At 43.0% G+C, this 72,089-nt stretch overlaps 1 protein-coding gene across 1 annotated transcript; it reads left to right on the forward strand.

Annotated features, from left to right (window-relative positions):
- Positions 1-27,195: 27,195 nt before the first annotated feature.
- Positions 27,196-30,479, forward strand: LOC133777528 (ras-related protein RABC1-like). The gene is made up of 6 exons (XM_062217183.1): positions 27,196-27,514; positions 27,717-27,785; positions 28,568-28,633; positions 29,374-29,495; positions 29,661-29,789; positions 30,154-30,479. Exons 1-6 carry the CDS (start codon positions 27,382-27,384, stop codon positions 30,265-30,267), a joined length of 633 nt encoding a protein of 210 aa, XP_062073167.1. The 5' UTR covers positions 27,196-27,381; the 3' UTR covers positions 30,268-30,479.
- The last annotated feature ends 41,610 nt before the right edge of the window (positions 30,480-72,089 follow it).

A 72,089-nucleotide genomic window follows, 5' to 3' on the forward strand; every position in this document is an offset into this window, starting at 1 on the left:
TGATCCTCAAACGCAGGTACAAGACACAAGAAAAAAAAATTAGACTTGGATTTGACAACAACTCAGATTTCACAAAAAAAACAATAGAAACTCAAGGCCAAATTCGGATTGTACAATAAGAACAATAGAGACTCAAGGCCAAATTTGGATTGTACAATAAGAACAATAGAGACTCAAGGCCAAATTCGGATTGCACAATATAAGAACAAGAGAAGTCAATTCCAATTTCAGATTTCACAACAAGAACAAGAGAAACTCAATGAAAATTCGGTTTTTTTTTTTTACAATAAGAACAAGGGAACTCAAACCCAATTTCAGAAAACCAATCTGTGAACACCAATACTCCCAATAACAATCTGTGGTACACGCCCAATAATAGAGAACCAATCAATCCGTGGCACCAAAACAATCTCAGATTTTCACAAAGGAAACAAGGATTTCACAAACTCAATAACAATTTCAGTTGATTAGTTTCGGATTTCAAGGGATTTCGCAAAGAACTAATGTGAACAAAGAAATAAGAACACGATTTGAACAAAGAAACAATCTGGAAAAGAGATTAACTATAATGGTTTCAGATTTTTTTAGAAGGAAAACAAGAACAAAGACTAAGAAAATCAAGAACACGAATAGATAGAATTATTTTTTTTTTGATTTCAGAAACCCTAACAATTGAAATATGAATAGAATAGAAACACAAATGAAAGAATAATAATAATAAAAAAAAGGATAGGCCAAACCGAATGATCCTAAGCTCTGATACCAACTGATACGAACCACGCCAACAAGTGTGACGAAACCCGACACCAAATATGGAACAGCCACCAAGAACACACGAGATTGGAATGGAACCGCGACCCAATGCTTAGCCAAGCACGAACCTTGGTATGAGGAAGACGCCACAAACGGGGATGGAATCCGTTTGATAAGTCAGGATGAACGCCACAAGGAATCTCCTTGATAAGTTCAAAAGTTTCTTCAAGAACTCAAGAAGAAATAAACTCACAATTTCATTCAACATAATCTGATTTTTCACATTGTTTTGGCAGTCCTTATAAGGATGAAAATTACATGAAAACAAGACCCTTGGTCTTCCTAATGAAACCGAAAAATTAAGGACAGCCCTTTTGTCTTCCTAATGAAAACCGAAATTAAAGACAAGCCTTTTGTCTTCCTCATGAAAACTGAAAATTAAAGACAAAAGGACTATTGGACTCACACAAGTCAAATGTTTGACTTATCGCAAAATAAACAAAGACTAAAAAACGTGACTAAAAATAAAAAGACTCATTAAGCTCCTAAACTCAGTCAACTTTGATGAGTAAGGCAAGTCTTTGTTCTCCTTCAATGTTGACCACGGTCTCCTCTTGTTTTAGGACTTTGTGGACTAGGCTGTTAAGTTCTTCCTTGAATCTCTTGGCTCGTGCCCTCGTCACTGGACCAACTGGAACTTGACTTGATACTTGGGTATTGTTGTCCTCATCAACAATGCTGCGGCCCGACCCTTCGAACCCAAAAAAATCCTCCATTTTTACCATGAAAACCCATCCAATTTACCCAAAAAAATCAATCCAACAATTCAAACAAATCATCACAGAAGTTCAACCACCATCTCAGGAACAAAACCTAACAAGAGTTAATCCAAAATCCCATCTAAAACTCTAGAATGATCTTTCACCTATCCCACATGCAAACTTCTGAAATTCCAACAGGAAACCAATATAATTCACTAAGTTAAGAGCTTACCTTGAGCTGAGTTGAATCCCTGGAATAGTTCCCTAAGCTCCAAGCTTCTAGCTCCCAAAATCTCAGCTTCTGGTTAGTTTTCACCAAAATTCACCAAACTCCCAAGAGAAAAGAGAGAACCGAGAGATAGAGAGAGAAAAGGTCGGTTCCTTAGTTTCTAAGTGTTTCCTCACTTTATTTTATTTAACTTAAGTCTCTAAAGTTATCCCAAAGGCTTGGGGTGCCAAAAACGTCCCCGAGGGCAAAATGGTAAATTTCCCCAATATTCCCTCCTAAACATTCTAACCTCAAATATATCTCCAAATATTTATTTCCATTACCCGATAACCCCATAAAACGTCCAACACCCAACATACCCCACGACTCGCCTCGAGTCAGGTTTTCGACCCCATTGTGATTTTTTGGCTAATAGCTCCCTAGGATTGTCTCGAATCGTGCAACATAGATATATCACAAGTATATCATAATTATTACAATTATCACATTTATGCCTTCAACGGGCTAAAATTACAAACATGCCCCTAACAACCAAACAGGGCCCACATGCATATTTAATTCACCTAAACATGCATCTCTAATCATATATTCATACAAATTCACATATTATAATATTAAATCACTTATTTCCCTCCAGGCACACTAATCAAGGCCCTCAGCCTAATTAGCAAATTTGGGACGCTACAACTATCCCCTCCTTACAGAAATTTCATCCTCGAAATTACCTGAACAACTCGGGATACCACTCCCGCATCTCTGATTCAAGTTCCCATGTCGCCTCCTCAACTTTGATGTTCCTCCACAGCACTTTCACCAAGGCGATGGTCTTGCTCCGCAAGACTTTATCCTTCCGGTCAAGAATCTGAACCAGCTTTTCCTCATAAGATAAATCCTGGTCCAGCTCCAAATTCTCATAACTCAGTACATGCGTCGAATCAGATACATACTTCTGGAGCATGGACACGTGAAAAGCATTATGAACCCTTAATAAGGCTGGAGGCATCGCCAGTCTATAAGCTACCTCTCCGACCCGCTCCAGAATCTCGAAGGAGCCAACAAACCTAGGGCTCAGCTTGCTCTGAACACCAAACCGTTTCACTCCCATCAAAGATGAAACTCTAAGAAACACATGGCCACCGACCTGAAACTATACGCTTCTACATTTCAAGTCCAAGTAACTCCTATGGTGACTCTGGGAGGCGAGCATTCGAGCTATAATCTTTTCAATCGCCTCATTGGTCCTCTGAACCATCTCAGGGCCCAAATATCTCCTCTCACCCATCTCATCCCAATGGATAGGTGACCTGCACTTCCTCCCATAAAGCATCTCATACGGAGCCACTCCGATAGTCGCCTGATAACTGTTATTGTACGAGAACTCAATCAAAGGGAGATACTTACTCCAAGATCCCCCAAAATCTAGCACACAAGCTCGCAGCATGTCCTTCAATATCTGAATCGTCCTCTCAGACTGTCCATCTTTGTGAGGATGATAAGCGGTACTAAACCGTAACTGGGTGCCCATAGCCTTTTGCAGACTCTCCCAAAACTTGGAGGTGAAGGTGGGGTCCCTATCAGATACTATCGACCTCAGAGCCCCATGAAGTCGAACAATTTCCTTCACATATAACTCGACATACTGCTCAACAGTATAAGTCATCCTGATAGGTAAAAAGTGGGAGGACTTGGTATACCTATCCACAATCACCCACACTGAGTCATGCTGTCCCACGGTCTTCGGCAAACCAACCACGAAGTCCATGGTGATATCTTCCCACTTCCACTTTGGAATCCCTAGAGGCTACAGCAGCCCTGCTGGCCTCTAATGTTCAGCCTTGACCTGCTGACAAGTTAAGCACTTGGCCATATAATCCACCACATCCCTCTTCATGCCCGACCACCAATACAAAGTTCTCAGATCTTGGTACATCTTCGTCGTACCAGGATGTAAGGAATAGGGAGTAGTATGCGATTCATCCAAGATCTCTCATCGGATATCAGAATCCATCGGAACACAGATCCGACCCTTGTACTTCAGTAACCCAATCTCCGAGATAGAGAAGTCCTTAGCCACTCCGACTAAGACATTCTCCCTGTGACCTCTCAACTGGGAATCCTTCCCCTGCGTCTCCTTGATCCTCTCAAGGAGCGTAGACTGAAGAGTGATGTTGGCTAACTGACCAACCACCAACTCTATACCCGCTCTAGTCATCTCCTCAGCTAGCTTATCAGATATTTATCTTGAACTGAACAACTGTCTTGGGTCTTTCTAACTCAATGCATCAACCACTACATGAGCCTTCTCAGGATGGTATAGGATGTCACAATCATAATCCTTAACCAACTCCAGCCACCGTCTCTGGCGCATATTCAAATCCTTCTGAGTAAATAAATACTTCAAGCTCTTATGGTCGGTGTATATCTCACACTTCTCACCATATAGATAATGTCTCCAAATCTTAAGTGTGAATACCACCGCTGCCAACTCCAGATCATGTGTGGGATATCTCTGCTCATACTCCTTTAACTGTCTCGATGTGTAGGCTATCACCTTTCCAAATTGCATCAGCACACATCCTAAACCTTGTCTGGAAGCATCACAATAAACCACAAACTTCTTATTATCTGTCGGCAACCTCAACACTGGCGCGGTGATCAGTCGCCGCTTCAACTCTTTGAAACTGTTCTCACAACTGTCTGTCCAAACATACTTTGTCTTCTTCTTTGTCAATTTTGTCAACGGCGTAGCTTTCCTGGAGAACCCCTCAACAAACCGCTGATAATATCCTGCCAATCTCAGAAAACTCCTCACTTCAGGAACATTGCTCGATCTAGGCCAATCTCTCACTACCTCAATCTTACTTGGGTCAACCAGAATCCCCTCCTTACTGACGATATGGCCCAGAAGTGAAACTTGCGGCAACAAAAACTCGCACTTGCTGAACTTAGCATATAACCTATGCTCCCTTAACCGATGCAATACCAAATGAAGATGCTGCTCATGTTCTGTTTCTGATTGAGAGTACACTAGAATGTCGTTGATGAACATAATCACAAACTTATCTCGATAGTCCTTCAAAACCCTATTCATCATATCCATAAAAGTTGCTGGGGCATTGGTTAATCCAAAGGACATGACCAGAAAATCATAATGTTTATACCTCGTTCGGAAAGCGGTCTTTGGTATGTCCTCTTCTTTAATCCTTAACTGATGGTAACCTGATTGGAGATCAATCTTGAAAAACACTGTTCTTCCCTGTAGGTGGTCAAATAAATCGTCGATCCTAGGCAGTGGATACTTGTTCTTAATGTTCAACTTGTTTAGCTCCCTGTAGTCAATACACATCCTAAGAGATCAATCCTTCTTCTTGATGAACAACATTGGAGCACCCCATGGTGAGAAACTCGGTCTGATGAACCCCAAATCCAATAACTCCTGCAATTGAATCTTCAACTCCTTCAGCTCAGCTGGAGCCATTCTGTAAGGTGTCCTAGATACTGGCTCCGCCCCTGGCTCCAACTCTATAACAAAATCAATCTCTCGCTGCAGTGGCAACCCTGGCAGATCTACTGGAAATAAATCTGGAAACTCACATACCAATCTGGTCTCCCCCGGTCTAACCGACATAACCCTAGAGGTATCCACAACATTTGCTAGGAATCCTATGCAACCTTCCTGCACCAGGTCTCCAACCTTCAGTGCTGAAATCATAGGTACTTATGGTCCACTAACTATCCCCACAAATACAAAGGGTACCTCCCTTTCTGGTTCAAAAGTTACCATCCTGCGCTTGCAGTCAATCGTTGCCCCATACTTCGATAACCAATCCATCCCTAGGATCATGTCGAACTCATCCATCGCAAGCTCAATCAGATCAATAGACAATTCCCTACATTCTACCTCTACTAGTAAAGCTATAATCCATCACCTAGAGACTACCAGTTCCCCAGTTGGCAACAAATTCTGAAAACCCCTAGCATACAAAACACTAGGTCTACACTGCTGATCTATCACTCTAGCAGACACAAACGAATGAGTAGCTCCTGAGTCAAACAATGCAGCATAAGAAAACCCAGCACTAGAAATCTGACCTATCACAACCAAGGGGCTAGCCTCCGCCTCAGTCTGAGTCAAGGTAAACACTCTGGCAGGAGCGAGATTGTCACCCTGCTTCAGCTCCTCTTTCCTGGCTTGTGGGCTGTCCTTCTTCAGATGATTTCCACTCCCACAGACAAAGCAGGCCCTAATCCTGCACTCACCCTGGTGTCGTCGTCTGCACCGGGGACATACTGGAAACTCCTCCAGTTGTCACCTCCGCCCTGACGGCCACTAACAGCACCCCGTGCCCTCCTATCCGAACTGGGAGGATCAAAGGAATCTGGGGCCTTCCTCTTCTGCTCACTGGAACCACTACCACGACTGGATCCAATAAAAGGAGGCACCGTCCTCCTGGTATCGCGCCTAACAACACTCTCTCTCCAAATCTGGCCCTCTGCCCCCTCAGCAGTAAGGGCCTTGTCTATAACCTGAGCACATGTAGCAGTCTCTAGATCCAAGGTGATCTTTACATCACGAGAGATCATAACGTTCAATCCCCGCACAAATCTATCTCTTCTTGCCACATCCGTCAGCACAAAATCCGGCACAAACTTCGCCAACCGGTCAGATCTAAAAGCATATTCAGTAACTGTCAACCGGTTCTGAGTCAGGTTGATGAACTCGTCAACCTTTGCAGCTCGAACTGCAACACTGTAATACTTCTCGTTGAAGATGTTTTTGAACTCTTCCCAGGTCATAACTGCCACATTCCTCCTCCGAACTACTACATCCTACCAGATGCGGGCATCCTCTCTGAACATGTAGTTAGCACAAGCTACCCTCTTGTTCCCCTTAACCCTCATAAAATCCAAGATAGAGGAAATCATATTCATCCATTGCTCTGCCCGCAGTGGGTTTGGTCCATCCTCAAAGGTGGGAGGATGCTACTTCCTAAATCTCTCATATAAAGGTTCCCACCTGTTCTCCACAACAGGTTGAACCGGCACTGGTGCCACAACCTGCTGAACTGGCAACCCAATGACTTGTGGAGGGGCCTGTTGCCTCAACTATTGAAGTTCTTCCTCTGTTCATTGTAGTCTTGCTTCCATTTTGGCAAACATGTGTTGCCAATTCTGTGGGGCAGGTGGAGGGTCCTGACCCTGGTTGTCATCCTCGGCCCTACTGGCGTGGAGTCTAGCTTATTGTCGAGGCATCTCAACAAATATGCCTGCAATTAACGACGCCGCTCATCAGGCATGATAACAACATCCAAAACCACCTCCCAAATCACATCAGCCAACCATAAACAACAACCCACAAAACATACAAATAACACATAACACTCAACGGGCCATGCCCTAGCATCATGCATATGTTAACTCATTCATCATGCTCTATATGAAACAAGCAGGTAAACATGGCATTTAAGCACATATTCAAGCATATAAGTCAATCATTACCAACCAACCCTGAGTCGAGCTTTTCACTGACAGCGAGCATACATGTTCGGTCATTCTCTAGAAACCATAAACCTTGGCTCGCTGTGATACCAAGTTGTCATGCCCTACTTCCTTAGATCCATTACTAAATGAGTTTAAAATGTGCAATTAACTCGCTAACTGAGGATTTTAAGACAAAAGTGTGATTAAACAATAAATAGAGTTATGTACTTTGAAAATAGTTCCATTCATTGAAAATCATAAAGTGTTTAGCATTTGGGATCCCAAAATACTGTTTAGAAATATTTACAACTCAAAAATATCACCAGTGTCGGCTAAACGACAAAATCTAGGTTTAGTACAATCATCTCCCAAAATACCCCTGGTCGTGGAAGCTAGGCAGGCCAAACATGTACGCGCCGCTTCATGCTCTCCATACTCATGGTTGGTCGACTTTCCCCTTGCTCTTACCTGCACCATACAAAACTCGTGAGCCAAAGCCCAGCAACAAAACCCTCACAAGAAAACAACATATGCATATTAAACACTTAACATATAAATAAGCCATCATCATGCTATACACATACGACCATGTCGTCCCAGGCGCTTTACCAGGTCCTGGGTTCGCGAACTATATTGTGAGGATATCCCAGGTATCCCTTAGGGTCTCACCTTGGCAACTTGCACTCCATGTGCTAAATGCTGCTCCCGGCCCCTTGCCATTCTCGGCCTCGCCGCTCTCGGCCTTCGCCGTTCCCGACCTTCGCCGTTCTCGGCCCTCGCCGTTCCCGGCTCTTGCTGTTCATTCATATATATGCACACATAGCATAATTAAACAGATACTTAAACACGTATAAAATCAATCAAAGGGGCTACGCCCTGCAACACAACCTCTATGGGAACAACAATTTTCTTACCTGTGTCCTGAGCTTTCCAAGCACCGATGTCCCGAGCATAGTCCCCTAGTCCAAGCCTTGTTGAAACCCTAGTCACAACGCACCAACAATATCCATCCATCAAGTTCTAATCCATTAAATAACTTTGGGTCATAATTCTAGTCTCCGGGACCTTGAATTCTATCAATCCGGGTGATAAAAACCATCCCGAGCCTTAACTTTTGGATTCCCAAGCCCAAAACCTCTTTAAAACCCAAAAATGCCCTAAGCGTCGTGGCCCCATGAGGCCATGCCGCGGCCCGCCCCCAACCAGAGACCTCCAACCCCAGAACAGGGTAGGCGCACCGCGAACCCTAACTAGGGCATGCCGCGGCCTGCCCCTCTTCCTGGCCTCCAATCTGTTCTAGAGGGCCGCGGCTTAGCAAGAACAATGTCGCGGCCCAACCCTTCGAACCCAGAAAAATCCTCCATTTTTACCATGAAAACCCAACCAATTTACCCAAAAAAATAAATCCAACAATTCAAACTAATCATCGCAGAAGTTCGACCACCATCTCAGCAATAAAACCTAACAAGAGTTAATCCCAAATCCCATCTAATACTCTATAATGATCTTTCACCTATCCCACATGAAAAATTATGAAATTCCAGCAGAAAACCAATATAATTCACTAAGTTAAGAGCTTACCTTGAGCTGAGTTGAATCCCTGGATTATTTCCCTAAGCTCCAAACTTCTAGCTCCCAAAATCTCAGCTTTAAATCCTTAGCTTCTGGTTAGTTTTCACCAAAATTCACCAAACTCCCAAGAGAAAAGAGAGAACCGAGAGATAGAGAGAGAAAAGGTCGGTTCCTTAGTTTCTAAGTGTTTCCTCACTTTGTTTTATTTAACTTAAGTCTCTAAAGTTATCCCAAAGGCTCGAGGTGCCAAAAACGTCCCCGATGGAAAAATGGTAAATATCCCCAATATTCCCTCCTAAACATTCTAACCTCAAATATATCTCCAAATATTTATTTCCATTACCCGATAACCCCATAAAACGTCCAACACCCAACATACCCCATGACTCGACCCGAGTCGGGTTTTCGACCCCGTTGTGACTTTCTGGCTAACAACTCCCTAGGACTGTCTCGGATCGTGCAACATAGATATATCACAAGTAAATCACAATTATTACTATTATCACATTTATGCCCTCAACGGGATAAAATTACAAACATTCCTATAACAACCAAACAGGGCCCACATGCATATTTAATTCACCTAAACATGCATCTCTAATCACATATTCATACAAATTCACATATTATAATATTAAATCACTTATTGCCCTCCAGGCACACTAATCAAGGCCCTCAGCCTAATTAGCGAATTTGGGATGCTACAATATGTGTGTGTGATTAATTGATTAAATTTGTGACTATATGGCATACATGGTTTATATGATAATATGAATATATATATATGCATGTTTATGTGTATTAAATATGCATGTAGGCTCGTTCTTGTTTATAAGGGCATATTCGTCATTTTGGCATGTTGAAGGCATAAATGTGATTATATGGGTTAAATGATTGAGAACACATTATTATGTGGATATATTTGCAGCGTTCGACTCGAGGCGATCCTGGCGAGCGGATTAGGAGAATAGTCGCAGCGGGGTTTAATACCCGGCTCGGGGTTAGCCTAGAGGTATTCTGGGAACTTAGTGAATATCTAGGATTTACTGGTTAATGAGTAATTATCAATGATTAATTGGGAATTGTAGGACGACTTAAGGAATTAGCGGGAATCGGGGCCAATGACCATTTTACCCTTAAGGGCAATAAAGGGGTTGAATTATCATTAGGGGCATTTTGGTCTTTAGGTCAAAGGATGTAGTTAGATTAAGCTTCGGGAATAAGCCAGAATATATCATAATTTCAACACTCCCTCTCACTCTCACGTTTTCTCTCTCCTTCTCTTGTGCTTGAGGATTATGGAGTTTTGGAAGAGAAGGCTTGGGAATTGAAGCTTGGGAACTAGAGAATTAAAGCTAGGACTGGTTAAGGTGCAGCTTAGGGGCAGAGTGATCTTCAAGGTAAGCTTTAAGATGTGAATTTATGGTGGAATTTTGATGTTAGTATAAGTGTTCTTGGGCTTTAAAGTTTCAAAGGGGTTTTGCTGAATTCTTAGATCCTAGGAGGATTTGGTTAGAATTTTTGGTGGTTGTGTTGCACTGAGTAGACTATTGAGGTATAGAGGCTCAATTTATGGTTTTGATGCATGTTAGGTTAGACTTTGATGAGATAGGTTGGGAGAAAACGCAGGAAAAACCCAGGATTTCTAGGTTCACGGGGGCACGTTGCAACCCAGTTCTTGGGCGCCACGGCCCGCATGACTCCAGAAGCCTTGGGGGGATTGTTGTTTCGAAGGCGCTCTGCGGCCCTAAAGGGAAAGTCGTAGCCCCCCTACCCTGGGAGTTTGGGGCTGGCGCCTCTGACTTGGAGGTGCACCGCGACCCTTAGGGCCAGGTTGCGACTCGCCTAGGAAGCCTTAGCTAAATTGGGTTTTTTGGCTTGGGAACTTAAACCTAAGTGTTTGGGAAGGGTTCTACTACCTGGTTTGGTAGAATTCGAGGTCCCGAAGGCTGGTACGTTATTTATAAAGCATTTGATTCGATGAGATTTTAATAGTTATCCATTTTTGCTTGTGACTAGGGTTACTGTTAAGGCTCGGGATTGAGGATCCTGAAATTGATGGCTTGTTGAATATCTGAATGGTAGATGGACGATTCTTGGTTTATCGTCACTGATTTTGTGCCTGTTATAGCCTGCTATGTATCTAGTTAATATCTTATGAATCATTTGACTATCTGAATTGTCTATGCTATGTTATATAGTTTTCTTGCTAGGCCTCAGCTCACGGGTGCTATGTGGTGCAGGTAAAGACAAGGGTTTGATGGTTCGACCATGAGTTGGAGAGCTCTGGGGGCGAGGTGTACATTGTCAGCTGCTCGGCTGCCATGGTCGAGGGTTTGAACTGGGAAGGAAACCTAAAATGTATATTTTTCCATTAGAGTGGCCTTGTTTATTTATAACTTTTGGAATTTTTGTAAATATGTCCTTTTAAACCCTGTTTTGGGATCCCATGTGCTAAACAATTATTTTAATGAAAATTATCTGTTTATGACCAAAATCTTTTAAACTTAACCTGTTTATGACTATAGGATCACATTTTCTTTTGAAAGACTTGATTAGCAAGTCCTGCACTATTTTAAACACACAGTGTAACGATCTTGATTATCCAGGATGTTACATACCTCCTGGTATGTTGCAAAGTAAATCTCAGCCCTCGATGTGGTCAGGATGGTATAATTGGTGAACCTAGGCTGGTAGGGTTGATGCTTAGCTTGTTTGTCGGTGGGTGCTGACTTAGCATTCTTTTCTCCACCCTGCTCGGCCCTTGGGGTATTCCTCTTCTTACCGTTGCCCCCACTACCACCCTGAGGGTTCGTGTTGTTTTTATCCGCCTTGATAGTGGTCGGATGGTTTATGCATTTTTCTTCCTTCATGATAGCGTCATCTAGCTTCATGTATTTGTCGGCTCGGTCCAGGAACTCCTGCAAGGTGTTGATAGGGCTCCTGTGTATACTATCCCACAAGGGACTTCAATAAGTTATTCCTGCTAAGATGGCAACGAACTTCCCTTCATCTCCTACCGTGGCCGCTCGGTTTGCTTCTTTCATGAATATTTGAATGTAGTCTTTTAGGGATTCATCTTTCCCTTGCTTGATGTCAGCTAACCGATTGGCATAAACCAGTTGAATCCTCTCGGCACTAAAGACCTTGTAGAATTCCTTCCTGAACTGCTCCCAGGAAGTCATGGATCCAGGTTTGAACTTGTTATCCATAAAATTAGCATTGGTTACGTGGCAAGTAATCCCTGGACACGTGGCTGACACCTGGAAACGTTCTGCTAGAGTATCGACCAGAGGACACATTAGAAGCAGTGTAAGCCTGCTTACCCGCGACCAGTCTGGTCGATAGTTCCGTGTACAAGGCGACATTTATGGGAAGATCTTTATGAATCCCGAATTTATCTCACACAATCTCCTGAGTATCCGATTATTCAGGAAAGAATATCTGTAACAATCTTTTGTAATCCCCCTTGAGCCTATAAATAGCAAGAGATAGCTCAAGGGAGGGGACTTTTGGCTTTTGATACGTGAGAGATTATAGTAATTATCCTAGGAATACCGTATTGTTCTTGAGAAAGTGGTGAAACTCATTGAACCCTAGTTCTTTGATCACTCTTCTGGTTTTTATATCAATATCATTCTAAGTGGACGTAGGTCATTACCAGACCCTGGGGCCGAACCACTATAAAATATTGTGTCTTATTTACTTTTGTCATTACGTTCTTCTCATCTCTTTCATTCATATCAAACATATTTTGACTCCGTGTCGGTTGGCCAAATCTTGGGTCAACATTCTGGTGCTTTCATTGAGAGCTTAATTTATCGTTGTTGAGAAAACTAATGGTAAAAGCTGGAAAGAAAACTGGACAGGCGACCGCCGCTGCACCGTCAAACCCGCTACCTCCTCCTCCTCCTGCAAGCATGGCGGAGGATGAGCCACAACTGGACTTTGAGGAGGAGGAAATGGATGATGCAACGCTGAAGAGTACCCTGGGCGGATTGCAGGAAGAGCTGGCTAGTCTGAGAGCCAGTCAGGAGACTGCCGCTGAAGTTATGGCACGGCAACAGCAGGAGATTGAACGGCAGCGCGCGAAATTGAGCGAAAGACAGGCGGAGGTGGACCGCTGCCAGAACGAAGCCATGGCAGCCCTTGAGGCAGCCCTGCTATTGGCCAGAAATCAGACTACACCTGCCTCGCAGGCTGACCAACCGGTGAATGGGCCACCCCAGAGGGGTCCTAATCCGAGTCCACCGATCCAGCCTTCGAGTCCGCAAAGGCCCGAGCAGCCTCAGATGCCCCATGATGATGTCCCACAGGATCCTGAAGCACAGCCACCATCCCAAGCTGCTCGGGGTAATCCCCCGCAACAGAGGTAGAATAGGGCCGAGCATCAACCTCGCAGCCCTAGACGTCGTAGGGATGATGGGCCGAACCTACCGAACAGAGGTCAGTACCCTCCTGGCAACAGGAGAGATTCAGAGTTAGGCTCTGCGGTCCGGGGCCCCCCACGGCACGATGATGCACGGGGACACCACGACCAGCGCAGGCCACCCTCTAAATCTCGGGATGGTTCAGCCAGGAACGGACATCGAGGGAACAGTCGATCTCACCATAGCCAGTCGAGGTTCAGAGATGGCCACGGATACAATGAGGCCGACTCAGGCAAGGGAAATGCCGGTGGGAGGAATGGAGAAAGAGGTAAAAGCAGGAGCCAGGTACCTCAAGATGACCAACCAAATAGACAGGATGCTGGGGGGCAGCCCAGACAAAATAATGTCTTCAATCGGCTCGGGGGTAGCGAGCAGCGGAGAAGAGAAGAGGACCTGGGAGATGTACTCAATGATCGCCGGGAGAGGCACGGCAAGAACGTCCCCCCAGCAACAGAGGCCATCGCGATTCCTACCGCAGTGCAGGCCCAGATAGACGCACTCAACCAGGCTGTGCAGCAGCTGGTCGGAGGAAGGACTTCTTACATCGACCACGATAGGAGGAAAGGCACTCCTTTCGTTCAAAGGATAGCTAACGCTGAAACCCCCAGCAAATTCAAGATGCCTACGCTTCCAAACTTTGACGGCTATGGAGACCCAGTCTCGCATGTCAATAAGTTTGAAATTCAGATGGACATTCAGAAAGTGTCCGAAGACGCTCGGTGCAGGATCTTCCCTGCAACACTTTCTGAAGCTGCGCAGGAATGGTTCTTTAAGTTCCCTCCCGCGAGCATTGTTTCTTGGGAAATGTTCGTACAGGAGTTCTACGGACAGTTCTATGCTGGTCGTGTGCACCCAACTGAAGCAAACCAGCTAGTCGAAATTCGCCAGCAGGACGGGGAGTCAGTAAAGGATTACGTCCAATGTTTTATGCGAGCGGCGGCTGGAGCAAAAACAGTAGGAGACGAAGGCAAGATGATGGCCATTACTGCAGGGGTTAAACGTTGCTCTCCCCTCTGGAAAAGTCTCCGAAAAGAAGGAGTGAGAACTACCCAAGAATTCTTAGACCGAGCTGACCGCTACATCAAGCTCGAAGAAGCCATTGCTGATGATGGAAAACCCTCGAACAAGGGTAAGAAGACCGCCGAACCCGCCAAAGCCGCCAATGGTTCCAAACCTAATGGCAACGGGAAAGGCAATGGGAACGGCAACGGTAATGGCAAGAATGGTGGAAAACGGCCGTATAACGAGCCTTCCACCTCCGATAACAAACGAGCTAAGGGTAATCGTTATGAGCCTCGGTTCACTAACTACATGCCCTCGTTGAGTCTCGGGGAGAGGTTTACCAGGCCACAAGCTCCAGTGTGTCTTACAAGAAACCTGGACCCATTCGGAAGGACATTTAGAAAAGAGACACTACCAAGTTCTGTCGTTACCATAACGACTACGGACATGACACTAATGAATGCAACCAGTTAAAAGACGAAATCGAGTTCCTTATTAGACAAGGACACTTGAGAAGATACGTACGGGCCTCGGGAAATTCCCAACGAGAAGCTCCAGGTGGCAACGAGCAGGCGTCCACACGCCAACGCTCGCCACCATTACAGCCTGCCCCCGTGGCTGGAACACTCTTAACCATCTGTGGAGGCCCGCACCTCGCGGGAAATAGCGGAAAGGCCAGAGAACGATATGCTCGGACTCTGCACCACGACCAGGACATCGAGATGATGACTGTGGAGGACCGTGCACCGAAAAAGGCTCGGTCAGAGGAAGGTGAGATAACCTTCTCTGATGGCGATGCTCAACACGTCCGGTTCCCACATTCCGATCCGCTGGTCATGGATATCCAGATGGCCAATATGATGGTGAAGAGAGTACTGGTCGATACAGGAAGTTCAGTGAACATCCTGTATAAGTCAACACTGGAACGCGTGAAATTGTCCGTAAAAGACTTGGAGCCCTGCAATCAAACGATATACGGCTTCTCTGGAGAAGGACTCACCTCAGCCGGAATGATCAAACTCCTAGTAACGACAGGTACAGCGCCTGCAACAAGGACATTACTCGCCACTTTTGTAGTGGTCGATTGTCCTTCGACGTACAACGCCGTTATTGGAAGGCCCATACTAGCTGATCTACGGGCCGTCATCTCTATGTGGCACCTAGCCATGAAGTTCCCAACAGACGCGGGGGTAGGACGCGTTTTGGGAAACCAAAGAGAAGCCAGGGAGTGCTACAACGCCTCGATCACAAAGGTGAAAAGCGGAACGCCGAGGAGCACTGCCCCAGATAGATTGCAGATGGAAATTGATACACAAGCCCAATCAGGTGATGAAGTCACCAAATAGGGTGTTGCCCAAAGTGAGGATGGAGATTTGGATCCTCGCTTTGGGGATTTTGAAGAAAATGTTGGACCCGTCGAGGACCTGGAGGAGGCCCAACTCGACAAAGGAGACCCAACCAGAGTCATAAAGGTTGGGAAAAACTTAGAGCCTACCACGAAGCACACACTGGTGGAATTCTTGCGAGAGAACCAAGAAGTTTTCGCCTGGTCGCATAAAGACATGGTTGGGATAGATCCTGCAGTAATTAGCCATGTCCTGAATATAGACAAGACCTTTCCACCCGTGCAACAAAAAAGAAGGCTGCTCGATAAAGACAGATCACGAGCCTTAAAAGAAGAAGTGGAAAGGCTAAAGGAGAATGGATTCATAAGGGTGGCTTTTTATCCGTCGTGGGTCTCCAATCCGGTGCTAGTCCCCAAGCCTAACGACAAGTGGCGGACCTGTGTGGATTTTACAGAACTCAATAAAGCCTGCCCAAAAGACTGCTTCCCACTCTCAAGGATCGACCAGCTGGTCGATGCTACTGCAGGGCACGAGATCCTCTCATTCATGGATGCATATTCGGGCTATAACCAGATTAGCATGCATCCCCCTGATGAGGATCACACCAGCTTTCGGACCGATACGGGCTTGTATTGCTACAGAGTAATGCCCTTCGGACTGAAAAACGCAGGTGTGACTTACCAACGGCTAGTCAACCACATGTTCAAGGAGAAAATCAGTGTAAACATGGAGGTATATGTGGATGACATGCTGGTAAAATCTAAGAAAGCAGAAGGGCATGTGAGGGATTTACAAGAGTGCTTTAATGTGTTAAACAAGTACCAAATGAAATTAAATCCACTCAAGTGTTCCTTTGGAGTCGGATCAGGGAAGTTTTTGGGGTTTATCGTAAATTCAAGAGGAATCAAGGCCAACCCCAACAAGATAAAGGCCCTGATCGACATGAAGTCGCCAGAAAGGATCAAAGATGTACAAAGTTTAACCGGAAGAATCGTAGCCCTAAGTAGATTCATTTCGAAATCAACGGAGAAGTGCGTCCCATTCTTCAATCTACTTAGGGGGAATAAAAAGTTTGAGTGGACAAAACACTGCGAGCAAACATTCCAGGCGCTGAAAGCTCATATGGCACAGCCCCCCATCTTGTCAAAGCCAATCGAAGGAGAAACTTTGTTTATTTATCTGGCGATTACTGAAGTTGCTGCCAGCGCAGTGCTAGTGCGAGAGGAAGAAGGCGCACAAAAAGCAGTCTACTATGTCAGCAAGAGACTGATCGGGGTAGAATTGAGATATCCGCCAATCGAGAGGTCCTCCAAAAACCCGAGGCGGCTGGGCGATTGTTAAAATGGGCAGTTCGACATAACCTATTCACCGCGAGCAGCAGTTAAAGGACAAGTCTTAGCCGATCTTATTGCAAAGTTCACCGAACTCCCAGACAGCGAGCAGTGCGAACAGCCTGAAGCGCCCGAGCCTCAAGACAAAACTCCTTCGTGGAAGCTATTCATGGATGGTTCATCCAACGAATCCCACGCTGGAGCGGGAGTGATATTGATAACGCCAGAAGGGCATCGATTTCACTGCGCCATCAGGTTCGACTTCACTGCATCAAACAATGAAGCGGAATACGAAGCACTCCTTGCTGGATTGAGAATGGCAAAGGATATGAGCATAAAGACGCTTGATATCTACAGTGATTCACAACTGGTGGTGAATCAGGTCCTGGGAGAATATCAAGCGCGAGGATTAAAGATGGTAGCCTACTTAAATAAAACAAAAGGACCTGCTAGCCCAGTTCACGAAGTACACCCTCCAGCAGATCCCGCGAGATCATGATTCAAACGCAGACGCCTTAGCCAAACTCGCGAGCGCAAAGGATGCTGACACTTTAAACATTGTGCCAGTAGAAAGACTGAGTAAGCCGAGCATACAAGCAGCTGAGTCCAGTATGGAGATTCGAATGGAGGATACATGGATGGCGCCTTACTTGGAATATCTGACAAATGGTGCACTACCAACAGATAGGAACAAGGCCAGAACTCTACAAAGACGAGCTGCTAGGTACATACTGGTCGATGGTGTTATGTATCGAAGAGGATTCTCAATGCCACTGCTCAGATGCGTTACACCAGAAAAGGCTAAGGAACTCATGAAGGAGGTGCATGAAGGCTTCTGCGGGGATCACGCTGGGGGGCAGAGTTTGGCAAAAAAGATTCTAAGGCAAGGCTACTTCTGGGCAACGATGAACGAGGATTCGATGGAGTATGTACGAAGGTGTGATAAATGTCAAAGGTTCTCCAAGATTCCACGGGCAGCTCCAAACGAACTGAAACAGATGCAGAGCCCGTGGCCTTTTGCAGTATGGGGGATAGATTTGATTGGATCCCTGCCCGCAGGGAAAGGCGGAGTAAAGTACGCAGTTGTCGCAGTTGATTACTTCACCAAATGGGCCGAAGCTGAACCACTCGCAACCATCACGACCAAGAAAGTTCTTGACTTTGTCGTCAAGAACATTGTATGCAGATATGGTTTCAGACAACAGGACCCAATTTGACAGTGACTTATTCACCGATTTCTGCGAGAGGCATGGAGTTATTAAAAGCTTTTCTTCAGTTGCACACCCCCAAGCAAACGGGCAAGTCGAAGTCGTAAACAAGACTCTTAAAGACACCCTGAAGAAAAGACTTGAAGAAGCTAAAGGAGCGTGGCCAGAGCAGTTGCCTGAAGTCCTGTGGTTGTATAGAACGTCCCACCGAACAGCAACAGGACATACTCCATTTTCCCTAGCCTATGGGTATGAGGCCATGTTGCCTATTGAGTTAGATCCCCCCTCACATCGGCGTTTGACTTACGACCAAGATCAGAACAGCCAGCTAATGATGGAGTCCCTAGACTCAATCGATGAGATACGAGAGAAATCTCAACTCCGAGTTGCTGCATACCAGCAAAAAGTCGCCCGGTACTTTAACTCCAAATTTAAAGAAAGAAAATTCAACGTCAGAGATTTGGTGCTACGACAAGTTTTCTTAAATACCCGCGACCCTACTACTGGAGTGCTCGGACCTAATTTGGAGGGACCTTACCAGATTGAAGAAGTCCTTCATCCAGGCACATACAAACTTGCACGCTTCAACGGAGATCTCGTTCCACGTTACTGGAATGGAGAACACCTGCGCAAGTATTATCAATGAACAATCCTTTTTAAAGAACTGGCTTGTGTTAAATTTTTTAATTTTTACAAGTTTTGCAAAGAGGGTTAGCCACGCTGTATGGCTAACTGCTCGTATATGTAAGGTTCTATTATAGAATCACTCGTAAAGACATGTTTAGTCCATTTTTAATACGAGATTATAAGGGACTGTGCGCAGCCAGTCATTCTTGCCAACCTTTGTGAATTTACATTTACAAGTATTTGTTCATTATGTGTGTTGTTTTGTTGTATTACAAGTAACATTTTTTCGCACGAACAGGAATGTTCGAACAGGCCATGGTCAGGGCAAGTGACCAAGGACCTAAAGCTCCTCGATCACTTGGGGGGCATATAAGGCACATCGATAGCAAAGCATACTCTCAAGGTATGTAAACACATGAACAAAATGAGTGAAAGCATGCTACAGTACTTAGAATATCTTTCAAAATTTATGTTTTGTTAAGTCATGCCAAAGTACTATGCTAAGTTCGGTCATACGGACAAATGTTATAATAAATAAAAATATTATAGCATCAAGATTTAAGCTTTTACACCGCAAGCATCGCTGCTTGGATGTAACTGTTCGAGTAAAGGAAAAAAGGGTTTACTGCCCATGCAGCAAAGTTTAAAAAGAAATTATTGTCTTTACATCACGACCCGTGGGTTGTATAGCCAAAAAGAAAGAAAAAATAAATAAGAAAGTTTAAGACGCATTTGGGGCCGGAGGGTCTTGGGCAGCATCCTGGTTGGTCACGTCCTCGACAACTTCTTCTTCTTCCACACCAACGATGCTTGGAGAGGCAGGGATCCTCAATCTTGCCTCCTCCTCGGCCAGTTGGGCAGTGCAGCGAGCCAACTCAGCAGCCCTGACTTCCTCCGAAAGATAGCTAAAGTCGGCACCCTGATTATGTTTCCAGAAGTTGTAGAAACATCGGAGCGTCGTCCTCTTGTACTTTTCAAGATTTTTGGAGTTGTCAAGCTCCAGCTGCTTCACCTTGCCTTCAAGAGTGACAATAGCCTCGTCCTTGGACTTGAGTGTCTCTCCCAGATGCTTGATCTCGCGAAGATGGGTTTGGTTGGAATCTCGATACTGCTGCCTCAACTTTACCGCGGCATCTTTTGCAGCTTCAGCCTCTGACAGTTTGGTCACCGCAACATCCCTTTCTCGAGCCATTGCCTCCAACTCCTTGGCGTGCCTAGCCTCTGCAGCCGAAAGCTCCTCAGCCGCCTTCACTTGATGCCTCTCAGTGGCCTTTGCCTTGGCCTGCTCGATGGAAGCCTGGATACGGGTACGAGCAGTGATAGCAGATAGCAAGGCCTGTGAACAAAGGAAAGAGTTAGAGCCTGCTATGAAGAATAAAAGACTAAGGCTTAAAAAAGTGAAGAAGTACTCACACTGGAGATTTCATTTAGGGCCCTGTTCAGAACCTGGTCGGCCCCCATGTTTTGAGCCTCGACCATTGCATCTCTGACACGGTCACCTTTGCCAATGCGGTCAAGGCGATCCCTGGCTGATCGAAGGGTACGGCTCATGAGTTTGGCCCCGAGAGCTTCTTCACGGGTAATTTCCTCTCTAGTGGGCGCAGCCGGAGGATTTGGTGGGGCAGGAGGAGTCTGCTTCTCAGTAGGAGCTGGTGGATGAGTTTGCCCCGTTGGCCCCGTTGGCCCAAGAGTTTGCTCAGTTGGCGCGTCCTTGGGAAGGTCTTCTGTTCGACCCTTCTTGGCTGGAGGGCCTCGGCTGGATTCGCCAGTTCTCCTCTTGGATCTCCGCTGGAGTTGGGGAACCTCCTCTTCCTCCTCGGCCTGGTACATGTCAAAGATATTGGGAGTGGCCATATCTACATGCAAGTAAATGCAGAAAACTGATAAGAATGAGAGGCAGATGGAAATACATTATATGCAACAGAAGAAAGGCAACAAAGTGAATACCCGAGCTACAACTACTGGTCGCTACACTATTGACTCTATTAGTCATATACTCATTATCTGGCATGAAGAAGTCTGGCCCTAATTTTGGAGTATACGTAAAATTTCCTTCCCCGTCGAACAAATGACAGGGAATTGGCAAACCATTTAAAAGTAAAATAGTGTTACCATTATCATCAGAGGACTCTCCCAAGTCCACAGCTGGCTCTTTGGCCTTTTGTTTCCCCTTGCCTTGGGGAGCAGAAGGCCTTTCTGCGGAAGGATTGCCCGTGGGCTCCCTAATAGTAATCCCCGTTGGCCTCCTCCAAGGAGGAGACATGGGAGGTTGCTGCTCGGGAACCCCCTCGGCAGTGGCTTCGTCCACCACGGACCCTCTAGTTTCATGGCGAGGAGCCAGGAGGCCAGACCGCCTCAAGTTTTCTTCGGTTACCAGGATCTTGACGCTTTTTGCTGCGTCGGACATCCTGGCCAGAGTATTAGACCTCAACACCATGGCTGGTGTTGGGGTCGGACGTAACCAAGGGCCTGAAAAGCAGATTACAGTTTGAGAAAAACGAAAGGAGACACCTTGAGTAAAAGTATCGACCAGTCAGAAACGGTGCTTACCTCCTCGTGCGAAGGCCAAGTTGTTGTTGGATATGTCCGGGGTAAGGAAGTACTCCTTATTATACTGCCCCACATTCGAGATATGCGTTGTGTCACTCAGGAATGTTCAATTGGTTTCCTGGTGACAAAAATGGAAGAAACCCGTTCCGTGTTGTTGCGGGTTGGACTTGAGGTCAAAGAGATAGTTGACCTCGTGGGGTGAAGGTTCTGGCCATTTCTTAAGTTTATACATGATATAGAGTGCGGCCAACATTCTATATCCGTTTGGAGTTATTTGGAAGGGGGCGACACCAAAATAATTGGCCACCCCCACAAAAAAGGGATGAAGAGGGAGATAAGCTCCCGCCTCAATATGATACCGAGACCAGGCGCTTTTGACACCTCCGGGGAGGTTAGCCCTCTGGTCTGCGGCAGGTTGTATAATGGAAACCCCTGTGAGGGGGAATCTCTTGAAGCAGTTAACAATCATTCGAAGAGTTACTGAACTAGCTGGGGAAGTATACCACTCGACATTAGGCAAGTTCTGATGGCGAGGGCTGGCCCTAATTTGAATATTAGGGTCAGGAACAAGATTTTCTCGACCACTGGTCGAGGGAGCCCTTGGCTGCGAATCAGGCCGGGCAGGAGAATTTGGGTTGTTTTCAAACTCGGGTCTTTTCTTGCCTGAAGATTTGGAACGGGCCATTGAAGGAGAAGGATGGGGTCTGGAAGAAGATCGCGAAAAAAGGGATCTCGTGGACACGGTTAGTTGGTTGATCTTCTCCCTCGAGCAGTTGGGCGAGAAGGTCGTCGTCAATAGGCCTTTCACCTCCCCACAAATCTGGCATTAAAGTCTGCATACAGAAGAATGGGGAGGTGAGGATAGAAAACTTTTAAAAGCTTTTTAGAATAACGCTGGTCGAGTATAAAAATTAAGTTTTTATACAACAACATTCTAACAAAAAGCTAAATCTTTCTACAACGAACAGTTTGAAAAACGGATCAAAGGGTGAAAGCAAAAAGTTTTTCTGAGAAAGCTTTTTCAACTCCCCTTAGGGTGGGAAAAATTTATTTTTCAACTAGCCTAAAGATCGAATTTTTACTTCGATTTTACGTCCTAAAAAGCATGATCTCTGATTTTAAACTAACTCGAAACCCTATTTCGCCTACAAAATATTCTGTCTACAAGCGTCTCGAACCAGAAGCAGATAAACTCAAACAGTACACAGTCAGAAGCATGCATCGCAAAAAATTAGAAGCGTGGGAACTCGAAAACTTACCAAGAAAAGTGATCGTGGAGATGGAAGAAAGATCTTCAGAGATCAAGAAGCTCTCGAATGGGGTCCTGAAAGTGCAGACGGAGCGGTATTTAGGAACGTTAAGGGCTCTGGATTTTAGGTTTTCTTGTGAAGACGATGGCGTGCGTAAAAAGAAAATAAAGGCTTCGAAGGTCTTATATAAGTTTGTTTCTGATAGTAAAAAGTATAATCATTAGTTTCCCTTTTTCAAAGTATGGGGAAGCGGGATGTTCGTCGAAATCTTTTCTGGGGAACCGAAAGGACGTGATTGGACAGAGGTAGGTTGCTTTTTTCAAGAACACACGAAGGGTTCTGACACGTCAGGTGGGGTTACCGAAGAGTCGTTCGTCCAAAAGTTTATTTACTGCTCGTGATAAATAAACTTGGGGGGAAAATGTTATCCATAAAATTAGCATTGGTGATGTGGCAAGTAATCCCTGGACACGTGGCTGACACCTGGAAACATTCTGCTAGAGTATCGACCAGAGGACACATTAGAAGCAGTGTAAGCTTGTCTTACCCGCGACCAGTCTGGTCGATAGTTCCGTGTACAAGGCAACATTTATGGGAAGATCTTTATGAATCCTGAATTTATCTCACACAATCTCCTGAGTATCCGATTATTCAGGAAAGAATATCTGTAACAATCTTTTGTAATACCCCTTGAGCCTATAAATAGCAAGAGATAGCTCAAGGGAGGGGACTTTTGGCTTTTGATACGTGAGAGATTATAGTAATTATCCTAGGAATATCGTATTGTTCTTGAGAAAGTGGTGAAACTCATTGAACCCTAGTTCTTTGATCACTCTTCTGGTTTTTATATCAATATCATTCTAAGTGGACGTAGGTCATTACCAGGCCCTGGGGCCGAACCACTATAAAATATTGTGTCTTATTTACTTTTGTCATTACGTTCTTCTCATCTCTTTCATTCATATCAAGCATATTTTGACTCCGTTTCGGTTGGCCAAATCTTGGGTCAACAGAACTTCCAAGAGTCAGAGAGAGTGGTAGAGAATACCCTGCACCTATAATCACGCTCCACACCGAGTAACTCCATCTGATCCTCGAACTTCCCAATGGCCGTACCGGGTCCTCCTTCCTAGTGTATGTAGGAAGTTTCGGGGTCTTTGTATTTCGGTGGTGGTTAGGCAGCTTGGATCTTGGCACTGAAAGGACTCCCACTTCTATGAGCCAGCTCGATATCTGAAGGTTTCTTTGTTAGACCCTGAACAACCATAACGAGTGCATCTATTTGAGCCTGTACTGCTGGTGGGATCACTTCTCCAAGTGGGGAGGATATCCCTAGTACCCCCTCTTGAGCATTGGTCCTTCTGTTGATGACCTCCCTCAAATCCTGAGGTTGCGCATCTTTCCCCAGTCTATCGAACACAATATTTGTGTTATTCATCAGTTCTTTTCCCTTGCGAGATTGAGGGTGTAGGGGTGGTAGGTCCGCCTTGCCACTGTCGGTGCGACCCTGCCCCCGAGCTTCTCCTCCTACACGACTTTGAGACTTTGAGCAACCATTTCCATTCATGTCACGCCTTTCAGATGTTTGACCCTCATCTCCTGCATTGTTTCGTCAGTCCCCCTGGGAGGGGGCCTTTGGGTTGGTAATACTCCTACTCCAAGATGGAGTGTTATTCTTCTTAGTCATGGAGGAGGCAGTCTTGGACTGTGCCTCTTCATCCTGTCTCTAGGAAAGTAGTTCTGAGAGTGTCCTTGGGGTTCTACTCCTCCCCTGGGACTCTCTGTTACTATTGTCTCGCATTCCTGCTGCTTTGGATTGAGCCTCCCTCACCGCCTGAGCAGCAGCTTCAGTGTTAGCTCATGCTAACTGAGTAGCCACCTCCAAGGCCACAGCAGCCTCCTGGTGCTTCTAGTCAGCCTCCTGTTCCCTCTGGATCATTCTCTGGGCCTGCTCATCGATCTCCCATCGTTGTCATTCCATAGTCGCCCTTTGAAGGGAAATTTCTACAGCAAAGACCTCTTGCCTTGCCAGAAGTTGTGCCATCTCCTCCTGGTGAGCGTCATGTGGATCTTCTACATCAGGTTGATCTCCTACCTCCACCTGAGGTTCATTAACGGGATCTATGGGATCCTGGGTGAGGGGATCCCTGGGAGCAATCTTCTTTGTCTGATCGGGTTTTGGAGGCATCGTAAATTGATGAAAGTGTGTTTCTTGATTTCTTATTCTCAATGAAAGCACCAAAATGTTGACCTGTGAAATTGGCCAACGGTCGTATGTCCTGTATACGACACCTTTTGAACTAAATAAATAAAATAAATGACAGAGTACGATTTTCTTAAATAAACACACAATAATTTTATAGTGGTTCAGACCTGTTTTGATGAACAGTAATAACCTAATCCACTTAGCTTTTAGTATTGAATCACTCGAAAATTACACTGTTGAATCAAAGGATTCACTCGTTCTCACTTGCCCATAATTTCTCCCCAAATGTTCTTTAGATCTCCAAAATTCCAGAAATTGTGATCCAGCAAAGAGTCCAAAAAATCCCCGTAAATGAAGCCCTTGTTCCTTTATTTATAGTACCCAGGGGTTGTTACATGACCAGTAGTACTGGGATCGTGGTTTGGTACACGATTATCATGTAATGGAGAGACGTGTCCACCTTCCCATGATCATGAGATCGTGGGTCTTCTCGTTGTTTCTTTAGATCGTGGTAGATATAATGCACGATTGAAACTTCAGGGAAAATGTTAAGTCTCTGTTGGTATATGAGACTTAGGTGCTAGGCCCGACGACTAAAGCTTGGGTGCTAGACTTGTGACCTTGCTGGGTGCTGGACCTGTTGATCCTCTGGGTGCTAGGCCTGTTAATCTTAGTTTGAACGAGAGTGATTATTTCTCAGTGAAATGTACTTGGGGGGTTTAGGCCGACCACCCTATGACAAATAGGGTGGGCCGACCACCCAGTTGGCTCTTGGGCCTGCTTAGGCCGACCACCCTAGGGGTTGAGGTCAGGCCGACCACCCCAGGGGTAGGGGGTCAAGTCGACTACTCCTAGGCCCTTGGGCCTGCTTAGGCCGACCACCCCTAGGGGTAAGGGTCGGGCTAACCGCCCCTAGGGGTTTTAGGCTTGGTTGGCTTCCCTAGGCCCTGGACCTATCTTTTTTGCCCGTCGGTTTTTTCTCAATACTTTGTCGTTTTCCCTGATTTGTGATGTCGCGTGTCACATTCTCATTTGCCACATCATCCTCGTATTTTTTAGGGATAACAATAGGGAAATTTCATGTTCTATGCATGATAACTTAGTGAAATTTTTTAATATGCCAACATAAGTTACTATCCCAAATATATGACAGTTTTCAATTTTTTGGACAAAAATACTCCTAACATTCAAACACTTGTTTTCTCTCTCAGTCCAAACTCTCTCTCTCTCTCTAACGTCTCTCATTCTCTCACAATGAAAAATCGATGGTGTTTCGATACTTTGGCGATGCAATCATGAAAACTTATTTTTTTGGCCAAAACGATGCTTTTTCGATGCAATCATGAAACTTGATTTTTGGCCAAAACGATATTTTTTCGATGCAAAATCGATGGTGTTTCGATGCAAAATCGATGATGTTTCGATGCTTTTGCGATACAATCATGAAAACTTATTTTTTGGCCAAAACGATGCTTTTTCTATGCAAAATCGATGGTGTTTCGATGCTTTTGCGATGCAAACATGAAAACTTGATTTTTTTGCCAAAACGATGTTTTTTCGATGCAATTTTGATACTCTACATTGAAATTTGACGAAAATTTTTAATGTTCATATTTTTTCACTCAAATGTCTGTTTCAAATGTTTTTTTTTTTTTAATTTTGGTATTTTTTCGAGATCAAAAAGATTAGAATGAGTGAGAGAATGAGAGACGTTAGAGAAAGAGAGTTCGGACTAAGAGAGAAAATGAGTGTTTTACTGTTAGGGATATTTTTGTCCAAAAAATTAAAATTATTGTATATTTGATATAGTAACTTATGTTGGCATATAGAAAAATTTAACTAAGTTATCATGCATAAAACATAAAATTTCCCTATTTATATTTAATTCTACCACTATTCTAATTCCATGTTAAATTTTGATAGATTTTATAAAAAAAAATAAAAAAATAAAGAAAGCATTGGGCAAACTGTGAAGCAACCACATGGCGTTGCCCTCACGCCACGTGTAAATGGAAATGCGAATGAGGAAATTTAATAATGTCGGTTCTAATCCCTCCCGCTCTTTGCTACTGTTATATCATATCATTTCTTTCCATTTAATTATTTATTTTAGGGAATTTATTCTTTTGGTACCCTTTGTTTTTGCAAAGTATCATTTTGATACTCTCTGTTTTTAATAATGCTCATATGGTATCCTGTATTTTGAAAACATAGATATTTTGTATCCTAATTAATAAAATTTTGGTAATTTTATTAATTAAATTTGAAATTAAGTATCAAATATGTACAATTTTAAAATGCAAGGTACCAAATATGTATGGTTTTAAAATGCAGAATACCAAATGAACATTATTTATAAATACATAATACCAAGACAATACTTTTCAATAACTACCAACCTACCTTTATTTTATTACGAGCAGTTGAGAAGTCTTTAGATCTTTCCTTTCTTCCCTCGTCTCCAACTTCAACCCTTTCATTTATTCTTTTCTTTCTTTCTCCTTTTTCCCTTTTCTTAACTGTAAAGATTTTTTCTTTTATTATATATATATATAGAGAGAGAGAGAGAGAGAGAGAGAGAGGTGATTGAGATCTACACCTTTCATTTTCTGTCTTACTGATTTTTGTAAATTTAATGGAGTCGTCCAGCCAACCGGAGTTTGACTACTTGTTCAAGCTGCTCTTGATTGGGGATTCAGGGGTTGGAAAGAGTACTCTTCTCCTAACTTTCACTTCTACTACCTTTGAGGATCTCTCTCCTACAATTGGTCAGTTTTCCTTCCATTTAATTTGATTTATTAAATTCTCCCACTTTCTTCTTGAGCTGTGTCTTCATTTGTATCATCGTCATCATCATGTTACTTTTCTAGGACTATTTCTAGTACATTCATAACATAAAAATGGAAATATATGAATGACCGACTAGACATTCTTGTGTCAAAACTTTATGTTGTAGTGCTTGCTTTTCAGGTGTGGATTTTAAGATTAAACATGTGACTGTTGGGGGCAAGAAGCTTAAGCTTGCAATATGGGACACAGGTAATTTTACTGTCTCATTAGTTGTGTTTTGACATTTAGTATGTTTAACAACAAAATGAAAATCTCTTTTAGCAAGTGCTTATTTACTGTGGATCATTTTTTTTTAGGAATAACATAATTTGTTCTGGGAAACATAAAAGAATATTGGCAGCTTTGTTTGTTCTAGCTAGATAGATTTGCTAGGTACTTGTGACAAATTGAAGCAAATCATGGTCTTCACCACTCTGGCCCGGAGATATTTGAGTAACAGAGAAAGTAGGATTCGTTCGTTTTGAATTATAATAGTGCATTCATTGATATTGATGTGTTGAAACTAGATTTGATTCATATTGTGCAATCGTTTGGAAGACCCAGTAATCTAATCAACTTAAGGGAGGCACAAATTACTCTTGTCCTCCCCAACTCTAGGAAGAGATAGAGGAAAGGTTGACAGAGAAGGACTATAGGTTGCAAACTCAAAACGAATTGGCAATGGGTGGAAAAGATATTAATCGACTTGTAAGACACTCCAATACCGACTTCTCGTTGACAAAACACATTTCGCACGGATATGAAGTCTTTAAGATTTTGTACAATTAGATGAGTATAGAAATGTGGGTTTCTGATTCTCTAAATCATTCTTTCATTGCGAAAACAGTACACATTTACATCTTGATTTATGTGAAACGTGGATAATAGTTATATTAAGTTTTTAATTTTTTTTTCATTGTTTAATTGAAGAATTAATTAGGCAAAGAGCTGTTGATAATTTTAGACTTTGTTTTTTTTGTCTTGTAATGCAGCTGGACAAGAAAGATTTAGAACACTTACTAGCTCTTATTACCGAGGCGCTCAAGGAATAATTATGGGTACTGTATTTTTTTTTTCCTGCAAATTCTTTTTCCTACTTTTTTTCCTTCTTTCTTTCTTTCTTTCTTATTTCTTTTGTAAGTTTTTATTTCAGCGTATTCTTTGTAGTGATTATATTTTTGCTCAGTTATGACTGTAACTACATTAACTGGCATTTTAAATCTTTCATTCATTTGTCATAGCCCTGTCACTTCTTTTAATTTTCATCTCTAATTTTAGGCCTGCTTTTGTCTTCTAAGATATTTGCTTAGCTGCTGTATTTTTACACAATTGGATACTTTTTTTTTTTATTGGTGTGAGTCAATTTTCAAATTCCTGAGTGAAACCTGGATTCTTCCTATATGATATTGGAAGAACCAGATATGGTGTCTAACCAGAGTAATTCAGTTTCTTGCAAAGGAAAGAATTCAAATTTTTGTCTGACAGCTTAAACCAACTTCTCTATATACTAGAATAAAGTAGTAGTTAATGTAATTGGACTATTTAACTAGGATTATAACAATCGATCTGATTTCTGGAAGTAGATAATTTTTCCTGTCTACATCCGTTGTGTTTAAAGTAGAATATTTTTCCTGTCTAATCACTAAAACCTAGTATTGATTTTCAAGATTTGGCACCTCTCCTCTACAGATTCTTATTGTTTTTTTTTACATTAATTATTGTCTGTATGCACCCAACTTTTCCTGCACTCTGAAGTAATAGTTCTGAACTTTGCAATTAACTAATTCTATGATTACAGTGTATGATGTAACACGCCGAGAAACATTTACAAATTTATCTGAGATATGGGCCAAGGAAATCGATCTATACTCAACAAACCAAGATTGCATCAAGATGCTTGTTGGCAACAAAGTTGATAGGGTAAGTCTTCTGAAATCTACCTTCATATATCCACTTCAAATTTATCACAAAATGTATAGATTTGCTTTGATCCAGAGTGATAATTAAGGTTAATATTCTAGATTGTTTTATATGTATATGTATATATTTTTTATTAATTTATGATAAGGGTTTCTTGTCTTCCAGGAAAGCGAGAGGGTTGTCAGTAAGAAAGAGGGAATTGAGTTTGCAAGGGAATTTGGATGCCTGTATCTAGAATGCAGTGCAAAGACTCGAATAAATGTAGAGCAATGCTTTGAGGAGCTTGTGTTAAAGGTATGCAAAGTTTTGTCGTCTATGTTTCTTTTACTTGTTTGTGACGAAAATTGTAGTCCTCTCATACTTTTTCTTTCGAGTAATTTTAAACGAAAGTTACATGTTTATAAAGGACCATCAGATTAGGCTTTCAAGACAAGACAGTTTGTAGTCACAACTACTTAGATATCCATGCTATTCTATTATTACACGTGATGAATGGTCACCTGATCTAACTTTGGGTATTAGCATCACTATATCATCGGTGTTGGTTTAGCATCATTATATCTTTGGGCATTTTAGTCATAGGATCCTGAAACATTTCTGTAAATGGGAATTGGTGCATTGACTTCGAATTAAATTAAACTCATATTGGTAATGGCAGATTTTGGAAACGCCAAGTCTCTTAGCTGAGGGCTCAGCAGGTGTTAAAAAGAACATATTCACAGAAAAACCGATACAAACTGATGCTTCAACAAGCGGCTGTTGCTCATGGTGATCTGGCTTCTCTGTCCTAGACTCTTTCTCACACCCGTGTCCAAGCGCCTTCTCTTCTCTTTCCTCCAACAACTTATATATGAAAAAATATGTACCTTTAAATTTGTTGAAATCAATTAGAAACTAAAGAAAAAAGAAAAAAATTATGTTGTTTGACTTGGAAATTCTTTCCATGTACTTTCTGAAATCCATAAAGAGACAATTGTTTGGTAATGTCTTCCCATGAAATGCAGCTAACAATTTCCCCTGTAGTTTATGTCACTGATTTTGTCTCGCCTGTGCATTCCATATTTGAAAAGTAGCCATTGGATTGAAATTTAAGGGATAGGGGTGAGTTTAGGGTACATTTGTAGGCATAGCAGGGGTAACCAATTGTGTTTTAATATTAAAATATTTGGTAATGATTGTTTATGTAATAAAAAATTATATTTTTGAAAAAACATCTTAGTGACGTGACATTTACTTTATATGCATTAACCCCTCATTCCTCTCAAACCGCTGTGTACTACTCAATAACTTACCACTCTCCACTACTCGTTCCCATTTTTAAAAGTGAGTTTACTTTGTAATTCTCTATAACGAGTCCAGAAGAAGGGGCTGCATCGGAGTGAAGTCGGAGTTCTTGAGGAGAATGATGGAGTGAGTGAGTTTACTTTTTAGAAATTGAATGTAGGTTTTGAAATCGTTCCTATCTTCTATTGATTTTTTTCTTCTCAAATTGTTTGTTGGTTTAGTTCAATATTATTTTTGTGTTTGTAGTGCTGAATAAGTGTCCATTGTTGGGACTTCGTTATAGGGTTTTTGGCTTTGTGAGTTTGAGTTTCAGAATTTGTTTTGCAAGTTTTTTTTGGTGCATTTTGAGATGACCATTTGTTTAGGGGATGTCATTTTCTAAATACATTCCGAATATGATTTTTATAACTATTTAAGACAATTTTTAGGGGTTAAAGTTAATAATTTATTTTGTTATTAATTTTTTATACAAGGAATTTATTCAGTTTGTTTAGGGGCATAATGTTTCTGAGTTTGGCAATGATTTTGTATTAATGTGTTTATAATATGCTTTAGCTGGTTTGGGGCGTATGAAATTATCATTTGGTCTATCTATTGATTTAGTTTTTTTTTTCGAAGAAAAGGGACTGGGTATGAGTATTTTTATTGTGGGTTGAAATATGATGTTATTCATTCCATGAGTTGTTTATGTGGTTCATGAGATTTTGATTAGGTCATGTAAATGTGCTTGAGCCCTAATAAAGAGTCATTATTTTCAGTTGGTGGTGAATTTTGGTTTTGTTGGTGAGAGAATTTGAGGGAGAAATTGATAAATTTGGTAGAATTATATTCAATTGAGTTTATTGTGTGCCTAGAACTATGAGTTGAATTATCTTGTTTCTTTTCTTTTTTCATTATATTGGTGATGTTTTCTGTTTTGTTGGCTTTTCTTTTTGCAATGTGTGTAATGTGATACAAGTTGATGAATTTCTATTATTGATATTCAACATAATTTATTGAGATGACTATTTTTTGCCATCAGTAATTGTTTCATATCCCAATGTAATATCATGTACTACTTCGTTTCATGCGTACTTAGTTGGAATTTTCTATATTGATAATTTTCAATGAATTGGAACTCTGGGTGACGATAAAGATAAAAGATCTGAGGTCGGTGAGGAAGATGCAACGTTAAATTTGGATGAAGTGAGGGTGTATGGTAGATGCTCGTTTGAGAGGTTGGCTCGTATAGCGAAGACACTGAACCTAGAGTAGAAGGACGAAGTGCACAATGCAGGTTTTGACACCTTCATTAAAGAGGATGGCCCGTACATAGACACAAGGACTGTTAGTTGGTTCATATAGCACTTAGGCCCTTCCATTAGCAGACTCAATTTGTTTGGGAGATCAATCAAGTTGTCTGCTAGGTTGTTTGTGGTTGTTATGGCCGTTAATGATTGGGGCGAGCTCATTGTCATGGAGAGTGAGAAGGATATTTTTGAGTTGGAAGAAATTTTATGTAACGTCCTGGATAACCAAGACTGTTACACTATGTGTTTAAAATAGTGCTTAACCTGCTAAGCAAGTCGTTTGAACTTAAATGTGTAATTAAAAACTAAGTCAAGGTCAAGTAATAAAAGATTTGGTCAAAAAAATGATTATTTTTCATTAAAATATTAAGTTTGTACACAGGATCCCAAAAATAAGTTTACGAACTTGTAAAAGATAAACATATACAATTTAGCCGTCATAAGCAGTAAAATAGGGTTTAACCTTAGTTCCTCCCAAGCTATCCCGACCGTGGCAATCGAGCAGGCTGCATATGTACACATCGCCCTTGAAACTCTCCAACTCATGGCTGGTCTAGCTATCAACTCCTTTACCTACACCACGTAGCACCCGTGAGCCAAGGCCAAGTAAGAAAACTTAAAAATAACAAACATATATAGCACAAGAGTGATTAATAAACTTTAAACCAATTAATTCAATTAATCAATAGAATACAAGTATCAAGCTAGGCAACGATTATCATATGCCTTCACATATAACTCAAACTATAATACGAATACTTAGGTGTCGGCGCCCTTAGGCCGAGGCTTCTGGTTACTTAGCTGACTCTGGCTCGCTTAGGTTGAGTCCTCTGATTATTTAGTTGATCCCGGCTCACTTAGGGCGAGTCCTCTGATTATTTAGCTGACCCCGACTCACTTAGGCCGAGTCTCTGATTATTTAGCTGACCCCGGCTCACTTAGGCCGAGCTGTATCTAATATGCTTATCATCAGGCCCGACACCCTTAGGCCGTACTTTCATATCCCACATAACAGATATATAACTCACAGAACACGTATATTCAATTATAGGGAATCTTAGTCCCAATGACAACCACATGGGTGCAGTTTTCTTACCTCGGATCCCGAGCAACAAGCGTATGACGACCCCGAGCACGATTCTTAATTCTTGAGCCCTTGTGCTAAAACCTAGTCATAATGAAATAATGGATAGCCATAAGATTCTAAACCATTTAAAAACTTTGGATTCAAATACTAGTCTCTAGAACCTCGATTTCTACTAAACCGGATAGTAGAAATCATCCCGAGCGCTTAAGTTTTAATTCCCGAGCCTCCCTAAGCCCTAAGACAAATTCTAGTTAGGGTTGCCTAGGTGGGCTATGACCTGACCCTGAGGGTCGCATCACGCTCCAAGATAGAGGTGCCAGCCCCCAACCAACAAGCATGCGAGCCGCGACCTGAAACTGAGGGTCGTGGCGCGCCCAAGAAATAGAAGGCCCCCCAGGCTCCTGGGGCCATGTGGGCCACGGTGCCCATAAATAGGGCTGCGGCACGCCCCCACAAACCCAGGAAACCAAATCCCTTTCTGTGTTTTCTCCAAACTGACCCCCTAAAACTCAACCTGGACCTAACCTAAAACTAGATTTAAGCTTCCAAAATGTTCCCAAACACTATCAATCAACAAAACTAAACAAATAACCCAGGCAAAACTCCATCACAACCCAAAATCCAAACCCAAAGTTAGAACGTAAAAAATCTAAACCAAACTTATAATTCAGTCAAGAACAGAAAGATTCACTTACCCCTACTGCAGATTAAGCCCCTAAGTTAAACCTTCAGTGATCCCAGCTTTAATTCTCGAGCTCCCAAGCTCCAATTCTCAGCCTTTTCCTTAGCAATTCACCAAGAATTCTACTAGCCTCAATGCCCACCAAAGAAAGAAGTCCAAACCGACTAAGGAGAGAGAGAGAGAGAGAGAGAGGGAGGGAGGGAGGGAGAGAGAGAGAGAGAGAGAGAGAGAGAGAGAGAGAGAGAGAGAGAGAGACTCTACCTATTTCCTTGTGTCTACAGGCTTCTAATGAGCCTATCCACATACCAAAAATACCATATTACCCCCCTAAGTATACCCTTAACCTTAAATGGCTCCAAGGGCAAAATCGTCATTTGCCAAATTTCCCACTCAATCCTCGAGTAGTCCTCAAAATTCCCAATTAATCCCGACATGCCCATTCAATTTCCAATTACTTTCCCATCACTCAATAAACCCCAAATATACATTAAACTTCCCAAAATACCCCTAGGCTCACCTCGAACCAGGTATTAAACCCCGTTGTGACCATTCTGCTAATCCGCTCACTAGGATCGCCTCGAGCCGTATACTGCAAATATTTCCACATAATAATGTGGTCTCAATCATTTACTCACATATATTAACATTTATGCCCGCAACGAGCCAATTTTACAAATATGCCCCAACTATATTACAGAATTGCATGATAGTTTCTCTCAATTTCATGGACAAATTCTTCTCACAAATCATATATCCTCCATCAATAGAGTTTTTTCTTTCATCACACAAAAAGAGCATCAAAGATAGAGTGCTCAACCGCAATTCTCTTCTACTTACACCACTCATAATTTTGCATTTGCTATCAAAAGAGACCCATGCAAGAAAGCTACCGACAACATATTCAAGAACAACTGAAGCCAATCAAGAATACCTCATTACAATAACTTTGATATCTCATGTTGTACCAGTGACTACTACTATAAGCTTCATGGTTACATTCTTTGATACTGAAATAGGCCTCAGGAAGAATTAGTAAACCAAACCTTTCTTATGTCTGAATCCATGACCGAGCAAACCAGAAATCTTGATTCATGTCTTAAACATTTGGAGCGACGCTTACATGTTTGGTCTGGTCGGCCACCATGGTCGAGGGATTTGGAGGAACTTACCAGTCAAAGTTTTGTCGCTTAGGCCGGCTATTTTTGTAACTTTGGTGGTAATTATATCTTTGTATAAAAGTTTTTTTGGGATTCCATGTAAATATATTTAAAGTTTAAATGAAAAGTTTAATCATTTTGACCAAAACTTTTAACACCTAAACGACACTTTAATTTTAATTACACTTTTGAGTCCAAATGACTCGCTTAACGAGTTAAGCACTATTTTAAACACACAGTATAACGGTCCAAGATTAGTATTGCGTTACAACTTGGTATCAGAGCTACCAAGGATTTATGGTTCCTCAAGATCTACTGAAGATGTACTCTCGCGGCTAAAGACAAGCTCTACTCATGGTTCAGTAACTAATGTGTTGAATATGTTTCTAACTGCTTAATTGAATCATATGCCTTATCTGCATGATAGAATATGGAGCATGAAGTATACTGATAGGGCCCAACCCTTCACTACTTGTGAATGTAAAAAGATATGCTTATTAGCACTATTAATGTATGTGAATGGTTAAATTGTTTGGTTTTGGACCGTGGGACAGTTTTTGGACATTGTTATCATTGCTTCATAAGCCGAGTTGTTGATTGCAAATATACTTGGGGAGTTATGCCTCCAAGGCAATCAAATTGACTAGCTGACGCCGCTATCGAGGCTATAGATGATAACAAGGGCTCGAACCCTCCGCCTGCCCCTCTGAATTGGCAGCAGATGTTTGCAAAAATGCAAGCGAGGTTGCAGAGACAAAAGGATGAGATTACACATATGAGACAGTAGGTTCTGCCAGGGAACGTTGCTCCACCAGCGCTGTGACAGTCAGAATCCCGTGATCCGTAAGGGGAAAGACCGGGTAAGCTGTGCAATCCCACACCGCCTGGGGAAGGTCAAGTGTGATGATTCTAAGACTGTGTGGGTATGGGACTACACAGTTGAAGAGGGCTTAAATGGATTAATGGGTACTACTTATATCAGGAAGGTGCATCTTCTTTTCGGTAGCCCATCACTTGAGAACTCCATAGTTAAGCGTGCTTGGCCTGGAGTAATCTAGGGATGGGTAACCTCCTGGGAAGTTTTTCCAGGAAGTGTGCGAATGAGGACAAAGCACGCTGGAAAGACTTGTCTTGGTTTGTAGGGCTAGTCGTCATTCCAGAAAGCAGCTATAGTGACGTGGGGCGTCACATAATGGTATCAGAGCCTTGACCCAGCCGGAAGTGTGGCCGACGGGGACGTCGGGCCCGTAAGGGGGGGTGATTGTGACAGTCAGAATCCCGTGATCCGTAAGGAGAAAGACCGGGTAAGCTGTGCAATCCCACACCGCCTGGGGAAGGTCAAGTGTGATGATTCTAAGACTGTGTGGGTATGGGACTACACAGTTGAAGAGGGCTTAAATGGATTAATGGGTACTACTTATATCAGGAAGGTGCATCTTCTTTTCGGTAGCCCATCACTTGAGAACTCCATAGTTAAGCGTGCTTGGCCTGGAGTAATCTAGGGATGGGTAACCTCCTGGGAAGTTTTTCCAGGAAGTGTGCGAGTGAGGACAAAGCACGCTGGAAAGACTTGTCTTGGTTTGTAGGGCTAGTCGTCATTCCAGAAAGCAGCCATAGTGACGTGGGGCGTCACAAGCGCCACCTGCAATGGTACCAATAGTGATACAACCTGATGTTGAGAATAGGTGGGAGCCATTGTATGAATGATTCAGGAAGCAACACTCTCCAACTTTGGAGAGAGGCCAAAATCCACTCAGGGCTGATCCACCCTCGACTTTATGAGGGTGGTAAGCAATGACGGGTGGCATGTGCCACTTATATGCTGTGGGATGATGCCCGTAGTTTGTGGGAGGTTGCGTCCCAGACTCGAAACGTTGCTAAGATGAGTTCCGAGATTTCTTTAATGAAAAGTATTACAATGACGCAGTTCGAACTGCCAAGGTGAAGGAGTTCACCAGTTTGGTTCAGGGCAACATGTTGGTGATTGACTATGCCTTGATATTCAACAGGTTGGCCAAATTTGCCTCTGATTTGGTGTCAACTGATGCGGCCAGGAAAGAGTGTTTGTTCAAGGACTAAACCCTATGGTAACACGGGATGTTAGAATCACTTTAGTGCCTGAAGTTACTACATATGCCAAGGTTTTTGAAAAGGCCTTCATGATGAGGACACCAAGACTAAAAATCCAAGTCAAGTTCCAGTTGATCCAAGTCAAGAGGGGAGGAATGATGAGGACACCAGTTTAGGAGCTTGATCAATATTTAGCTTCCTGTAATGAGTCTTTTTATTTTTAATCACGTTTTTTTAGTCTTTGTTTATTTTGTGATAAGTCAAACACTTGACTTGTGTGAGTCCAAGAGTCTTTTTTTGTCTTTAATTTTCGGTTTTAATTAGGAAGACAAAGGGTTGTCTTTAAATTTCGGTTTTCATTAGGAAGACAAAGGGTTGTCTTTAAATTTCGGTTTTCATTAGGAAGACAAAGGGTTGTCTTTATTTTTCGGTTTCATTAGGAAGACAAAAGGCTTGTCTTTAATATTTCGGTTTTTAGGAAGACAAATGGGCTTGAATTGATGTAATTTTCGGCTATATAAGGCCTTGAAAACATTTGGAAAAAAATCAGATTATGTTGAATGAAATTGTGAGTTTATTTCTTCTTGAGTTCTTGAAGAAACTTTTGAACTTATCAAGGAGATTCCTTGTGGCGTTCATCCTGACTTATCAAACGGATTCCATCCCCGTTTGTGGCGTCTTCCTCATACCAAGGTTCGTGCTTGGCTAAGCATTGGGTCGCGGTTCCATTCCAATCTCGTGTGTTCTTGGTGGCTGTTCCATATTTGGTGTCGGGTTTCGTCACACTTGTTGGCGTGGTTCGTATCAGTTGGTATCAGAGCTTAGGATCATCCGGTTTGGCCTATCCTTTACTTTGTGTTTTTCTTTCAATTCGTGTTTCTATATTAGAAAAAAAAAAAATAATATTTCATCATCTACTCGTGTTTTGATTTCTTTGTCCTTGTTTCCTTGTGAAATCTGAAACTATTCTAGAGCTTGTTGTTTTCCTTATTTCAATTGTTTCCTTGTTTGAAATCCGAGCCTAGGTTCATACGGTTTGCCTATCTTTTTTTTTCCATTTCGTTTCTTTGTTCAAATATTGCAATTGAATTAGGGTTTCTGAAATTTCCCCTATTTTGTTTTCTTTTCGTTTCTAAAAATCTTGAATTAGGGTTCTTAATTGTGAAATCTGAAATTGGGATTGAGTTTCTCTTGTTCTTATTGTAAAATCTGAAATTGGGTTTGAGATTTCTCTTGTTCTTATGGTGAAATCTGAGTTGGGCTTGAGTTTATCTTATTCTTATTGTTAAATCCGAATTTTGCCTTGGGTTTCTCATGTTCTTGTTATGAAATCCGAAGTTGGTATTGATAATTCCCTTGTTTCAATTGTGTCCCTGGTTTCAATTGGTTCCTTTATTTGTTGTGGAATCCGAGACTGTTATAGTGCCACAAATTAGTTTGGTTTTGATTTTATTGGTTGAATCACAGATTAGATTTTGGGAATAATCGTTTTCTGTTATTGGGATTGTTCTTGAATCTGTTATAGTACCACAGTTTGCTTGGTTTTCGGATTGGTTCTTTGGTGTTCTTAATTTCAAGGGGATCCGAACTCTAAAAAAAAAAATTTTTGTTCTATTCTTGTTCCTTATGGTCTAGAGGCCTTTTGACCAAAACCCCACACAAGTGTTCCAAAAATCATCATTTTTTCGTCATTTTCACCAATTTTCGTCGGTGTTCGTTTGGTTAGATTTGCTGCTTGAATACTCCATATTACCGTTGGATTAGTTTTGAAAGAACTTAAAGAAGAATACGAGTGGAAAAAGGCAGAGGTGTGAGCCTATTTGAGGGTAAAAGCCATTGAAATTGAGTGAAACACGAGGGGATTTGAGTGAAAATATTATTTGAGCGAAACACGTGAGGGAGTGTGGTGAGGTCTTTTCTCCATATTATTCTAACCTTATTTTGCAGATTTCCATCATGGCACAAAATCCAGAGAAAAATGCAAGCAATGATATTCCACCACTTGAAGTTCCGAATCTGCAAATGCAAGCACTAATTGGGGAGATGCGAAGGATGATGAGAGCGGAGTGTGAGCAAATACATGAGAGGTTGGATAGGGTAGAAGAAGGAACACAACGGAGGCCACGGAGGAATAGGGTGTACCAAAGGGAGGATGAGAATGAAGGGGATTTGGAAGGGTTAGTTTCTGATGAAGAGTTTGATAGGATGTCGGCGGGTAACCATAGGAGGTATGGTCGGGATAGAGAAGCTAGGAACCAGGTAGATGATTATTTAGGAAATATAAAGATGAGAATTCCAGCATTTCAGGGGAAGAGCGATCCTGAGGCATACCTTGAGTGGGAAAAGAAGATGGAGTTAGTTTTTGATTGTCACAACTACTCCGACATGAAGAAGGTAAAACTAGCTGCCATTGAGTTTACTGATTATGCTATTGTTTGGTGGGATCAGTTGTGCATCAACAGGAGGCGGAGTGGAGATCGACCTATTGACACATGGGAGGCAATGAAGAGGGTGATGAGGCGACGGTTTGTACCATCTCATTATTATCGAGATCTATACCTTAAGTTGCAGGGCCTTCGTCAAGGTTCCAAGAGTGTTGATGAGTATTACAAGGAGATGGAGATGGCTATGATTAGAGCCAATGTTGAAGAGGATCGGGAGGCAACCATGGCAAGGTTTTTGAATGGCTTGAACCGAGAGATTGCTAATCCAATTGAGCTACACCATTATGTGGAATTGGAAGATTTGGTGCATATGGCAATCAAAGTTGAGAGGCAGCTCAAGAGGGGTAGTACAAGTGCAACACCTTGGCGGTCGAACTATCCAAAGAAGGAAGAAGACCAACCTACTTCATCCTTTACACCAAAACCAGCCACGACCCCTCAAGGTAAAACAGCCCCTACTTCGTCCCGTTCTAGTGAGATAAAGTGTTTCAAATGTCAGGGGCGAGGACACATAGCTAGCCAATGTCCAAACAAGAGAGTTATGGTGATTCGAGAAAGTGGCGAGCTCGATTCTGAAGATGAAGATCTTGCTGACATGCCACCATTAGAAGATGTTTCTATCGATGATGAGGAGTTTGGGGCAGAATCTGGTGAGATGCTTGCACTAATCACACGACGAGCCTTAAATTTGCAAGCAAAAGAAGAGGAAGAAGAGGTGCAGCGAGAGAACATCTTTCACACTCGTTGTCATGTGAAAGGCAAGGTATGTAGTGTGATTATTGATGGAGGTAGTTGTACTAACGTTGCTAGTTCTTCCATGGTTGACAAGCTAGGGCTCCCAACGCTTAAACATCCTTGTCCATACAAGTTGCAGTGGTTGAATGATAGTGGTGAAGTGAGGGTTACAAAATAGGTGCTGGTATCATTTCGAATTGGCAAGTATGAGGATGAGGTATTGTGCGATGTGGTTCCCATGCAAGCTGGACACCTCCTTCTAGGAAGGCCTTGGCTATTTGATCGGCGAGTCCAGCATGATGGCTTCACCAACAAGTACTCATTCACGTTCTGTCAACGAACAATCACTCTAGCTCCATTGACGCCAAAGCAAGTATATGAAGACCAAGTGCGGTTGCAAAAATTGAGTGATAAAAAAAAATTGAGTGAGCAAAAGAAGGAGAGTGAAAAGATGAATGAGAGTGAGAAAAAAAAGAGACAAAGAGAGAAAAGGGTCGAATCAAGTGAGAGAGAAAAGAAAGAGAAGAGTTCGATCAATGAGGGAAAATTAGAGAGAAAACAAAATAATTTTTATGCAAAAAAAAGTGAGGTTAAGGAGGCTCTTTTAAACACTAACCAACTTGATGCTAACAAGCAGGTTTTTGATCCCGGTGATTGGGTATGGTTACACATGAGGAAAGAGCGATTCCCAGCACAAAGACGTTCCAAATTACTACCTCGAGGAGATGGGCCGTTTCAAGTGCTAGAAAGGATCAATGACAATGCCTACAGACTCGATTTACCAGGTGAGTATACTGTTAGTGCTACTTTTAATGTTTCTGATTTGAGTCCTTTTGATGCAGGTGACGATTTGAGGTCAAATCTTTCTCAAGAGGGGGGGTTCATGATGAGGACACCAAGACTAAAAATCCAAGTCAAGTTCCAGTTGATCCAAGTCAAGAGGGGAGGAATGATGAGGACACCAGTTTAGGAGCTTGATCAATATTTAGCTTCCTGTAATGAGTCTTTTTATTTTTAATCACGTTTTTTTAGTCTTTGTTTATTTTGTGATAAGTCAAACACTTGACTTGTGTGAGTCCAAGAGTCTTTTTTGTCTTTAATTTTCGGTTTTAATTAGGAAGACAAAGGGTTGTCTTTAAATTTCGGTTTTCATTAGGAAGACAAAGGGTTGTCTTTATTTTTCGGTTTCATTAGGAAGACAAAAGGCTTGTCTTTAATATTTCGGTTTTTAGGAAGACAAATGGGCTTGAATTGATGTAATTTTCGGCTATATAAGGCCTTGAAAACATTTGGAAAAAAATCAAATTATGTTGAATGAAATTGTGAGTTTATTTCTTCTTGAGTTCTTGAAGAAACTTTTGAACTTATCAAGGAGATTCCTTGTGGCGTTCATCCTGACTTATCAAACGGATTCCATCCCCGTTTGTGGCGTCTTCCTCATACCAAGGTTCGTTCTTGGCTAAGCATTGGGTCGCGGTTCCATTCCAATCTCGTGTGTTCTTGGTGGCTGTTCCATATTTGGTGTCGGGTTTCGTCACACTTGTTGGCGTGGTTCGTATCACTTCAATGCTGAGGGCGCTGAGAACAACATATGGAAGGAAAGCACTACAAGGTGCGATACTCGGAGGATGGTACCTCCATTTATAGGGTTTGGTAGGGGTGGATGCCCTAGTGATAAGGAAAGGAAGGTTGTTGATACATTTAGTACCCCTGAATCAGAGATGAGGTTTTGGGGTACTCAGGGTTGCCATCAGGGCAGAACTGAGAGTTGGAGGAGCTATCTAGAGTGTCCTCGGTGCAAGAGACACCATTTGGGAGAATGCCAAGCTAAGGCATGCTTCCTATGCGGCGTAGTGGGACATCTCAAGAAAGAATGCTCGCAGTTGAAGAAAAAGGAGTCAAGGAGGAGTGACAATTTGGTTCCAGCACGTGTGTTTACACTGACTCATACTGAGGCTGAGGCTAGTCCCTTGATGGTGACAGGTCAGATTTCTAAGGCTAGCTCTTCTTATACTATATTGATTGATTATGGTGCTACATATTCTTTTGTATCTAGTAGGGTGATAGACAGACTTAGTAGACCATGTGATGTGTATGTCGTGGGGTTTGAGACTTTGTTTTCTACTGGGGAATCGGTAGTCTCTAGGAGATGGGTCAGATCACTACTGGTAGAGGTAGATAGTAGGGAGTTGTTTGTAGACTTGATTGAATTAGCCATTGACGATTTTGATATGATACTGGGCATGGATTGGTTAGTCAAGTATGGGGCAACCATAGATTGTAAAAGGAGGAGGGTGACTTTTGAGCATGACGGAGAGGACCATTTTATTTTTGTGGGTGCTGTGAACGAGCCTCGTGTTCCTATGATTTCAGCGTTGAAGGCTAGAGACCTATTGCAAGGAGGTTGCATAGGATTCTTAGCTGGTGTGGTAAATACCACGAAGGAAGTACTGGTCAGACTAAAGGAGACTAGGTTGGTTTATGAGTTTCTAGATGGGTTCCCAGAAGACTTACTAAGATTACCACCACATTGGGAGATTGAGTTTGTCATTGAAGTGGCACCAGGGATAGAACCGGTATCCAATGGACCGTACATAATAGCAATAGCAGAATTGAAAGAATTGAAGGTTTAGTTGTAGGAATTACTTGACTTGGGGTTTGTTAGACCTAGCTTCTTACCATGGGGTGCACCAATATTATTTGTTAAGAAGAAGGATGGGACATTGAGGATGTGTATCGACTACCGAGAACTAAACAAGCTAACTATTAAGAACAAATATCCGCTGCCTAGGATTGATGACTTGTTTGACCAGTTGCAGGGCAAGATAGTGTTTTCAAAGATTGATCTTTGATCTGTTTATCACTAGTTGAGGATCAAAGAGTAGGATATTCTGAAGATGACCTTTCACACGAGGTATGGGCATTTTGAGTTCAAGGATTACCTGGAAAATTTTGTGATTGTGTTCATCGATGACATACTGATCTACTCCCAATCAGAGACAAAATATGAGCAGCATCTCCGTTTAGTATTACAAAGGCTGAGGGAACACAGGTTATATGCCAAGTTTAAGAAGTATGAGTTCTGGTTACAACAGGTGACGTCTTTTGGTCATATTGTTAGTAAGGATGATATTATGGTAGATATCTGACCAAGGTAGAGACAGTGAGAGATTGGCCAAAGCCAAGGAGTGCATCACAGATTAGAAGTTTTCTGGGGTTGGCAGGGTACTATCAACATTTTGTTGAAGGGTTCTCCAGGAAAGCAATGCCACTGACTGAATTGACACGCAAGGATTTTAAGTTTGTTTGGTATAACAAATGTGAGAATATCTTTCAGGAGTTGAACTGCACTATTTCTTAGTCTTTCTTCAGATCAAGAGAAGTTTGTTGTTTATTGTGATGCTTCGAGACAAGGATTAGGGTGTGTTCTTATGCAAACTAGGAAGGTGATTACGTATGCTTCATGGCAGTTAAAGGAATATGAGCAACGATACCCTACTCATGACTTGGAGCTGGCAGTCATGGTATTTGCATTGAAGGTGTGGCTTCATTATTTATGTAACGCCCTACTTCCTTAGAGTCGTTACCATGTGATTTTAAAATGTGCCAATAGCTCGTTAATTGAGATTTTAGATCAAAAAGTGTGATTAAATCGGGATAAAGACTCATTTAACAGAAGTTAATTATAAAAGATTTGGACATTCATTAAACTCACAAAAGTGATACATTGGGATCCCAAAATACTGTTTCAAAAATGTATTACAATTCAAAAGTTAAGATACAGTCAACCTAAGCGACAAAATCAACTATTTACAGTGTGTTCCTCAAACACAACCCCGACCGTGGCAGCTAGGTAGGCCGAACATGTATGCGCCAATCCATGCCCTCCAACTCATGCTTGGTCGGTCTTCCTTTGCCCTTACCTGCACCATAGAGCACTTGTGAGCGAAGGCCCAACAAGAAAACTCCGTAATAGCATATGACGGTTCAATCAACTAAATACACAACCTTAAATAGATAGCAAATTAATCACATAGCGACCTATGCCGACCCAGGTGCTTTACCAGGCATTGGGTTCACGGTCTTCATCGAGCGGGTGGGTACAACACCCTTACAGGGCCTCGTCCTAGCGGCTTGCATTCAGCATGCTTAATGCCGATCCCGGCCTTCGTTGTTCCCAGTCTTCGCTGTTCACTCATAATCATACAAAACATAGCACAACAACTACAAATATTCACACACACATTATTCACAACACAATAGGGCCATGCCTTGCTTTGTGGGCACAAACAGTTTTATTACATGTGTCCCGAGCTGACTGATTAATGCGATCCCGAGCACGATCCCCTAACCCGAGCCTTGTCGGTAAAACCTAGCCACAAAATAATAATAATAATAATAATCCAACAAGCCCTAAATCGAATAAGGACTTCAGAATAATATTCTAGCCTTCGGGACCTCGAATTCTACTAAACTGGGTAGTAGAATCCTTCCTAAGCCCTTAAATTTGGGTTCCCGAGCTTAAAACCCTATGTTTGCCATTTCCTTTAATTTGAGTCACAGTCTTCCCCTTAGGGTCACGACCCGCTACAAGTCAGAGAGCCTTGGGGTTCTCTCCTATGGGACATGGGCTGCGACGTGCCCTGCTTGTGTTGGGGCACCTGGGCAAAGTTAGAGGCTCCCTAAGCCTCTTCGCACACATGGGTCGCGACGCCTAAAGAACAGGGGCGCGACTCGAGCCTAAAACTCAACAATCTTCCATGCATTTTACGAGTCATACTCCCTAAAATTCACCAAATTCAAACCTTAAACCTAGAATTATATCCAAAATTCACATCAGAGCAACACGAACAATATTAACATCCCAAAAACCATTCCATAATCTCACTAAAGCTCAAAATCAAGTCCTAAGTTTGAACCTAAGCAAACCTCTAAATCACAGCAGTAACTTCAACAATTCAGTACAAAATTCTTACCTCAACTGTGTGAATCAAGCCTTGAGTTATTCTCAGCTAAATCCCTAGCTTCAGCCTACAAAATCCCAAGCTAATCCCTCAAGAATTCCACCAAATTCCCAAGTACTCCTAGGGAGAGAGAGAGTGTGTCGAGTATAGAGAGGCAGAGATAAGGCTGAGAGAATTGTGTTTTTTTTTTTTCTGTCTTCTGTTTTCTAGTGAGGTTCTAGTGTCTAAGGCAAAACCAAGTCTATCCCCAGCTGTAAAATATCCAAAATGCCCCTAATTAACCCTTAACCTTTCTAACACCACCAAGGGCAAAATTGTCTTTTTCCACATTTCTGCTAATTCCCCGAATAGTCCTATAAATCTCCATTTAATCTCAACATACCCACATAATCGCTAAGTCACTACCCGTTACCCGATAATCCCGAACACGTGCTACATTCCCAAAATACCCCTAGGCTCACCTCGAGTCGGGTATTTGACCCCGTTGTGACTATTCCGCTCCCTAAAACGTCTCAGATCACACTTCACAAGTATATCTTCACAATACCGTGTTCTCAGTCATAACACACACATAATTTACATTTATGCCATTAACGAGCCAAAATTACAAATATGCCCCTATTTACAAAAATGGGCCCACATGCATATTTAATTCACCTAACACATGCATTTCTAATCACATAATCATTTAATCTACCTAATAACTTAACTAAATCAATTATTGCTCTCCCGACACACTAATCAAGGCACTAAGCCTTATTAGCATAATTTTGGACGTTACAACTATCCCCCCTTATAGAAATTTCGTCCTTGAAATTTACCTGAATAACTCAGGATATTGAGCAAGCATATCAGACTCAAGCTCCCAAGTTGCCTCTTCCACTTTGTTGTTTCTCCATAATACTTTCACCAAGGCAATGGTCTTGTTCCGCAAGAATTTATCTTTTCGGTCTAGAATCTGGACTGACTTATCCTCATAAGACAATTCTTGATCCAGCTCTAAGTTTTCATAACTCATCACATGCGTAGAATCTGATACGTACTTCTGGAGCATGGACACACTAAATACGTTGTGAACCCCTGATAGTGCTGGAGGCATAGCCAATTTGTAAGCTACATCTCTCAGCCCGTTCTAGAATATCAAAGGGGCCAACAAACCTAGGACTTAACTTGCCTTTCACTCCAAATCGCTACACTCCTCTCGAAGGAGAAACTCTGAGGAACACATGATCACTGACTTGAAACTCTACACTCCTGCGTCTCAAGTATGAGTAACTCTTCAGTCGACTCTGAGAGGTGATTATCCAAGCTCTAATCTTTTCAATCACCTCACTGGTCCTCTGAACAGCCTCTGTAATGCCCTACTTCCTTAGAGCCGTTACTAAGTGAGTTTTAAGACAAAACAATGTGCAATGAACTCGTTAACCGAGGATTTTAAAACAAAAGTGTGACTAAGCAAAAGTTAAGGCTGTAATCTTTAAAAATGTGTGGTTTCATTGAAAACTTCTAGTATTTAACATTTGGGATCCCAAAATAAGGTTTGAAAACTATTTACAACTTAAAATAAGATTACAGTTGATTAGTTATAAAAATCATAGATTATTACAGCCACTTCTCGAATAAACCCCCAACCAAAGCAGTCGGGCAGGCCAAACATGTACGCGTCACTTCACGCTCTCTGTACTCATGGCTGGTTGACTCAATCTATGCCCTTACCTGCAACACAGAGCACCTGTGAGCCGAAGCCCAGCAAGAAAACTCAAGCAGTTCATAACATATGCAAATTATACAGTTAATCATATCAGATAGTCCACAGATAAACAGGTCAACCAATAGACTTAAGCGACCCGGCCATGCCGCCCCAGAAGCCTTACCAAAACCTGGGGTCTCGGTCCTAACCGTAAGGTATCACATGTATCCATGGGGGTCCCACCCTGACTACAAGCACTTCACGTGCTAAATGGTACTTCCGGCCCCACTGCCATTCTCGGCCTTTTGCCGTCCTCGGCTCCATTGCCGTTCTCGGCTCCTCACCGTTTCATTCAACTATAATCACAGATAGTCTAACTCAAATAACGTTTGAACATATATCAATACAATCAAGTCTGCACCCTAACATGTAATGCAATATAGAGCCGTGCTCTGCAATCACACTATGGGCCCATGCCCTGTCCTATGGGTGCTGTAGTTTTCTTACCTGTCAATTTGATAGCTTTCAACACTTGACTCCTTGAGCACGATCCCACTCGAGCCTTAGCGCACACCTAAACACAGCCATAGGTCAAAGTCAACACCGAACCCCAAGTCCGAAAACCTAGCCTCGGGACCAATCCCGAGCCCCCTCGGGAAGTCCTAGATCCACAAAACAAGGTGGTGGAATCGAACCCCGAACCCTAGGTCAAAATCCCTCACAAATAGCCCAAAACCCCATTCTGGGCACAGGGTAGCGCTACAGCGCTCAAAAGAGAGCGCTATAGCGCTACTAGCAGAATCAGGACTGTAACGACCCAAATTTGCTAATAAGGCTTAAGGGCCTTGATTAGCGTGCCAGGAGGGCATGATGGGAATTATGTGTGATTTTTATGAATTAAATGCATGATTATAATTTAAAGCATGTTATATGACTATTTGTTTATCTGAGATGCATGACTATGTATATTAGTATGCATGTAGGCCCGGATCGTGTTAGAAGGGCATAATTGTAAGTTTAGCCCGCTGAGGGCATATATGTGATAATTGTATTCTGTGAATTGTACCACGTGAGTGTGGTGTTATTATTGTGATGCACGTGCCGAGACGGTCCTAAAGAGCAAATTAACTTAAAAGTCACAACGGGATTTTATACCCGGCTCGAGAGGAGCCTAGGGGTACTTTGGGAATTTTATGGTTAAATAGAGAATTGGTGGTTAATGGTTATTGGAGATTTGATAACTTGGGTAACCATTAGTTACTGCTGAGAGTAACAAGTTTAGGTGAAAGAATTGGTAGAATTGCAATATAGGAGAAAGGACTAGAGTGCCCTTGAGGTGTAGTTAGCAAAGGGTTTTGATGAAGGGGTAAATTGGTCATTTGGCTGGGAATTTGATATGTTGCAGCTGGTTATTAAGGGGTACACGGTTTGGGGCTTGGTCATTGTTGGTTTTGTTAAAAATAAAGAGAAGGAAAGTTAGGGGAGTGAGAAGAAGAAGAAGAAGAAGAGGAGTGAAGGAGCTGAAATTGGAGACATAGGAGATGAATCAAGGGAGCTTAGGGTGGGATTCTTCATTCAAGGTAAGGATTTTATGTAATTTAAGGCTTGTTTCTGTTATGGTTTGAGGAATTTAAGCATGGTTTAAGTTTGAGTTTTGGGTTTTTATATTTTCTGAAGTTGAAAACCAAAGATGTGGATTTTGGGGATTTGATTGTGTGTTTGGGTTTCTTTAATGATGTTCTGGGTTGTTAGATGGGTTATTTGATGTTTTGAATTGATCTTGGGGTTTGGGTATTGGTTTGGTATGATTTGGAGAGGTTTTAGCTCGGGGAAAACGCAAGAGAAAACCCAGAAAATCTGGGTTCGCGTATGAGCGCCGCGACCCTATTCTTGGGCGCCGTGGCGCGAGGATGCTTCAGATTGGGGGCCAAGCTGCTGGGCGCCGCGGCCCTTGTGGGGAGTGCTGCGGCCCTAGGCCATTTTGGCAGGCAAAAATTCTGGTTTTTAGGGCTTTTGCCCGGGGACTCGGGGGATGGTTCCAATGTTTTGTTTTAGGGAATTAGAGGTCCCGAGAGTGCGGGATTGGTCCCGGGAAGTGGTTTTGGGTTGGTTAGTATTAAAAGTGTTATATGTGTGTTGTGACTAGGATTTCGAGGAGGCTCGTGCTAGAGGACCGTGCATGTGGCCTTGGTGCATCGGACAGCTATTGAATCGGCAGGTAAGAAAACTATAACACCCGTAGGATAGGGCATGGGCCCATAGTATGATTGCGGGGCACGACCCTATATTGCATGTTGCATGATGAGATGATTGCCGGGCATGGCCCTATATTGCATGACATGTTAGGATGCAGACTTAAATGAATTATTATTCGTTCGAATGTTGTTGTGTTATACTATATGTGTGATTATAATAAAATGAACGGCAAGGGCTGAGAGCGGCGTAGGCCGGGTGCGGCAGCGGGGCCGGAAGTAACACTTAGCACATGGGATGCTATAGTCAGGGTAGGGCCCGGTGGATACATGTGTTATCCTTACGGTGTGAACCGATACCCCAGGCTTCGGTAAGGCTTCTGGGGCGGCATGGCCATGTTTGCTTAGTCTAATGGTTGACTTGTGACTATCTGATATGATTAACTGTATATTTGCATATCTTATGTTCTGCATGAGTTTTCTTGCTGGGCTTCGGCTCACGGGTGCTCCGTGTTGCAGGTAAGGGCAAAGACTGAGTCAACCAACCATGAGTACGGAGAGCGTGAAGCGACGCGTACATGTTTGGCCTGCCCGACTGCTTTGGTTGGGGGTTTATTCGAAAAAGGCTGTAATAATCTATGATTTTTTTTTTATAACTGATCAATTGTAAACTTATTTTTAGATGTAAATAGTTTTCAAACCTTATTTTGGGATCCCAAATGTTTAATACTAGAAGTTTTATTGAAACAACGCATTTTCAAGATTACAACCCTAACTTTTTATTAGTCACACTTTTGCTTTAAAAACCTCGGTTAGCGAGTTCATTGCACACTGTTTTGTCTTATAACTCACTTAGTTACGACTCTAAGGAAGTAGGGCGTTACAACTTGGTATCAGAGCGAGCCAAGGTTTATTGGTTCTGGAGATCGACCGAACATGTACGCTCGCTGTCAGTGACAAGCTCGACTTAGGGTTGGTTGGTATGATTGATTGACATGTTTGAATATATGTTTGAATGCCCTGTTTGCCTGCTTATTTATATGGAGCATGAGGAATGAAATGACATATGCATGAGATGCTGTTGGGCTGGGCCCTTGACTATTGCATATTGAGATTAATGCGTGCTGAATAACATTATTATGCATATGGATGAATATTGGCATAATGGTTCGCATATTGAGTTTATTTGGTTGATTGTTTAAATTGAATTCGTATGTATTATCTGTTTATTGGCTTGTATGAAGCATGATGAGTGTGGATATACTTAGTGATGTTAAATCTGGTAGCTAAATGTATATCATTGTGGATTTGGCCTATATATGCTTGTGTGTGCATTATACCTGTGGTCATTTGGATCTAGTTGTGGTTGGTTCAGGGTATGAACCACAGAGTTCAGGAGTTTGGTCAGTTTTGACAGATGAACTCGAGTTGTTGGTTCCTAGAAGGGTTGTGGACCTGATATTGGGTTGAAAGGGGGATTCTAGATATAAGTTGGAGTTGAGATCTCCAGTTATCCCTGAAAGCAGCAGCAGAGAGTCACTAGTGTGTGAGTTAGCTGTGGAGTTTGTTAGTTGAAATGGGATAGAAGAACAACGGATTTCTCTGGGGAAATGGCTGATTTAAATGTTTTAACAGTAAGGTTACCGGTGTTGGTTTACTGTGAGGTATGGACAGAAAAGGGTATTAAATGAAAGGCTTAAAGGGTGTTATCCTCGGGTTTTGAGGAGAGTACAGGATGACAAAGGAATTTATCAATAGATGGGCAGAATTAATTCCACCCTTGGTTAAGAGGATGAGAGATCCTGGTTAGAGGGTTGTGTTAAATGTTGAGGCAGGGAGATGCCTGGAAATGGTACTCGGGCTAAGGTACTGGCTTAATGGGTTGGGAAGAACCTAGATGATGAATGGTTAGAAGAGATTTTAAAGACATGATTTGAACCGTGGAGACTGGTGGGCTTATAAGTTTGGTTTGGACTGTTGGGGGTAACAACAGTGTAAATTAATGGGTTTGGTGAATTAGGTAATTCATTTTGGGAATTTATACTGACGGATGTATCCGGAATTGATGGCGACCCATTTAAGGATATGAGATCTGGAATAGTCTAAGGCATGTGGGCCATTCTGAGGTAAGAATTTATCGTCTGCATGTGGATGGCGGAGAGGGCCATGTTGTTCGAGGAACTGATGGTTGATGTATAAAGCATGAGTGCTAGAGCCGCAAGGGCAGTGCTCCTTTGATGGAGTTAGTAAAGATAGATTCGTGATAATCAAGTTAAAAGAACCCCGGATAGTGTTGTGGCTTCTGGTTTTGCCAAGAAAGGGGAAAAGTCTGATTGATAAGATGATACTTTTGTTGATAGGACGCAGCGAGGACGGATTCTCAATTTTTGAGGTAGAAGGACCCCAGACAGTGCTTGGGCACCTAATTTGAGATTGGAAAGAAGCCTGATTGAAAAGGTAGTTATCAAGATGATGACAGGAACCAGGGAGGTTATTTGGTATGCACATGAGGGAGAGGATGCCACCTGAGAGGAGGTCAGGTGAGGGCATGACTTCTACATAGAATGACTCGAGGTGTTAGGATGGATTTCCCATGGTGTGGGAAACGGAGGACTGGAATGCATCGATACATTAAAAGTTCGAGGCTGAGTCCTCAAGGATGAGTATTTAACTGACGAGCTTATGCTTTGGGCATGTAACGAACTAGAAGAACTCGGTGTTGAGAATGTTCCGAGAGGGAGATGGATATAGAGAGGAAGCCTCAAAGGTGCTATTCGAGAGGTTGATGATAGTATTACTTATTGAGAAGAAATAAGAAACTCTGGCAGATGGATTGTAGAGGATATCATCTGGAGTATGTAAAGGAGACTGAGTGGGAACTGAGCTGATCAGTGGGAAAATTATGTGGGTATAAAAAGGAAGACTCAGGAGTATTTCAAAGTTAGACTATAGATAGGATTGGTATAACGAATGTTGTAAAAGGTGGTTTTGGCTGACAGAAAGTCTGTTGAAGCAATCGAAGGAATTTGACCCTGGAGTAGCCAGAGTGTTATACTGCGGGGATTGTTAGCATCGTGGAGTTAGAACGAAAAGTACAATGTTGGATACAAGAAAGGACGATGTCTCCAAAAGTTGATCTATGACCTGGTGATTACCAGTTGGAAACCAAGGATAGAGACATTTCCTGAATTGTCTAGTTTGCACCGGGTAGGGTGTGAGGAGTTGGTAACAAAGATTCTGGAATGGTTCAAGCTACAGCAGCACAGGTAAGTTCTTTAGGCAGAGAATGCATGAACGGTATGGACAAGTCCCCTTCAAGCTCACAAGCAGTACATGTGGATTACTCCCAGACGAAAATGGTGAGCAAATGACTATGTGGAAGACGTTTGTACCCAGAAGGCGGAGTCTCAGGTAAGGTTCTACGGAGTGTTAGTTTGGGTGTCGTCAGGAGTTCTCAGATTAGAGCTACAAGAAGAAAGGACAGGAAGAGAAGAATTGATCTGAAGCCGCAAGAAGCTAATGAAGAACATTTGAAGAACAGAAAGCATCTCGGGATTGGTAAGCGCGTCATCTATTGCACAAGCACCTCCGGAGACAACTACATCAGAGATGAGGAGAACAGTAAAACTTGAGGTTAGACGGACTGAGTGGTGTCAAATCAGAAAGAAATTCAGAAGACAAGGTAAGATTTGATTGGTATCGGGCGATGATGGAATTTGTGTGTGTTATGGTTAAGTATAAACTGATGGCATAAAGGACCTGATCTATGGTGAGGAGATGGGATTGGGAGGTGTACCACGATTGGGCACGCCCAGGGAATAATTGACGCGAGAATGGATCGAACTTTGCGGGAGACGAAAGAATGGATCATGGTTGATATCCTTGGAACGTTAAGTCGACTGTTGTGCATGGCATAAGGTACTTGAGTGTTGGGTATTAGTAAAAAGGTTAACGTTGAGACCCAGATGTGGGGAAAAGTAACAGACGGATGATCGGTGTCTGAAATCCTCGATTGAGCGAGGGGAGATATAATTGGAGGCGAAACTCCTAGCTGTGAGGCATGTGTCAGTCAAGGAATAACGCCATAGATTGTAATGGAGTGGACAAGGTAACGACTGAGATTGGCGTAACGTTAGTAGGTATGACTAGCTGGTGAGTGTCACTGAGCTATGGAATCTGAAGTGTCGGCTTGGGTCGAAGCAGGAAAGAACCCTGCTAAGGTGGTGCAAGTTAGGATACCAGGAATGGATGAAGGATCCAATTAGATTTGGTTCATAAATGAGAATTCTGAATGGACATCATTCCACCTCCTTGGGTACGCCGTACCAGGAGGGTCGAGCGGGTGACAGAATCTAGTGTTGTCCTTTGGACCCTGAGGGGTTAGGTGATGTGGTGGTGTATCGTGGGAATAGACCACAATAGACCTAAAGTAAGGCGTTTGGACATGAAAAGTTTTAACTCGGTTGTTTGAGTTAATGTAGTTGGTTCAGGTGAATTGGTAGCAGGGTAAAATGTCGTCGATGCTGAATTGAGACCCTATAATATTTAAAATTTTGGAATGGATCTAGAGAACGAAAAGAACAGAGTGGGAACCTGGAATTATCAGTTGATTACAAGCGAAATGGCAGTCTGAAAGTTTATCATACATCTTAAAGAATTGAGCGCTGAGTAGGTGAATACTTGAGGTATTAAGGGAAGTGTAATCCCTGATGAGTTAGTCGTGGTGGCAGTTGCTGGTGTCTTGTTAATGTAACACGACATAGGACATGATAAGAGGTGAAGGATAGTGAACACTACGATTTGGCTTTAGTTCAGAGAGAAAGCCCAAGAGGTTGTTGAAACTTCTTAAGGCAGGAGTGTCTGCCTATTTGAAAGAATAAAGAGCTGGTAAATTGCTAAGTTATGAGGAAATAAAGTTCTGGAAGGAAAGAGTTGCGTCTCTGCGTAATAAAAGACGAGGATCTGTAAGGTGTTCAGAGAAAGAAGGGAGAGTTCTGGCACTTATTTCAACATAAAATTCTGAAGTTTTACTAAGGGTTAGGCCAGCGGGGCCTACAAGTTGATCCCACCTAGTAAGAGGTGATGACTTTTGAGTATCTCTGGAATCAGGAATAAGACAATGGATTGGTCATTGTAATCTAGGCCAACCCTGAGGCTTCAGCAGGGTTGCGGTGTAAACAAGAAGCTATCGAGAGCATGGCTATTAGACAAAATCTTGAGGGGCAAGATTGTTACTCTTGTGAGAGTGTCATTGAAAAGTAAAGGTAAAGGCGGTGGGCCTTGGAAATTATGGTCTGAGTTGCGGGTTTACTGACTGATGTGTTGGATAAATTTCGAGGATGAAATTTTTATGAGGAGGGGATAGTTGTAACGACCCAAATTTGCTAATAAGGCTTAAGGGTCTTGATTAGCGTGCCAGGAGGGCATGATGGGAATTATGTGTGATTTTTATGAATTAAATGCATGATTATAATTTAAAGCATGTTATATGACTATTTGTTTATCTGAGATGCATGACTATGTATATTAGTATGCATGTAGGCCCGGATCGTGTTAGAAGGGCATAATTGTAATTTTAGCCCGCTGAGGGCATATATGTGATAATTGTATTCTGTGAATTGTACCACGTGAGTGTGGTGTTATTATTGTGATGCACGTGCCGAGACGGTCCTAGAGAGCAAATTAACTTAAAAGTCACAACGGGATTTTATACCCGGCTCGGGAGGAGCCTAGGGGTACTTTGGGAATTTTATGGTTAAGTAGAGAATTGGTGGTTAATGGTTATTGGAGATTTAGTAACTTGGGTAACCATTAGTTACTACTGAGAGTAACAAGTTTAGGTGAAAAAATTGGTAGAATTGCAATATAGGAGAAAGGACTAGAGTGCCCTTGAGGTGTAGTTAGCAAAGGGGTAAATTGGTCATTTGGCTTGGAATTTGATATGTTGCAGCTGGGTATTAAGGGGTACACGGTTTGGGGCTTGGTCATTGTTGGTTTTGTTAAAAATAAAGAGAAGGAAAGTTAGGGCAATGAGAAGAAGAAGAAGAAGAAGAGGAGTGAAGGAGCTGAAATTGGAGACTTAGGAGATGAATCAAGGGAGCTTAGGGTGGGATTCTTCATTCAAGGTAAGGATTTTATGTAATTTAAGGCTTGTTTCTGTTATGGTTTGAGGAATTTAAGCATGGTTTAAGTTTGAGTTTTGGGTTTTTATATTTTCTGAAGTTGAAAACCAAAGATGTGGATTTTGGGGATTTGATTGTGTGTTTGGGTTTCTTTAATGATGTTCTGGGTTGTTTGATGGTTTATTTGATGTTTTGAATTGATCTTGGGGTTTGGGTATTGGTTTGGTATGATTTGGAGAGGTTTTAGCTAGGGGAAAACACAAGTGAAAACCCAAAAAATCTGGGTTCGCGTATGAGCGTCGCGACCCTATTCTTGGGCGCCGTGGCGCGAGGATGCTTCAGGTTGGGGGCCAAGCTGCTGGGCGCCGTGGCCCTTGTGGGGAGTGCCGCGGCCCTAGGCCATTTTGGCAGGCAAAAATTCTGGTTTTTAGGGCTTTTGCCCGGGGACTCGGGGGATGGTTCCAATGTTTTGTTTTAGGGAATTAGAGGTCCCAAGAGTGCGGGATTGGTCCCGGGAAGTGGTTTTGGGTTGGTTAGTATTAAAAGTGTTATATGTGTGTTGTGACTAGGATTTCGAGGAGGCTCGTGCTAGAGGACCGTGCATGTGGCCTTGGTGCATCGGACAGCTATCGAATCGACAGGTAAGAAAACTATAACACCCATAGGATAGGGCATGGGCCCATAGTGTGATTGCGGGGCACGGCCCTATATTACATGTTGCATGATGAGATGATTGCCGGGCATGGCCCTATATTGCATGACATGTTTGGATGCAGACTTAAATGAATTATTATTCGTTCGAATGTTGTTGTGTTATACTATATGTGTGATTATAATAAAATGAAACGGCGTAGGCCGAGTGCGGCAGCGGGGCCGGAAGTAACACTTAGCATATGGGATGCTATAGTCAGGGTAGGGCCCGGTTGATACATGTGTTATCCTTACGGTGTGAACTGATACCCCAGGCTTCGGTAAGGCTTCTGGGGCGGCATGGCCGTGTTTGCTTAGTCTAATGGTTGACTTGTTTATCTGTGGACTATCTGATATGATTAACTGTATATTTGCATATCTTATGTTCTGCATGAGTTTTCTTGCTGGGCTTCGGCTCACGGGTGCTTCGTGTTGCAGGTAAGGGAAAGACTGAGTCAACCAACCATGAGTACGGAGAGCGTGAAGCGACGCGTACATGTTTGGCCTGCCCGACTGCTTTGGTTGGGGGTTTATTCGAAAAAGGCTGTAATAATCTATGATTTTTTTTTTATAACTGATCAATTGTAAACTTATTTTTAGATGTAAATAGTTTTCAAACCTTATTTTGGGATCCCAAATGTTTAATACTAGAAGTTTTATTGAAACAACGCATTTTCAAAGATTACAACCCTAACTTTTTATTAGTCACACTTTTGCTTTAAAAACCTCGGTTAGCGAGTTCATTGCACATTGTTTTGTCTTAAAACTCACTTAGTAACGGCTCTTAGGAAGTAGGGCGTTACAAGGACCACCCCAAAAACAGGGCCTAGCGCTACAGCGCCCAAAGACTAGCGCTGTAGCGCTAGTTGCAGGCAGGCAAAACCCAAACTCTTTTTTTTCTGCGATTTCTTTGAGCCAAACTCAACCCAAACTTCCCCAAATCTTTACCATACTCAAAATCAAGGTTATAAACACTCTCCACTCATCCCAAGCATCCCCAAATCTCAAAACCCAAGCTCATGCATCCCAAATCTCAAGATTCACCATGATCAACCCTAAACCCATAAATTCAGTCAAACAACAAAGTTAAGGCTTAGAATTCATACCGTTGATGCAATTTCGACCTTGATTCATTTCCTAGACCTCCTTAGCTTGCTTTTCCTCAAAGCTTGCCCAGAAATTCCCTAAAGTTCCCATCAACTCAGCTCAAAACACAGCTCAAACCAGCCAAACCCTTAAAACTGAAATTTCTAAAAACTTACCTCAAAAGTTGATGTGTTCTTGCTAATCCTTGCCAAATCTTCAAGTATAACCTTAAGATCCTTGATGCCCAGCCTATCCTAGCTCTCCACTGAGCTTGCTCCAAGAAAAAAAATGAAGAGAAACGGTGCTAGAATCCTCAAAGCGCCCCTTTTGGATTCTCTCTTTTCTTTTCTTCATTTTTCTTTCTTTTCCTTCAGATTTCTCACACTCTCTAACAATCCCACTCACTATATAGAGCCTCATTTAATCTATCTCTCAAAAGCCAATTGACCAAAATGCCCTCCCTATTAGTTCTAATCCCTTTTTGTCCAAGTAGGGCCATTTTAGTCATTTTACCCAATTCCCGCTAATCCTCAAGTGTCTCTAATATTTTCCCGCTTGCTTCCCAATACCTGAAAAGTCACCAAATAATATTCCTCGATATCAAAATAAACCCCAACATACTCATCAGATCCCTTTTTATACCCCAGGCTTGCCCCGAGCCGGGTATAAATTCTCGCCATGAATTTTCCGCTAATCTGCTCTCTGGGATCGTCTCGAGTCACAAATCACAGACACTTCCACATACCACTGTGGTCTCAACAATCATCACATGACAATACAGTTATGCCCAAAATGGCCAAAATTACAATTATGCCCTTCTAACACAATCAGGGCCTACATGCCTACTAATACACATAGTCATGCATCTCAAATATTCAAATAGTCATATAACATGCTTTAAATTATAATCATGCATTTTACTCAATAAAATCAAACATAAATTCCATTATGCCCTCCAGGCACACTAATCAAGGCCCTTAAGCCTTACTAGCGACTTTGGGTCGTTACAGCCTCAGGACCTAAGTACTTCCTCTCGCCCGTCTCATGCCAATGGATAGGCGATCTGCACTTCCTCCCATACAACATTTCATACAGAGCCACTCTGATAGCTGTTATTATACAAAAACGCAATCAAAGGGAGATACTTACTCCAAGATCCCCAAAATCCAGCACATAGGCCCGTAACATATCCTCCAGTATCTGAATCGTCCTCTTAGACTATCCATCCATCTGAGGATGATAGGCGGTACTGAACCGCAACTGCGTGCCCATAGCCTTCTATAGGCTCTCCCAAAACTTAGAGGTGAAGGTGGGGTCCCTGTTGGACACTATCGACCTCAGAGCCCCATGAAGTCACACAATTTCCTTCACATACAACTCAACAAACTGCTCTACCGTGTGAGTTGTTCTAACAGGAAAAAAGTGGGTTGATTTGGTCTACCTATCCACAATCACCCACGCAGAATCATGTTGCCCCACCGTCTTCGACAATCCAGCCACGAAGTCCATGGTGATATCCTCCCACTTCCACTCCGGAATCCCTAAAGGCTGCAGCAACCTGTTGGCCTTTGATGTTTAGCCTTCACCCGCTGATAGGTCAAACACTTGGCCACATAATCAAATACATCCCTTTTCATCCCTAGCCACTAATACAGAGTCCTCAAGTCTTGTCACATATTCGTCGTACCCGGACGTAAAGAATAGGGAGTGGTATGGGACTCATCCAGAATCTCTTGTCTAATACTAGACTTTGTTGGAATGCAAATCCGACTGTTATACCTCAGTAAACCAACCTATGAAATAGAAAAGTGTCTAGCCAATCCATCTAAGACGTCCTCCCTGTGTTTCCTCAACTGGGGCTCCTCCTTCTGCGCTTCCTTGATCCTCTCAAGGAGCGTGGATTGAAGTGTGATATTGGCTGGCTGACCAACTACTAGTTCAATTCTCGCTCTACTCATCTCCTCAGCTAACTCTTCTGATATATGTCTCGCACTAAATAACTGCCATGGGCCCTTCCGACTCAACACGTCAGCGACCACATTGGCCTTCCCTGGATGGTACAAAATATCATAGTCGTAGTCCTTTACCAACTCCATCCAATGCCTTTGGTGCTTATTCAGATCCTTCTGAGTAAAGAAATACTTTAAGCTTTTATGGTCGGTGTATTTTCACACTTCTTTCCATGCAGATAATGCCTCCATACCTTCAGTGTGAATACCACCACTGCTAGTTCCAGATCATGAGTGGGATACCTTTGCTTATACTCCTTTAGCTTCCTTGACGCGTAGGCTATCACTTTTCCAGCTCGCATCAATACACACCCCAAGCCCTACCTCGAAGCATCGCTATAGACTACAAATTTTTCATTGTCTGATGGAAGACTCAATACCGGAGCGATGATCAATCACCACTTCAACTCCTTGAAATTGTTCTCACATCTATCTGTCCAGACATACTTGGTCTTCTTACACGTTAGCCCAATCAATGGTGAAGATATTGTGGAGAATCCCTCAACGAACTGTCGATAGTACCTTGCTAATCCCAAGAAGCTCCTAACCTCTGGTACACCGCTCGGCCTGGGCCAATCTCACACTACCTCAATCTTTGTTGGATCAACTAGAATCCCCTCCTTACTCACAATGTGGCCAAAAAATGTTACTTAGGGTAACGAAAACTCACATTTGCTAAACTTAGCATACAACCTATGCTCTCTCAACTGCTGTAGTACAAAACGAAGATGTTTCTCATGCTCTGTCTTTGACTGGGAGTACACCAATATATCGTCGATGAATACTATGACAAACTTATCCAAGTAATCCCTGAAGACCCTATTCCTCAAGACCATAAAGGTTGCTGAGGCGTTGGTTAATCCAAAGGACATGACAAGGAATTCATAATGTCCATACCTCGTACGAAAAGCGGTCTTTGGTATGTTCTCCTCCTTAATCCTCAGCTGATGGTAACCAGACTAAAGGTTAATCTTTGAGAACAATGTCTTGATGGGGTCTTATGCCCTAATTAAAACTCAATTTCTTTGTAATCTCATTTATTATCAATAAAAAAATAGAAATCAATTTTTGACTTGGTCAATCACTTTGCTCACATGTGTTTATTTTCATGATTATTTGTTTAATATAAGCTTATATTAAATCCTGAGCATATAGCTAATCGTATTTATAGTGACGTAATCACAGTGGAATATAAATAGGACTATATGTTCAAAATAAGATAGTCCTAAGATTAGTTAGTGCACATGATTTACACTGACTTGCCAATCTACGATATGATCTACTTACACATCGCTGTGTTATGTTCTTTCCAGAACATTAGCAAAGTAGATAAGATCGGATGTATTTGTTACATCGATCTGGGCTGGTATTGAAAGTAGATAGGATAAGTAAACATACCGTTATTATATATTCTAGTCATATCATATAGTTGACCATAGGTCAATTCAATCTCAATTCTGAGTAGTTAATATTCTAACTTATTGCATTATTTGAGTTCTTTAACTTGTTCGTTACCAACTTACCCTATAGACTAGCCCATACTTACATCTTGGGAACTCGTAGTATAATTAAGTGGGAGTGTTAATCATAGATATGAACATCTATAGCTTCTAATGAAGAAGTGAAATGATGGTTTCCTTTTAGTTTGGTTCAAGGTGCTAAATGATAGAGACCTCATTTAAGTAATTAATATTAGTTTACTTAAGTATCATTTACAAGGAACTAAGTGTTTTAAGGATAAAATACAATGAGGGGTAAAATGATATTTTAGTCCCATCTCATTGTAGACTGTCTAAGAGGATTGAGTGATAATTATGGTTGAAACAATGGATAATTAATAACGTATCTATATTGCATATAGAGCGTTCTATGAGTTCAAGAGTGCAATTCTGAGTCTTTAGTGGAGTCATGAGAAATTAATAAGTTAGTAAATGTATTTGTTAGATTTATGATAACTTATAGGAGCTTGATTTCATAGGCCCAATGGTCCCCACTGTACCTTGGATAAAATTATCTAGATAGTCTCAATTAATTAATTTAATTATCAATTAGAATTATCAAAGTTAACCATGTCAATTTTTGATAGTTTCACAGAGTTATGTAATTTAGAGAAGAAAAGAGAAATTATGGCAGATTTATTAATTAAGACAAATTGGTGTCTAAATTAATAAATAAGTTTAAATCAAGGTTAAAATTATAAATAATTAATTTGATAAATGATTTAAATAATCATATCTTTATTTCTCTAGGTTTTTAACTATTCTATGATATCGTTGTCCCGGTTGGCGAGAGTCAAAATAGTATCATTAGTTAAATAGAGTTGTAAACTCATTTAATAATGGACACCATTATTAACAACCTACTATTCGATCAAAATAAGAAAACAAAATCTCTTATTTATGAGCTAGACCCACGGTTTCGATAATCAATAGATTTAGTCCTAGTAGTTACCGTAGGGTGAGTCTAGTAGAATTTGACCTGTAATTATCTATCTTTCGAAATCTAACCTTGTCAAAAATAACTAATGAACACCTTCTGTAGGGGGATGAATCAAAACGTCTCGAGGCCCCATTAAGCTATTGACCTTGTTAAACTAACGGTGGAGATCGAATATAATTTTTATAATAAGCTCATTATTAAAAATAGAATTTTTATTATTAATTTTCGAAAATTAATGCTTATGGTTCTCCAAAAAATTGTAGAATTAAATTTTTAAAACCAAAGTCCTATAATTTTCTATTAATTCTAAAGTGTCACATGGAAACAAGTTCAATTAAATTAGAATTAGAGTGAATGGAAGTTTTATTGAGCAAATGTGATTGATTTCTATTTTATTGATAATATGTATTTTTAAGTATGGCTGTGTCTACTCCCATCCTTTCTCAACTTTCGATGGAGAAACTCACTGAAGAAAACTTCTTTAAGTGGAAGCAGAACATCAACATAATGTTGATTGGTGATAACTCCAAGTTTGTCATGACTAAGGAATCCCCAGAATTTCCAGCTGAATGAGCCACCAAGTCTGTCAGAGACAAATATGAGCGTTGGCAGACAGCTAATAACAAGGCATAATACTACATGTTGACTAGTATGGTCGACACTCTCAAGAAAAAGATGGAGAATGTTGAGACGACCTATGAAATTATGGATCAGCTTCAAGACATGTTTGGTGCAAAATATGTGCAGAATCGTTTTGAGGCTACCAAGAAATATGCCAATGCTCGGATGACACCATCTCAGTACGTTCGTGATCACCTGATCAAGATGACAAACTACTTTTAGGAAGCTGAACTGCATGGAGCAATTATAGATGAGGAGACTCAAGTCGGTTTTATCCTCAACAGTCTCTCTCCAGCTTTCCTGCCGTTCACCACCAACTATGTGATGAATAAACACAACTATGGTCTGACATAGCTCATGAATGAGCTTTAGAATTTTGAGTCTATAATGGGTGGACCAAGTAAGGGAGGAGAAAAAATAAGACTATTGTTGTTGCTGATGATCCAGCTAAAGCTGAAGCTAACTAAGCTTCGTCTTCGAAGGCTGAAAACAAGAGGAAAGATGGACAAAACAACAACCCCAAGCCTGCAAAGGCTGCAAAGACGAGTGCACAACCAAGTGCATAGACACCTAAGGGGAAGAAAAAGAACAAGAAAGGAAAATGTAAATGCTTTCACTGCAAAGAGAAGGGCCATTGGAAACAAGATTGCCCCAAGTTTCTAGCAGCGAAAAACAAAGGTAATGATTATAGTTTATTTATCTTGGAAACGCGTGTTTTATAGAATGATAAATATGTTTGGATTATTGATTCTCGATCTACTAACCATGTTTGTAATTCTGTAAAACTTCTTGAATCGTGGGAGGAAGTGGACGAAGGCAGCTTAAAGCTTAAAGTTGGGAATGGAGCGTTTGTTGCGGTCCAAGCTAGAGGAAAAGCTCGTCTGAAGTTTGGAAATAAATTTTAATTTTGAATGATGTATTTTTTATTTCTAATTTTAGTCGAAATTTAATTTCAGTTTCCATGTTGCAATTAGAACCATTTTTTATGACTTTCACCAGTTTTAATATATCTATTTCTTTCAATGGATCACAATTGTGTATTGCATGTTTGGAAAACGGGCTTTATATTCAGCGACCTAACGAACCCCTCGCGCTTAATAATAAATTATTCAAAGTAGCTAAACCTAGGATCAATAAACGTCAAAAGACCGATAACGATAACATGGCATATTTATGGAATTTGAGACTAGGTCACATTGGCTATGATATGATTCAAAGACTTACAAAGGATGGGCCTTTGAGGGAACTCACCTTAGGTGAATTACCTATCTGTGAATCTTTTCTAGAAGGACAACTGACCAAGCGTCCATTCTCTGCAAAGGGTGATAGGGCCAAAGAACCACTTAGACTTGTGCATTAAGATGTTTGTGGACCTTTGAATGTAAAATCCAGGGGTGGTTTTGAGTATTTTGTCACTTTCATTGATGATTACTCAAGATACTCATGTCTTTACCCAATGCATAAGAAATCATAAACATTTTCAAAGTTTCAGGAATTCTTAGCTATGGCTCAAAACAAATTAGGTAAAATGTTAAAGATCTTGCGATCTAATAGGGGTGGTAAATATTTGGATATGCAGTTCCAAGATCATTTAACTGAACTTGAGATTTTATCACAACTTACTGCCCCGGGTACTCCGCAACAAAATGGTGTAGCGGAATGCCAGAACAGAAATTTACTAGAAATGGTTAGATGCATGCTTAGTTACTCAACTCTGCCAACTTCATTTTGGGGACATGAAATTGAAACTGCGAACGACATTCTAAATGTCGTGCCACCAAAATCAACCTGCAAAACACCTTTAGAACGTTGGAATGGTCGTGAACCTAGCTTACGTCATTTTAGAATCTGGGGTTGTCCAGCCCACGTCCTGAAGAAAAAGGAAGGAAAGCTAGAGCTACGAACTGAAGTTTGCATGTTTGTTGGCTATCCTAAAGGCACTCGGTGTGGAATTTTTTATAGTCATTCAGAAAAGAAAGTGTTAACTTCTACGAATGCTACTTTTCTGGAAAATGACTATGTCCAAAACTTCAAACCACGTAGCAAAGTACTTTTTTAGAGGAGATGGTTGAAGAATTGACTCCAAATGTTCCATCATCATCAACGCAAGTTGATGATGAAATTCCCACTCTTCATGTCCGATCGATTCAAGTCCATTTAAATGAAGAAAGTACCATTGTTCCTGAGTAAGCAGTCACGGAGCCTCGTCGTAGTGAGAGGGTTTCTAGGAACCCAGTTTTCTATGGTTTGAATGGTGAAACCAATATGGTTGTTGGTTACACTGGTAATGATGATCCGTTGTCTTTCAAATAGGCAATGGCTAGCCCTAAAACGGAACTATGACTCAAAGCCATGAAACAGGAAATAGAGTCCATGTACTCAAATTCCGTCTAGGATCCTATGGAAGCACCTAGTGACTTTAGGGTCATTGGGTGCAAGTGGATCAACAAGAAGAAACGAGGTGTTGATGGAAATATCGAAACTTTTAAAGCTCGATTATTGGCATAAGGTTATACCCAAAGAGAAGGCGTGGACTATGAGGAAAATTTTAGTCCAATAGCCATGCTCAAGTCCATTCGCATCCTCCAATCCATAGCAGCCGCTCTCGACTATGAGAGCTGGAAAATGGACGTCGAGACAACTTTTCTTAATGGGAAGCTTGATGAAGTCATTTATATAGATCAACCAGGATGATTTAAAGTAGTTGGATAAGAAGGAAAAGTTTGCAAGTTAAATAGGTCCATTTATGGACTTAAGCAAGTCCTTTTCTAAACCTCAATATTCTCTTTTATTCTTCTTCTCTTTATATCTATCCATGTGTTGAGAATTTCCCACTCTAGTCTAGGTGATTCTAAGGATACTTTGGAAGACTGTGAAGAAATTGAAGATCAGTTCAGTTTCTTGGTGATACCCTGCAACATAAAGGATTCAAGGATTAGAGAAACTGAAGGAATGACTAATATATTTCGTTGTGTATAATGTAAGTGTTCTTATCATTACCTCTATTTAAATTCAATTGTAGAAACATGTTCTAGGTTATCTTATATTAATGTGTTTAATATATGATTTACATGAAAATAATTAAGATCCTGTATAAGTTTTCCTAACACGTCTTCCCCTATAGCTAGTCAAACAAGTCGTCGATCCTAGGCAATGGATACTTGTTCTTAATGGTCAAGTTATTCAACTCTTTGTAGTTATTGACGGTGAGAACTCATCAATGATGTTAGGTCGGAAAACACAAAGTTTAGTAAGAAGATAACTAAATGAGAATTTAGAATTTACTTGAGGAAGGATAAATGCATATCAACAATGGAGTAAAAACATGTATATTGTTTAATAACCTCTGTATACAATGAATTTTCCAACCCCCTTCAATGATGAAGTGATGCCCTATTTATAGGTGAGCTCTAATGGCTCTTGGTACATTGTGGTCCCGAAGAGACAAGGAGCTGCATATTCAGGCTGTAGGTGGTAGTGGTGTTGGAGGAGTGGTGGTCGGCTCAAGTATATGTCAGGGGTCTGCAAAAGTGCTCCTGCCTTGTACCGTGTCGTACCTCCACTACATTCAGAGTCACGCCTCTGTCCTCCTCAAAGACAAGACGTACATCCCATACTCGTGGGCATGCCTTGTACGTGATGGTTCTTTTTCCTATTTCAAAGATACAACTTTTCACCAGGCTTTCTTACATTTGGTTAAGTATTGTAGAACTTATGGGTTGTCATGGAAGTTGTGGTGAGGCAAGGCGCCTTTCGCGGGTCTTTATCCCGGCAAGATGTGGGGTCTCGCATGGACCCTTGAGCATAAGGCATGGTGTCTCGCGTGACCAAGCTTACGGGCCTATGGCGAGGCATGTTCGTGATACTTGGCGTGAGGCACTGCTGCACGGCCGAGGTGGTGTCCGCGGGACCTGGCACGAGGTGCTGCTGCATGGCCGAGGTGGGGTCCGCGGGACCTGGCGCAAGGCAATGCTGCGTGGCTGAGGCGGTGGGTCTGCGGGACCTGGCGTGAGGCGCTACTATGCGGCCGAGGTGGTGGGTCTGCGGGACCTGGCCCAAGGCGTTGCTGCGCGGTCGAGGTGGTGGGTCTGCGGGACCTGGCGCGGGGCGCTGCTGCGCAGCCGAGGTGGTGGGTCTACGGGACCTGGCATGAGGCGCTGCTGCGCGGCCGAGGTGGTGGGTCTGCGGGACCTGGCGCGAGGCACTGCTGTGCGACCGACGTTGTCGGTCCATGAGACCTGGCACAAGGCACTGCTGTGCAGCCGAGGTGGTGGGTCCGCGGGACCTCGCACGAGACGCTGCTGTGCGGTCGATGCGGTGGGTCTGCGGGACCTGGCGCGAGTCGCTGCTGCGCGACCTAGGTGATGGATCCACGAGACCTGGCATGAGGCGCTGCTGCGCGACCTAGGTGATGGGTTCGCGGGACCTAGCGCGAGGCACTGCTGTGTGGCCAAGGAGGTGGGGTCCACAGGACCTAGCGCGAGGCGCTGCTGCACGAACGAGGTGGTGGGTCCGCGCGACCTGGCGCGAGGCGTTGCTGCGCAGCCGAGGTGGTGGGTCCGCGGGACCTGGCGCGGGTGCTGCTGCGCGGCTGAGGTGGTGGGTCCGCGAGACCTGGCGCGGGGCGCTGCTGCGCAGCCGAGGTGGTGGGTCCGCGGGACCTGGCGCGGGTGCTGCTGCGCGGCTGAGGTGGTGGGTCCGCGAGACCTGGCGCGGGGCGCTGCTGCGCAGCCGAGGTGGTGGGTCTACGGGACCTGGTACGAGGCGCTGCTGCGCAGTTGAGGTGGTGGGTTTGCGGGACCTGGCGCGAGGCGCTGCTGCGCGGCCGAGGTGGTGGGTTCGCGGGACCTGGCGCAAGGCGCAGCTGTGCGGCTGAGGTGGTGGGTCTGCGCGACCTCGCGCGAGACGCTGCTGTGCGGTCGAGGTGGTGGGTCTGCGGGACCTGACACAAGGCGCTGCTGCGCGGCCTAGGTGATGGGTTTGCAGGACCTGGTGTGAGGCACTGTTGCGCGACCTAGGTGATGGGTTTGCGGGACCTGGCGCAAGGCGCTGCTGCGCGGCCAAGGAGGTGGGGTCCGCAGGACCTGGCGCGAGGCGCTGCTATGCGGCTGAGGCGGTGGGTCCGCAGGACCTGGCGCGAGGCGCTGCTGGACGACCGAGGTGGTGGGTCTACAGGACCTGGCGCGATGCGCTGCTGTGCGGTCGAGATGGTGTATGTGGACCTGGCGCGGGGCGTTGTTGCGCGGCCGAGGTGGTGGGTCTGCAGGATCTAGCACGAGGCGCTACTGCGCGGCCGAGGTGGTGTCCGCGAAACCTGGCACGAGGCGCTGCTGCGTGGTCGAGGTGATGGGTCTGCTTGACATATCGAGAGAGGCACTGCTATGCGGCCTATGTGTTGGGTCCGCGGGACCTGGCGCGAGGTGCTAGGGTTCGTGGCACCTCGGCGTGAGGGGTTCTAGTCTTCAGCGAGGCGAAGGCCTTGTGAGCCGCATGGGAGCATGACTCCTAAGAGCTTGGCACTCGGGTCTCCAACCACACAAGGGTCTCGCGAGGCACGCAGGACCTAGCGCGAGGTGGTGGGTCCTAAGAGGTTGTGGGTCCGCAGGACCTGGCGCGAGGCGCTGCTGCATGACCGAGGTGGTGGGTCCACAGGACCTGGCACGATGCGCTGCTGTGCGGTCGAGGTGGTGTCCGTGGGACTTGGCGCGGGGCGTTTCTATGCGGTCGAGTTGGTGTCCGCGGATGCTAGCGCGAGGCGCTGCTGCGCGGTCGAGGTGGTGGGTCCACCTGACCTATTGAGAGGCGCTGCTACGCGGCCGAGGTGGTGGGTCCGCGGGACCTGGCGCGAGGCGCTAGGGTTCATGGCACCTCGGTGTGAGGGGTTCTAGTCTTCAGCGAGGCGAAGGCCTTGTGAGCCGCATGGGAGCATGACTCCTAAGAGCTTGGCACTCAAGTCTCCAACCACACAAAGGTCTCGCGAGGCACATGGACGCTCGACACATGGGCACGAGGCGGGGGCCTCGCAAGGCCCAGGGGCATGAGACACACAAGGGTGTCGTGAGCCTTCGAATCTTCAGCAAGGCAGAGACCTGCGAGGCACTTGGGAGTGTTGGCTAGAACGTGGTCTCGTGGGACCTATAGGCCCGAGCCCGATAGAATGACTAAGTGACCATTAGCCACGTATTTCAACCAGGGATCAAAAATTTTGTCCTTGATGGATTTTTGGCATCCACACTTGCCCCCAGTCTATGAGGAGGTCTTTAGACGTCCTTGTAGACTTATTATGATGCTATACTTATTTTTCATGAGTGCGATACTTGCATTATTCTTGGAGGCATATAAAGCAGCGAAGGATGTCATTCAGCACTATTGGGAGATGAGGACCTTGCTATGTGAGATAGTCTCACACAGCGTGACCCTCTCACATGATGAGGCTTGACTCCTTTTCTTCGTGCTTCATCCGTTGACATCCCAGGGCCTTCATCGACCTTCCTTCCAAGGATAAGACTTATACGAGGCTTAGGGGCACGTTAAACATTTAGACAAGAGTGTTTGGAAGCACTAGGCTATAGTTGGTTTCGCTATGCGCGGGCCCTCTCACTGTGCGAGGCCTCTTAACCTTCTTTTGTGTTTTTGTGACTTCATTCTTCATTTATGTCTGAAGGTGGCATTTATATAGATGTCCAATGAAGGAATGGAGCCCGATTGAGCTATAAAGTCGAGGGTAGTCTTGTCGAGGGAGGGTGCCCTTGCTATGCGAGATCCTCTTGCACGGTGTGAGGTGTCTCGTCGCCTTGTTTTCCTTAGTCTAGGACTCTGACAAGCCATTCTCTCTGTTTTTTTTTTGTGTGAGGGACTTTCGCAAGTCCTCATGGTCAATAGCTTTATTTTGAAAGGGTTCCCTTTGGGACCCCTCTACTGCGAGTGATTCGTGTTTTTTGGTGCACCTTGATTACTTGTAAGGATATGTTGACCCTTTGGGTTCTCGCTATCCTTTTATATATTTTTGCGCGCGCATTTTATTTTGTGCGAGAAGCGTCCTTCTCGTCATTACGCATAGTACTATTTTTGCAAGCGTCTTCTTCGAGACCCTTTTTGCAAGCGTCTTCTGTGAGACCTTTTTTCGCAAGCGTCTTCTTTGAGACTCTTTTCACAAGCATCTTCTTTGAGACCCTTTTCGCAAGCGTCTTCTTTGAGACCCTTTTCGCAAGCGTCTTCTTTGAGACCCTTTTCATAAGCATTTTTTTTAGACCCTTTTTTTGGATTTTGAGGTGATCTTTCCTCGAGTCAGGACCCTTGTAGGGAGATGGTCCTTGTGAAATCTTGCGAACACCTATTTTCAAGGCCCTTTATCCCTTGGTAAGGCAACTCAGTCGATCTAGACTTGGGGATCTCTTTGGGTTCCCTTCTCTTCTTCTGCGACGTGGTCCCTTTACAAGATGGGTTTGTCCGCGACGAGGTCACTTTTGAGGGACCTCTTGACTTTTTTAGACTCTATAAGGGTAGCTAGTCCTTGTAGATTCAAATGTTTCTCATAAGGTTCACCGCTCTCACATATATGTATTATAAATACTTTTATATATATGTATGTTGCAAGGCTAGATGCCTGTTTTGCACTTGGCCAAGCTCCTATTAGGGCTCGTGAGGCTAGGTGCTTGCTTTGCACATGGCTAAGTTCCTATGGAGGTTCGTGAGGTTGGACACCTAATTTGCGCAAGGCGAGATGCCTGTTGAGGCTTGCGAGGCTAGGCACTTATTTTGCACATGGCTAGGTGCATGTTGAGGTCGGGTCCGATCTTTCTTGCCAAGTACTTTGTTTTTCGTTCTCTCCGATATGCTTTAACGATTATAGATCTCTGGAATCAGCTAGGCGACTCCTTTGGATCTTTATGGGGGTCGATTGCGATGATTTGATGAATCCTACTAGCTTCTTCTTTGAAGCCTTTTTGTAGTCCTCTTCCAATTTTCAACTTGATAAGTGACTCCTCTATCACGACGTTCTCTTCTACACGGAATCTTCAGAAGTATTGGTAGAAGGGTGATCAGAGGAAGATTCTCTTTCCTCAACATGCAAGTTCTTATGGCCCTCTTCCACACATATATACTTCTGTGCTCTTTCAAAGAAGTCATCTAAGTTTGTAACCTCTCTCTTGAGCATATTACCCCATAACCTGCTTCCTGGAGGAACTCCGGCTGTAATAGCCATCTTGAACTCCTCTTTAGTTGAACTTCCCAACTTTGTTGCTTCGATATTGAACCGATGGATATAGCTCCTTAGACTTTCATTCTCACCTTGTTTTATGCTAGCGAGGCTGGTAATTGGCATAACATAATCACAGACTGCAAGGTGTTGCTGAAGAAATTTGCCAGAGAATTGCTGCCATGACTTGATGGTTCCTGACCTTAACCTCTTGAACCAATTGTACGCAACTCCTTTAAGTGTAACGACAAAGCAATGTCAGTTTGCTTTGTTGTTGACCCCCCTTAACCTCATCAAGTTATTGAAGGAGTCTAAGTGATACTTTGGATCCGTAGTGCCCTCGTACGAAGCCATGCGAGGCTCTTTGAAGCTGGTGGGGAGTTGGTCAACCTGGATCTCCCTTGTGAAGGGTGAATCATGATCAAATTCTTCGTCATCTCTATGCCCCTCAGGTGCAGTGATAGTCTTTCCTTGAGGGCTTTGCAATACGGTGTCTAGTTCCTTCTTCTTTTTGCTTAACGAATCTTGCGGGTTCTTAGACTGAACCCTTGCTTTGGTTGTGTCCCTTGGGGGAGCCGCTCAGTTGAGGCTTTTGTGGGGGTAATCTTGGGTATGCACCTCCCGTAGGTGGGGTTTGCGCTAGGTTTCGCCAATGGTGTATAATATTCTTCTCGTTCTGGGCGAGGGGTATAACAAGTGGAGAGCTGTGTTTTGTCACCGTCCACGGGTATGGTAGTTTCTCCTCGTGCATGCTTTTCTCTCCTATGTTGGGGAAGGGGTATGGTAGACCTTCCTTGCAGCAGGTCATTCAACACCTCCTGCATGTTCTTTATTGCGGCTTCCAGCCTTCTATTTTTTATGTGCAATTCGTGTATCTCATCCGCGTAAAAGCGAGTTATGGAGCTGGGACTCACAGAGTGCACTCGCAAACTGTTGTCAAGCCTGTGCAAAGATGGGCATGGGTCCCGCTAGCCAGAGCGTGGTGCAATCGGTGGATGAGGAGGAGGGTGCGTACTCAGGCCACAGACACGGGTCGTAGATGGTTCATGATGACCTCCCCTAGGTTGGACTGCCAGGAGTGTTGCCTCCTTCTCCTCTCCAGAGGTTGAATGTTTTGCCAGCATGTCTCCATTCTTAGGTGGTGGAGGGTCTTTTCTGGAGGCTTTTGGTTAGCCTCCGTCAAGGTGGATCTCAGCATCCTAAGATCCCCGTAGGCATTTTGAATGCCTTGGCATTTTTTCTTGTCAAAATTGATGGAAGAACAACGATTTGATAGTCGTCTTTCCCACAGACCGCACCAAACTGTTTACGGTGAGAACTCGACAACGATGTTAGGTCGGAAAACACAAAGTTTAGTAAGATAATAACTAAATGAGAATTTAGAATAGACTTGAGGAATGATAAACGCAGATCAACAATGGAGTAAAAACACGTATATTGTTTAATAACCTCTGTATACAATGAATTTTCCAATCCCCTTCAATGATGAAGTGAGGCCTTATTTATAGGTGAGCTCTAATGGCTCTTGGTACATTGTGGTCCCGAAGAGACAAAGAGCTGCATATTCACGCTGTAGATGGTAGTGGTGTTGGAGGAGTGGTGGTCGGCTCCAGTATATGTCAAGGGTCTGCAAAAATACTCCTACCTTGGTACCGTGTCGTACCTCCACTACTTGTTGTGTACGGATGTCAGAGTCGCGCCTATGTCCTCCTCAAGGTCGTACATCCCATACTCATGGGCATGCCTTGTACCTGATGGTTCTTTTTCCTATTTCAAAGATACACATTTTCACCAGGCCTTCTTACATTTGGTTAAATGTTGTAGAACTTATGG

Source organism: Humulus lupulus, chromosome 5 (assembly GCF_963169125.1).
Source record: "Humulus lupulus chromosome 5, drHumLupu1.1, whole genome shotgun sequence".
NCBI classification, from domain to species: Eukaryota; Viridiplantae; Streptophyta; class Magnoliopsida; order Rosales; family Cannabaceae; genus Humulus; species Humulus lupulus.

Bases quoted from the DNA above. Each gene is read 5' to 3' on its own strand.
- LOC133777528 (XM_062217183.1), top strand. From the start codon at position 27,382: ATGGAGTCGTCCAGCCAACCGGAGTTTGACTACTTGTTCAAGCTGCTC. The intron at 27,515-27,716 runs GTCAGTTTTCCT...CTTGCTTTTCAG, and splicing joins GGATCTCTCTCCTACAATTG to GTGTGGATTTTAAGATTAAA. The intron at 28,634-29,373 runs GTACTGTATTTT...CTATGATTACAG, and splicing joins CGCTCAAGGAATAATTATGG to TGTATGATGTAACACGCCGA.